Here is a 70,358-nt window from a genome sequence, read left to right on the forward strand (position 1 = left end):
CCTATAGCAAGGTATTTGGGCTACCCCACTCGTGCTTGGGGACGAGTCGATCATTCTCACTTCATTCTAGACTTAGCGCTACTCGAGGAGAGAGACCTTCGTCTACCTTAGCCTCCACGAGCAGCCCGGACGACGGCTCTAGGAGCTCCATTGTATTGTGTGACTACCGCCTACCACTCATAGCGGGAGTTAGAGGTGTTACCTCCATCGGGAGGCCTCGAACTTCGGGTACGTCGACCGTGTCACTCGTGCCCATACCCGCTTCCGGATACCACCGTGAGACCACCTAGGAACCACCTTCGATTAGCCACCCTATGGCATATGCCGTGACGATACCACGACAATTATTAAATATCAATTCCCACTCAAGAAAGGTATGGAACACTTCCCTAGAAATAGAAATAAATTACCTTTTTATTCTATTATTAGGATAAATTATGATGTTGATGCTTCTTCACTTGAAAATACTTGATTCAAGCTTTCTGCGCCTAGCTGAAAGGCGTTAAAGAAAAGCGCTCTTAGGAGATAACCCATGTTTTATTTCTGTATTTTTTCTCTTATTGAGTCTTGGAAGTTGTTACCTCTGTAAAAACCTCCCTTATCCTTTTTATTTCATTTTTGTGCCAAGGATAGCCTCTAATAGAAAGAAGGTACGATTTGGGGAAGTTGTTGTCCTGAAATAGATTATGTATTGCCACCAAAAAAATTAGTATTCTCGGCCAGAATGTCGGATTGATCTGATAATTTTTTAGCATATGCCCTGGGTTATTATATAACTTTCATTAGTTTTTCACTTTTCATTCGAGCAACATAGAATTTTCGAAAAATCGATCTTTACATGTTGTTGTTTTGGCTGAGATTTACGCCACTATTGCATTGCCTCTTAATCTTTTTTCTTTTTTAGTCCTCCAATAATCATGAAACATGCAAAATAGATGAAATAACATAAGTATCATCTCCAAATATGAAATATATCAATGAATAACAGCAAATTATGATATAAAATAGTGATGCAAAATGGACGTATCAACAGATTTCTGCCACTATTTGCATTTGCCTCTGAATCTTTTTCTTTTTTAATTCTTTTAAGAGAAAGAGCTTTTAAAAGAAGTTTTTAGATTAGCTAATGTTATAATGGATGTTTGACTTATGTTAGAACTGAACCAAAGTGGATTTGTTAATTTGATTGCACTAATGTTGCTAATGAAAATTGTGTGTTGTTTTGTCTGAAGTTTTCAAGTGTAGGGAGAGAAGAATGATGTGATGATATGAAGGATGGACAAAAGCTCAAGTTTGGGGATTCCCATGTCACCCCAAGAAATATCGAAGAGGTACAGGTGTCAAAGCTTGGGGATGCCCAAGGCATTCCCTTCTTCATCAATAAAAATATCAGGTCATATTTCAAGACACTATATTTATATTGTTTCATATGCTATGTGTTGTTCTTGGAGCATTTTTTTGTTTTTTTTTGCTGTAGTATATGGTTGGATCCCAGCAGACTTGTTTTGGAGAATGACAGACTCCATTTTTATTGCATGGAACACTCTAGTTTTCACTCTTATTGTTCTGCGAGTGTTCTCTTTTGCTAGTACTGCGTTTAGCTCTTGTTTTTTACTCGTATTTTATTCAGAACTTGTTAGTTTTCTTTAGTTAGGTATGATTAGCTCTTTGTTCTTTATTTATTATTATCTATGAGAGTTATTTCAAACAAATTGATTGGTGTTGGAGACGAGTAAAATATTTCATGCTTACAGTGGTGCAAAATGAAGCTTATTTAGACTGTGGCTTAGACTTTAGCATGTCATGTTAGATGTTATTTTAATTATATGTTTAGTAGTTATTGTTGTAGCATGATTTCTCTCAAATATCTGAGAGTGCTTAATGTGCCATTGAAAGAATCATGTGCCGTTTCCATCATACAAAAGCATATATAATATTGTGGTATTCTCCTTTGATGCTTTAATTGGGTTGACTTGGCACATGCTTACACCATGTTATGACTACAAACCAGTCACCTCAAGCCTCTATGATCATTTAGTTTTTAACTTGTAATATCACTTTATGATTTAATTAATAATGTTTTGTCGCTATGCATGATTATGGTCATTATTGCTCTCTTAGTTGGTCGATCCTAGTCTTATGCTAGCCTTCACCTGTACTGAGTATGAGCTCTACTCGTGCATCTAACTACTAAAAACCAAAATTTTCCAATTGTGTCCACCATACCTACCAATATGTGGTATTTCACCGTCACTCCAAAGTAAATTGCTTGTGTGCTACCTTTAAAACCTTCAAAAATTATTACATGTTTTGTGTTCCTATTTTAGCTCATGAGGAAGTGTTGAATGCTTTATTGTCTCTTTCATGTTTATTTTGGCTTGACACCTTGAATAGCATGCATAATGTGCTAGTCCCCAATATTGCAGAAAGAGCAGGCAAGCGGGTGCCCAGCCCACAAAATATAAAATAAAAAAATAATCAATAAATCTCCTAACACTATGGGCTTGAAAAATTATGAACTTAGCTTGTTCAAACAAAGGAGAAGAGGAACTTTATTGTTATCTCTATGGGAGCCGCTCTTGAAGCCATTAAATATGAATGGATGACAGATCATTTGGTTCCATTCATTGACATAGACATACATACCTCGCAAAAAACATTTTCAACACCTCTATTTTATTCAAATAAAAAACTCTAGCACATGAGTAATCTTGCTTCACTCTGCGCAGGGCCTTTCTTTTACTTTTATGTTGAGTCTTCATCTTCAAACTTTATGCACCAATTAAGAGAGCATAGTTGTCATTATGAGTGTAATGTGCATAGTCCCAAAATTTATTATTGATTGATTCATGATTATGTTATTGCTTGTTCTCAAATTATTTGTATCTAGTCACCCTTTGAACTTTAAAGGTGTCCTGGCATTTATGTTTTTCTATTCCATGAAGGACAAGCTGAATACCACTTTGCTATGTTTTATCTATGCTAAAAAACAAAAAGTTGCTTTCAGTGCACTATTATTCAAGATCTTTTGTTTGGGTTACTTCTTATGTTGTAACATAGTTGCTAAGTTCTATTGTTAGAATTATATTTATCATGCCTATGTTTAGAGTACTTTATTCCTAGCTCACAATACTTTTACAATAACTTGATCAGGATTGTGTTGGCTGCATGTCACCTCAAAAATTATTTTTGTTATCACTTACCTACTCGAGGATGAGCAGGAGTTAAGCTTGGGGATGCCGATACGTTGCAAATGTATCTATAATTTTTGATGCTCCATGCTTGTTTTACACCAATTTCTATATGTTTTGTTTACACTTCGTGGCATTTTTATGCATTTTCTGAAACTAACCTATTAACAAGATGCCACAGTGCCAGTTCCTGTTTTCTGCTCTTTTTGTATTTCACAAAAGTTGTATAGGAAATATTCTTGGAATTAGACGAAATAAAAGCCAAAGTTTCTGTTTTACCATCACGAAGACGGAATCCAGAGGGAGACAGAGAAGAGCCAGGAGGTGGCCACACCACCCCTAGGTGCGTCCCACCCCTGGCCGCACCTAGGTATGGTGTGGGCCCCTCGGGAGCCCACCGACCTCACCCTTCCGCCTATATATTCATCTGTTTGGGAAAAACCTAAATACCTGAGCCTCCATCCATGAAAAGTTCCGTAGCCTCCACCATCGTCGACCCTAGCTCGGGAGGGTTCTGAAGCTCTTCCCGGTACCCTGCCGGAGAGGGAGATCATCACCGGAGGCCTCTTCATCACCATGCCCACCTCCGAAGTGATGCGTGAGTAGTTCATCTTTGGACTACGGGTCCATAGCAGTTGCTAGATGGTTTTCTTCTCCACATTATGCTTCATAGTTAGATCTTGTGAGCTGCCTATCATGATAAAGATCATCTTTATGTAATGCTACATGTTGTGTTTGCTGGGATCCGATGAATATTGAATACTATGGTTGAGTTGATTATAGACCTATTTATATATCATTTGTGATCTTGCATGCTCTCCGTTGCTAGTAGATGCTCTGGCCAAGTATGTGCTTATGACTCCAAGATGGAGTATTTATGCTCGATAATGGGTTCATGTCTCTAGTAATCTGGGAGAGTGACAATAACTTCTAAGGTTGTAGATGTGTTGTTGCTACTAGGGAGAAAATAACAATGCTTTATCCAAGGATAATTCTACTGTTTACTTTACACACTTTACTTAATGCAATAATCTGTTTCTTGCAACTTAATCTGGATGCTAACCTGAAGGTGGATTATTATTCATAGTTGTAGTTGGATTACGGTCTATGAATATTGTTGTAATGCCCAAACGAATCTCATAGTAATCATCTTATCATGTATGGTCTTTATTTTGTCAAATGCCCAGCTGTAATTTGTTTACCGAGCATGTTATTTATCTTTATGGAGAGACACCTCTAATGAATTATAGACCCCGATCCTTTCTTTTACACTGATAAAACTATATACTATAAGGCACTGTTCTCTTTATTTCACTGCAAACAAACATCTCTTTCCACACTATACGTCTAATCTTTTGTTTTATGCAAAACCAGTGAGATTGACAACCTCACTGTAAGTTGGGGCGAAGTATTTTGGTTGTGTTGTGTGCAGGTTTCACGTTGTTGATGACACTGGTAGTGCGCCCTGCCAAAGTCAGCCAGAAACACCTTCAGAAGTGATTTCTTTTCTCCTAATGGTCGATTAAACCTTGGTTTCTTACTGAGGGAAAACTTGCTGTTGTGCTCATCGTACCTTCTTGTTGGGGTTTCCCAACTGCGTGCTCTGCACAACATCAATCTACTAAAAGATATGTAAAAGATGTGATTTCGAGAAAGCTTCGGTGGACAGAGGCAGTTGAAAATTATCAGTAAGTTGGTCAAGAGACCTAAATTTCAACATAGAAGCATTCTCATCCACGGAGAAAGAAAAATATGTGGAAGTTGTCTACTTAAGGGCCTAGTAGACCACTTGTGATGCCACAAAAGAACTGGTGAGCTAAGGACAATTGAGCACGAAGTAATGCCTTTGAAAGGGACATGGCGTTTATGCACACATGCACAAAAAAAATCTTGGGTACATGTTCCTCAAGAAGCCATTTCATGAAAAACTGATATCTTTGGTGTCATATGTAAAGACAAAATCTAGTTCTAAGAAAAGGCTCTTAGTGAGAAATTGCTTTATATTTTTTTACACAATACACAAAATAAGTCGATTATCCTCAAAAATTGGCATGTGTACGTAGAATATCGATATGTGCAAGCCAAATTTTTGTTCGTATTTTTTTTGACAGTTCAAAATATTTTTTTACGGTGGTAGGAGCATATGCACATGGGATCAAACGTGTGTTTCCTCTTTGAAAGCCCCCAAACACCTGAGACAATCCTTTGGCCAAAACAAGACATCTCTAGACTTTGCAGATGGTATGGAATTATAGTAATATACCTCCAAATCAATTTGACCCAAAGCAGATTAGCTCCGTTGTAGAACTTATGGAGGTGTTTCATCAGTAAGCAGTTATTTTGCGAAGAGAAGTTAACAACACCAAGTTCATCTTGGTCCTTAGGACGATAGACAAGCTCACAGGCTGGTAAACGAGTTTTTTTTGCTTCGAGATAATTTTTCATCCACTGGCATTGTCCTCTATATTTATCAAATTCACTGAGAACCAACTGGTAAACCTTGATGGTACTCAAATAGAAAGTAAACAAAGAGGATAAGACTGAGTTGACAAGCCTGAGTTTACCACCATAGCTAAGGCACATGGAACTTAGCTTGTTTCATGGAGTTTATCAAATTCACTAAGCTACTTTCGAAGTCCAATTTGAGAATGACCATTTCTCTTTTAGGCTTGCGGCATTGATGCAGATACTCATAGGCCCATGAGAGACAATCGTGTATAGTTCTTGATTTAATAAATCCATATTGATTCTCATGGATCAATTAATAATAATTTCTGGAGTCTATTTGCAAGTAGCTTAGTGAGAAGTTTAAGGGTACAAAAAAGCGAGATCGTCCTATAGTCATTAGTAGAGGGAACATCTTATCTTTTAAGGACGAAAGTAATAAAGCAGACATTTATACTTTCCAGGCAAAGGTTGCCTTGGTTTAACTGACTACAGAGCTCAAAGAAATCCTTCTTAATTATATGTCAATATTTCCTCAAAAGTTCATCATTAAAGCCATTAGGGCTAGGAGATTTATTATTGGTAAAATCATTAACCACATCATCAATTTCCTTAGGGGTGAAGGGCTCCTCAATAAAATCAAGATACAATGTGTTGGCCTAGACAGAATCCATATTGAAATGGTTAGTAGTAGGTTCTAATCTGCCCAGTCTATCTTTATAGGAATTTAAAAGATAAGCAACCTTTTTTCATGAGTACTAACTGATGTGCCAACCTCCAATATCAGCGAGGCGAGATGATTTACCTTTTTTTGCACTATTGCTGAAGAATGGGAGAACTTAGAATTTGAATCTCCCAATGTAACCCACTTTTATCTTGCATCTGTGCTTCCAGTAAGCCAATTGCTGCTTGAGGACGATTGCAAGAAGGGTTTTGAGTCAAAATTTCAAAGAACTTTCTCTAGCAGTTAAGACCTTGAAGTTTTCAACGGAGTCAAGCAAGGCAATGACAGAATTGCAATCAACAATTTCATCTTTGAGGGAGGAAAAAAGACTTCACCAGTTTTCTGGATCCTTTCTAAGCACTTTGAGTTTAGATGTAATATTTTAGCATCATCAGCATAATGAATAGACTAGGTCCGAGCCTTTTCAACAAATGGAAAAACGCCATCCATATCTACCTTCAAAGAGAAAAATTTGACCTTTTGGAATAGAACTCTCAAAGGGAACAACATAGGGGATATGATCTGAGGTAGTCAAAGCCAAGGGTGTGTGGCCAAAGTGTTTGGGAAGATTTTTTCGGGGAAAGAGAGGAAAATAACCAGTCCAATCTTTGTAGAAGAGGTGCAGCCTTCATATTAGTCCAAGTGAACTTTCTACATTTCAAGGGATTTCAATCAAGCCAAGATTACTAATGGCTTCATTAAAGAATAGCATTTTATTAATGTCCCCCAAGGTTTATTTCAGTCTATAGGTCATCTTATGAGATATAAATCCGCAACAATTAATGAGCCAATTTGTATCATCTAAAAATTGGATATTGTAAAAGTAAATAAGAGAGAAACTAAATATGTTGTGCATCTTGACTAGCAGGGAGCATAAATATTAGTGAGTGTACAAGACACTGCATCTTTGGTTGAATCTAACTCAACACATAAAGTGAATAGTTATTCTAAAACACAAATGTACCAATAAAAACAGAGAAATCCCAAATGGGAAATATAACACCTGGTCTCCCCACGGTAGGTTGAAAGGCAAAAGAGTCAAAGTTCCTAGGGAAGAATTGCCCGATGAAAGAAATATCCATATTCTCTCCCTTTGTTTCATGTAAGCAGCTAATTAATGTGACACCTACTTTCCTTGATCTTTTTTGAAAGGAATGTGGCAGGGGAAGCCCCTACATCATTTTTTAAAACAATAAGAACCCAAATGTGTATCCGTGGGGACTTGAATTTGGGTTGTTGGATTGTACATTCACTTCCATGACCAAAGTGATCTAGGCTCGCTTCTTTTTCCTTGATCGTATTAAATATAGGAGTCCATTCGTCCTTACTGCTGAGGCCCCTAATATTCCAATTCAAGACCTTCCAACACTCTTTCGCAAAAAAAAGAGACCTTCCAACACTATATATACATGTGTGTACTCATTATACCAAACAAGGGATTGCAATAGAGCTATGCATATTGGAACCAACATGCAACGGAAAGGAATATTATTGCAACATAAAGTAATAGGGCATACAACAAATAGGGATTGCACTCCACATGTATCGAAACCGCTCTCGGACAACCCAAGAATTTATCCGAGATGGACCATGACATATATAGCACAACAGGGCTTACGCAGCCCACAAAGACCATCGCAAAGCTTACATAACACAAACATTTCCCTAAGATGGACCAGACCATTACCACAAGCACATAGTAGAAATTGATCATTATAAACCATAGAGGGATAAATTGCCAAGCGATATAAAAGCACCCAGAGAACCAAAGAGATAGTAGACAACTAAGGGACAAGATAGTCAACAAGATTAAGGCCAGACTCTTACAAAAGCAGGTAGGCATGTCTACTTATCTACTGATCATCAGAGTCATAATCTTCAGAGGAGGGGATCCCATCATCTCCCTCCATCTCACCATGATCAAGCATGTAATTTTTCCTATGAATACCTTTGGAATATAGAATTGAGGCAATCGAATTTCTATGGAATCGATTTCTATACCCTTCGTTCCATATGAATCACATTATGAGCTTAAACCTTTTTTGACAAGTTCAATGAACTTTACACTATCTCTCTCCTCAATCCTGCAAAATTTATGTGCTTATGTCCAGTGCACCATCCAAAGACACATCTTACTAAATTCTTGTGTTTCAAATTTTTAGGACTTTATAAGGATGAGAACGGGAAGGGATATTCCCATATCCTATTCTTCAAGGTGAGTCCTCTAACATGGGTGGGTGGGTCCACAACCGCATGTTCCCACCATTGCACCACAAATGCGTTACAATCCCATATAAATATATAGTACATGGCATCTCAATGATGTATTTTTTATATTCCTATGTTTAGAAAATCATGCAATCCAAAGAGGCCCTTATAGGGTTATTGGATTATATACAATAGAAGGAATATCTATCTCGGAGTGGGGAGAAGTATCTTGCCACCTCTTGAGACCTTTTCTCTACTACTACACACGAACACAAGATTGTTGGGGCTAGATTTGGCAGAGATAGTTCATATAATGAGAAAACATGATGGATATAGTGATTCATATCACTAATCAAACAGCATGCCAGTAGATGTGTTTGCGCATTCCTAATTTGTCACTCTACATATTTACTTTAGCATGAATAGCATTTTGAGGTGGGCCCCCCATATAGGATAACATTTTGATCAGAGTTTCAAAATGTTAGAAGAGTTGGCTTGGGGAAGAGACAAAATGACTATTATTCCCTAGCATGCCATGTTGCTCGGCTTGTTATTTCATCCCCTTCCATTATCGCAACAACCAATCGCTACGTCACGCTACATATGTAAACCCTTTTCCAAGCTCAAAGGTAGAGGTAGGATTACCCACCCCAACAGTTGTCACCTTTTTGGACTCTTTTAGAAAATGTACCCATGCTATTCATTAAGAGAGCTAGAAGAGCCCGTGAAAATCAAGAATGGGTTGGCAGATATGTTTTTAACATGACTTCAATTAAAACCAAACTATGTGTAAGAGAACTGGCCGGGAAGACTTAGGAAGCTTGAAACGCCCCTAAGCCATGCTTGAATCCAAGATTGCAGCTCGACCATGATCTTTTTGTTGGGTCATGTTTGTTGGTCGCTTCGTTGTCGAACATAACTAAATTTCCTTCTTTTCAAATCATCCACTATGTTAACATATCAAGGGGGTTTCATGTTTTTCCCTCCTGCTAGATCTCCTTGTCATGAAGCGCGTCAAGCCTTTGGAGACTGAAAAGGAAATAAAAGATGAAGACCTAAATGATCAGAAAATATATCACAACATAAAGTGGGTTGGAGCATCAGATATTTGGTGGAGTATTCATGCAATTGGCTATTTTTACCGACATCCAGTGGTATCACCTTTGGGGCTGGAAGAAAATAAAATTCAACGGAAACTATATTGGCAAAACGTGCCTGCCCTAGCTCGTTAGTGCGGCGCAAAAAAATAGTTTGCCAGGGGAGATTACCTGTGGAGCCTAGCAACTTTGAATTTTTTTTCCTGCAAAACTGCACGGCCGTGACTCCCTTGATCCCACGGGCGTGTACGTTCGTGTCATACCGTGGTGTCATTTGCCGTTCGCGTGATCTTGCTCCAAATTCAAATAGTAAGCCAATGAAGAAATATCTACATAAAAGGTGAAACATGAAACATTCACTAGTGGGATATATGGATCGATCTGGAATTTAAGGCATGCCTGTGTTGGGGATGGTTGATATGCGCAATACATCACACATGTATTTTGCCAAAAAAAATCAATGATAATATGTTTGTAATATCTCTCGTACTCATTTTGGACAACCGTATTTAGACAATTTGTGATGTGAAAAGCAACATGATAGAAATTCACTTAATAAAATGTGTGTAATATTTTGTCGTCTTTGGTAGCCATATCTTCTTGTGGAAGAGGCCCTTGAGAGGTAGCTTTAAAACCCATATCATTGGCGCAAAATCATAGTTATATATTAGAGTGGTTCCACCAACTGAACCACATAAACTTGGAACTAAAGAAACAAAACCCATATGGTGTGGCAATGCAATACGTATATCCTGAAGTGAACCGACAAAAGCATAGTGAATGGTCAAATGACTTCAAATAGTTTGAAATGTGTCAATATATTGATGTAGGTATTTAGGATTAATAATTTACATTGGGGTTATCATATAGGTTTAACTAAAAGGGAGGTGGTTGAGTTGAAAATAACCATGTAACTAAACCCCGACTTTTGTACAGAGGGTTATCGTGAGACAAAACTGAAGTATTTGATTTAGGCTAGATGACGCTGCCTAATCGGACTGGTCATGTACCGATTCCAAAGATCCTTCAATGAAAGAGAAGTGTTTTGTCATATTTTTCTAGGGGTGTAGCCAAGAATGATGAATCTTGCTTGCAAATATGAGTTTCATGTTTTGGTTACTTTGTACATCGATGTATTCCAAATGTAACTTGGCGTAGTATATCCACACCATCAGTCAAGGATCAATATTGCACAATGCCATGGGTGCGATTCAATCTCAGAGAAACACCCTAATAATAGTTTGCAAATATATATGACACTTTTGGGGGTGCACATCTACCTCGAGACTCAATTAATTAATTAATGTTAACATATCCTCATGTATATATGTAATTTAATGGAAGAGATTTATTCATTTGATTCTCTGTATCAACTGATGCACAAACATAACCTCAAAATATCAAGACAAGATTTACAGATTGACTTTGGTGTCACATATGGGTCTAGAAAGTAAACATAGCACCCTTGTTCAAATAGAAAGACATTTCCATGCAGAGTAAAGATTCACGCATGTCATGTCCCGGTGACGAGCATGGAGCATGGGTCTTTTTCTCATTATCCCCTGAGGCAATATCATTTTCTCTCCCATGAGAATTAATATTTCTCATAAATCTTCTTCACCACGGCATGGAGTCTTCCCCATGTGCCACAAGGGAAGCTTGAAAAGGGCATCGTCGCGGAAACATATCCTTAACGGATTCAGTGATACTTTGTTTCAGAAGACCGGGATGGTAAGTCATGGTAATGCGGAGAAATAAGTAACATAGAAATATCTCACACGGCGTGGATAAATGTGAATGCTATACTAGCGCTTGCCTTTTGCAGTGTCAGATTTCCATCTATATATCATATATATATCCATCTACACGTATAAACATTAGGACAACTGTAGGCCACAATTAGGTTCCTTCCTGTGTACTTTTGATTTGAGGTCAACTTTCTTGTACTCTTTTCAGAAAATTATATAGGATGTGGTCCATAGCCATGTATATTCACATAAGATAATGGCACTATTATATCCATCGTACTCAACCATATTTAGTTTATGGTTGTTAGGATCTTTTACGACATAACATGTCTCCATTGGACATTACAATCAATTAACTAGAGACTATGCCATATGGATATAATCAACTAAGAACCCCCACCCCTAGTTAGCAATTGACCGAAGCTATATATATATATATGCAGTCCCCTAAATATTATATGTCAACTGAAGGTAACTTGATATAGCTGTTTTTGGAATGGAAGTAGGCAAGTTGCACCCCTGGCGTCGATAGTTACACACACAACTAAACAGACTTGATACAGCCAGGAAGCAGGGTATTAATTTCAATACTAGCTGAATTAACCAGGCCGGCAGAATATCTGATGAATCTTGGACTGTAACAGAGATGTGCAGCATGCATGCAGACATCAGATGCAGCAGGAAAAGAATTGCACAAGAACCAAACCAAGAAACAGGACAGTGCTAGTAGCAGATCGATGTGGATATCTGTACATATAGGAGAAGGGTTAGGTTCTGACCAACTCTAGCACCTGTCTTGCTTAGGGAGGAGAGCCTTGTGACCAAGGTTTTAAATAGCGTGCTATTTCATTTAGCGAGGACCATCTCCAAATGCTATGCATGTTATAGCGCGCTATAACGCGTTATATATAAAATAGCGTTTTTTAAAAAGACATGCAAATGTTAAGGATTTCGGCAACTAAAATCTTGTCCAGCAGACAAATTGCATAACCAGATCGTTCAAAGTAGATTCCCAGGACCAAATTAAAGACAACATTTTTTAACACATATTAATATTATGATTTAGAGCCAAAAAGGCAACAACAAAGGTGAAAGCACTCATTCAGAATCGGAAGAACTACACATCAATAGTTCAATACATATACGCATCTACAAATCGAGATAAGGAGGAGGTTCTAGTCAGCTCTAACCTGGTGGGTGATTTTTCTAAGGCGTCTCCAACATCCGAGCCAAAGGAAGTAGCTGACAGAACTCTGTGGGAGGAAGCAACGGACGCCGACGTCATGCTGGAAGAGGCAGCCACCGCCGTCGCTTCCATGCGGAACTGCTAAACTGGAATTTAGGCTAGGTTTTGCCGTACCTATACGGGCTTTAGGTATTTAGCTTTGTTGGAGAAATTGGACTTTTTAGCGGATGGGTTGGCATGCAGTTTTGGACCTTTGTTTCTTGCAGCTAAACGTTTTAGCGCCGCTGCGTGCTATGTGTTTTAGCGCGATTTAGCACGATTTAGCGTGTTATTTCGTGTTTAGCACTGTAGCGACCATTTTCTGTCAAATATAGCGTGGAGGGTCCAAATCCGCTATTGCGCGCTAAAACCGGCGAAATTGCGCGCTATTTAAAACCTTGCTTGTGACCCGCTTCAGGAAACTGTAAGAGAAATCATAACCAAGCAAGACATAACTACATTGGGAATTTGGACTAACTAATTGTTATCATATGCAGGGTAAAAGTACCCTTACTCATTTCGATCTGAGTATGTAGGAATTAGGGAAGGATATCTCTAGGAATTACTAAGCCCCAGCATACAGATCTCTCTCTAACTCTCACAATTTCCAAAATACACTAGTACAAGATGGAAACGAAGAACAAATAACTATTTTAATTAGCAAAGCAAGCAAATCTTATGAACAAGCAAGAAATAGTTCATCTGAATGTTACAAATGCAGTGCTGGAGCTATATACGTACAAGCATCTAGCTTATCCAGTCATGCAATTCTTCTCTTGATCAGTTCGCGCGTGTCAGTACTCAGTACTCAGTATTCAGTACACGGCAGACTGCACTAGCTAGTTGCCGGCCGGCCTTAACTTGGATTCGATCACAGTCCAAGATCCAAGGAGCACGCCTCCTTCCCCGCCGTGGACGACGTAGACGATGACGGCGATGGCAGCAGTTGTTGCAGGAGCGTCGGCGCCACCGTATGCGTGACTCCGCACACGCCGCCTTCCTCCAGGGCCGGCGGGCAGTCGAGGTTCACGCCGAACAGCCGGACCCGCTTCTGCCTCGACGGTACCTCCAGTGCGGCACGTACCTGCACAGATTTGAGCACCACTGCCGCCGAAACTGGCTGCCGTAGGAACAGCACGTGACGGCTGGACATGGACCCCGCGGCGGCGGAGACGCCGCTGTAGGTGGTTCCATAGTCCCGCCGCCACGGGCAGAGCGGCACGGAGGGAGAGGCGCCGCCAGGCAATGCAACGACGAAGAAGTCGCCGGCGGCGGGAACACGTAGGCCGGGCGTCGGCGACGGAAATCGATGAAGAGGCGACGGCCCTCGCCGACGCCCCCGCGGCCGAAGAGGACGGTGTCGCCAGCGCCGAGGCGCTTCTCCTTGACGAAGCGACTCCAGCCCTTGGTCATCACGTAGCTCTGGCTGCTATTCCAGTACGAGTACCGGAACCGCCACGCCTTCCCCGCGCGGTCTTCGAAGCTCAGCACCATCCCCTTGCCGCTTCCGTTAGCCGCAGCCGCCGCAGCGGCGGCGCCGTCGAGCGGAAAGTAGCGCTCGGCGTGCTGCTTGGGGATGACCAGGCGGTTCAGCTTCCCCACGTCGCTCGGGGTCACCACCTTCTCGAACATGTGCTCCTTCTCCACGGCCGACGATGCGCAAACCCGCTCTGAATCCTCGCCGCCGATTGGGAGGAACTCCATAGATTGGGCGCGGTGGCTCCACAACCACAACCTCTCGATCGAGCTCCAGCTGCCGAGAGAAGGTGCTGACTTTGACTAGTATGCTATTTCTGGGAGCTGGGATGACAAGCAACACTACTATAAAAGCTGCTATTCTTGGAGATTTTTCTAGGGCTAATTAGCCTAATAGAATATGGGCCTCGAGAATCTTTGGTTGATTGGAGATTGGAATACATGCATATGTGTACTATGATATGTGATTATGCCATGGAATCGATGGATGAATATATAGATGCTAGAAATGGGGGGTAGCAAGCAAACTCAGGGGGGAAGCACAATGAAGGTTCTTGGATCTTGGTGTATGTGTGCAGTAGGTATATATGAGTGTATGTATGAGATAAGGTGGGAGAAAAGGTCGGGAACAATACAAGTTGCCCATGCCACCAGCTGCTTTCTTTCTTAAGGACGAAGATGGAAGAGAGAAAGATAGAGGGGATCTTAGCTACCTAGGGGTGGGGTGGAGAGAGATGGCTATGAGAGGGTGGGGAGCCCACAGGCTACGAATGATAGGGTTTGAGAGATCATGTGATGGAGCATGTCATTCTCAACAACCCAATTGGGTGTCATCAGTCAGCTCTATACATGAACGTGTGATTCTGATTGGCTGTGCTGCAATAGCCCATTAATTCATAAAACAAATTGTGTGGCATATGCACTGGCATGAGCACCGGCCGGGTGAGAATGGATGGATGGGTGAAGAGTCTATGCATGGGATGAAAGATATTTTAGGGCCTCTTCGAGTCAAAGGAACTCCATAGGGATTTTAGAGGATTCTAATTCTTACCTAGATTTTTTCCCCTATAAAGCTTGCCTGGTTTGTAGGAATAGAAACCATTGGAATATTTCCCATGCTCTACTTTTCATGCAATTCCATAGGAAATTTTCCCTCGGTCTAACCTAACGTAAATTTTATTTTACTTCTATGTCAACTATGGCAAACACAAAATATTGTGTTTTTTCTACAATGATGTGAACAACGAAATGTGTTACAAATTGTTGTGGGGTTTATCATGGCACGCCATACTTATTTTATTAAAGAAATGCGGCAGAGTAAGCCCTACAATGATTTTTTAATAAAAAAAATACTAAGAACCCAAATCTGGGTCCTTGATGATTTTAACCTAGGTGACTGTGTTATACATCCACTTATCAAGGCTTACTTCTTTTTCATGACATCATATTCCAACATTTTTCCTACAACTGCATTTTGAAAAAAAATGCAAACCAACGAGGCCCTTAAGCTTTTGATCACAACTCCTCGGGAATCATGGGATTGGATGAATGAAGAGTTGTGTTGAATTGTACGGAAAATTCTTGATTTGGCACTACAAATGGTATAATTCATACTATCATATATATCCCACGTAAAAAGAACCTCATTCTGAATGTATTACTCAAAATGTGTTTATGTTTACTTGGTATATGCATTTCCATCTGTTAAACCTGCAAGTAGGAAATTAAACTTGTGTATTTTTAAAATTATATGTTGGAATGGCCAATGGAACTGTGAGGAGATAGTAAATATAAGATACATTTTCGAGACTGTGCATATAGTATAGGTGCGCATCCAAATATGTTGGATAGTTGAAAAAAAAGGAAAACTACTCATCTTGTGGAGTCCTCTGAACCATCAAAACAAATAAATGAAAACCTTGTTTGTAGAATTTATTTCCATAGCATAAGATTCTATTACAACCAATATAGGTTGTAATAACATCTTATAGTATGGGACGATGGGCCTATTAGTGTAAGAAATGTGTCAAGAGAGTTTTATTTCTTTCGTGTTTGAAATACGCGAGCAGCAAGTGCTTAATTCTTCTTATGCACTGTATCTAATACAAGCATGATCAGGTTATGCAATACTTTTGATTCGAGCCATCTAACAAGAGAATGGACATCCACACTCATACCTATTTTGTGCTCCCACACATTAACATCATACAAACATTACTATGCAATTTTAAATAGCTCAGCGCCAAGCAGAACTAACTTACTTTCAACTGATGTAGATCAAAACCATGTTTCCTCTCAACTAGCTTGATGAATACTTCCTCTGCTTTCAGTTAATTGAAGTTTTAGCTTTATTCTAAGTCAAAAAAAAAATCTCTATAGAAAAATATATCAGCATTTAGAATATTAAGTTAGTTTCATTAGATTTGGTGCATAATTTTTATGTATACTATATGTATTCGATGCCATAGATATTAACATATATTCTTATAAACTTGGTCGAACCTTAGATAACTTTAATTATTTTAGAATGGAGAAAATATAATGCATGTTACCTTCATCTCGCTAGCTAGCTAGCTAGCTCAGATCGATTTAAGTGGCAGTTTTCGCGCATTCATATAGAATTTCATAACTAGTGGACAAACGATACGGCTCATTGTTCTGATGAATGATGGACTGCACTATATCTAGATCAGTAGTACATATCCGGTGGCAGCTGAGCACACTATTTATTTGATGCATCATAGAAGTATTGATATCTGATGCAGTAGTTTACTGTTGTACCTCTTGTCCTTGTAAAACTGTCAGTGCGGCATTATCTGAGCCGCATTATTATTCATATATCCTGACCTCGGTTAAGTAAACTTGACCACGTCTCCTGTCCTTTGCGGACATGTGCTCAACAGTAACTTAATCTGTTGCTGGCAGCCTGCAGGTTCGTCGCCCCCTGGCTGACAGAATCATCGTATTCTACGGCTGTATTCATGCATGTGCTCGTTACACTTGAAGTCCTGAATATAGTAAGGGAGCAGTTGTTCTTGTTCATTACTAACCTGTAGTCGGCTAGTCGCCAAGCCTTAGCTTCTTTGAGGAGTACTGCACTTTGTTGCTGTCTGTAAGACTGTAAAGGCAGCTCAGGAAAAAATTATACTAGTCAGTTAATTCGTTTGAAAAACGATCTGCCCTGGTTTCTCCACACTTGCAAAGTTTTTCAATTGCAAACCACGCGGGGCATCGGCGCGCGATTCGCGCAAGGTGGGGATCGAATTGTTATCAAGCTAAGAGAGGCCCCAGTTTAAAGAGAGCGGAAGAGATCATGGCAATTTCCAAACCAGTTCAGCTCCCAGATTCCGTGGGGGACCGGCCGGCTTCCGGACTGCGTACTGCATCATACATTATGAACGTGAACATTGCACGACCTAGCTAAGTCTCTGCTCTTATGAGAAGTTAATTTGATCAGAACAATATGCACAGAAACGAACAGTGCGCTTTGAATGGTAAATATATCCTCCTTGGCTGAAGAAGATGTACCCTGATGTCGTTCTTGTCAAGTTCGATGCCTGCTGAGATGATGATTTTGTATGCGTTAGACAAAAAGGGCTCATGTCTCGTCACCCCCGATCCAACTTTCACTGAAATGCATGTCGAGATGATAATCGAATGCATATGCAGCCTGCAAGTACGCGTATGTTCTAATTAAGATATCGAGGGGGTGGCCTTTTGAGATCCTGAGGTGTCGAACTGCCGATGGAAGCTCAAGATTAATTAGGTTATCAGGTTCAGGACCCAGCACCTGCAATTATAATGCTCCGTCAGATCGAGACGAACCAATGAAACCCATGCGCTCATCACGGCGTACATATATTTTATCGTTGGGTAAAAGCGCAGGCGCCAAAGATAGCAGCTAGACATGTATGAAGATATTGTTACTTATTCGATTTGCACACATAAAGCATATAGGGAGAGGAGACGCTGCAGATCGGATGAATAAAAATGGAAGGTTGCAGTGTTAATTACTTTTAGTTCAGAAGCTTGATCATGCTGCCTGGAGAGTATTGTCTTCAAATGTAAGGGGGCATGGGAATGCACCGATCGTAAAACGTAAGAGACTGACTATCTTTTGTCCATTAACTACTGATAGAGCTTCGAATACATACCATAATAAGCTCTGAAAGCAGAAACTTTAGCCCCCAAACTCTAGAAACATTTCATCCAGCCAGATTAGTGCAATTCATCGTCTCTGTATGGTGGCCGGGCCTCTGAAGCTTTCCTGCTGACGCACCCTGAAGAATCTGACAACATTCATATGGTGACCAGAAAAAGCAGAAAAGCTTCAAAGAAAAAAAAGAGAAGGAGTTGAAGAGGAAAATGGAGCTGAAGCCCTTGGAGAAAAATGGGTGCTCTGTAATTTCGAAGCTTGATGGCTGGTGTCTAGTTCTCTTTCATGCTAAGTAGTTGTCCAGATGTCGATCATTATGTGTTATCGTGGGCATAAATGTTGGAGAGTTACATTAAATATAGGAAATAAATTAAAATATTAGGAAAATTATGAAAATGAACATAAATGCTAACTGGAAATTAGATAGAAACGAAAAAAATATCAAAATGTAATTGTTTTGTTTAGTCCCACATTGATTGTAGGAGGAGAACCGGAGCGACTTTTTAGATTGACGGTGTCCCATTTAACAAGGTAGTCTTTTGAGGGGAGAGGGTCGAAGGCCTGATGTAAGTTTGTGGTAGTCTATGGTTGGGCTGGGTTGGTCGGTTGAGACGCTCGTGTAGCTGGCCCATGACACATGTGGGTCGAAAAAACTGGTTAAGTGGACCTGGAATTGCGATAACAACCATTACAATAATGTCTTTGTTAGATGTATATATCTGTATATTGTAGTTTCCCCGTATGTTAGGGGGCTTCCTGCATATTTGCACCTGACAATGTGCTATATATTGTGGGCTTTGGCCCCCTGGTAATACAACAAGCATATTGCCCTAACATGGTATCAGAGCAAAAATTGATCCTCTAGTTTCTCGGGCCAACGTTGCTTGTTCGTCTCCGTCCGTCGCCCATCCGTCCGCCCCTCGTCCTCGATCGATCGGCCCCTGCTGCTCTTCCTCTCGTCCTCGATCGATTCGCCTCTGCTGCTCTTCCTCTCGTCTTCGACTGGTCGGCCCGTGCTGCTCTTCCTCACGACCGATCCAATCGATCCCCGCCTAGATCGATTCCACGCCAAGTCGCCAAGCCGCCAAGTCGCCAACCGATCGATCGCCAGGACCTGCTCTGCTCGATCTCGTCGCAGCCCCCGCCAGGACCTGCCCGCGCGCCGGAGACCCAGGCAGGGCAGTTTCGATCGGTTGATTCCCGTTTTGCCTATAAAAAAAAAGTGTGCTGATATGTCTTCTTCGTCGGGCTATGTGGCGATTCCTCGCTGCCTGGTGATTTTTGATGGCGCGAATTATCCTGATTTCGCTGCCTTCATGCGTGTCCACATGCGCGGTCTTCATCTTTGGGGTGTGCTTTCTGGCGAGGTCTCCAGTCTGCCGCGCCCCGTTGCTCCTACGGTGCCCGTTGCACCGCCGCCCGTTGCCCTTGCCCCTGATGCTACTCAGGCGGATAAGGATGCAGCCAAGAGTGCTGATGATACTTGATAACCCACAAGTATAGGGGATCGCAACAGTCTTCGAGGGAAGTACAACCCAAATTTATTGATTCGACACAAGGGGAGGTAAAGAATACTTATAAGCCTTAACAACTGAGTTGTCAATTCAGCTGCACCTGGAAAAACACTAGTAACAGGGGTGATGTGAAAGCAGCAGTAATATGATAGCAGTAGTAACAGTAACACAGCATCAGTAATAGTAACACAGAGGCAATGGCACCAGAAAATAGTTGATACTACTTCCAATGACATGTAGAACGAGTATATGATGATGAGAGATGGACCGGGGTTTCCAGCTATCTTCACTAGTGGTAACTCTCCAATAACAAGTGTTGGGTGAACAAATTACAGTTGGGAAATTGATAGGATTGAAATAGCATTAAGACAGAACATCAAGATTATTAATCATGTAGGCATGTTTTCCATATATAGTCATACGTGCTCGCAATGAGAAACTTGTATAACATCTTTTGTCCAACCAGCCGGTGGCAGCCGGGCCTCAAGGGAATCTACTCGGCAATTAAGGTACTCCTTTTAATAGAGCACGGGAGCAAAGCATTAACACTTGGTGAAAACATGTGATCCTCATATCTAAGCCTTCCCCTCCGATTATCCCGATTCTGTCGTCACTCCGGGACCTCGGGTTCCGGACATAGACATGTGCAAACAACTTGTAGATACAATCTAAGCAATAAGTATAGAGCTTAAATCTAAGATCATGCCACTCGGGCCCTAGTGACAAGCATTAAACACAACAAGATTGAAGCAACAATAACTTCACAAACTTTATAGATAGACTAATCATAATGTAACAATCCATCGGATCCCAACAAACACAACACCGATTACATCAGATGAATCTCAATCATGTGAGGCAGCACATGAGATCATTGTATTGAAGTACATGGGGGAGATAGTACCAACTAGCTACAGCTAGAACCCGTAGTCCATGGGGGAACTACTCACGGAGCATGATGGAGGCGATGGCGTTGATGGAGATGGCTTCCGGGGGCACTTCCCCGTCCCGGCAGGGTGCCGGAACAAAGACTTCTGTCCCCCGAAACGGAGTTTCGCGATGGCGGCGGCGCCCCTGGAGTCTTTCTGGAGTTTCATCAAATTGGTATCGCGTTTTTAGGTCGAAAGGGGTCTTATAGGCGAAGAGGCGGCGCAGGAGGGCGCCTGGGGCCTCCTCACCATAGGCTGGTGCGGCCAGGCCTGGGCCAGCGCCGCCTTATGGTGTGGTGGCCCTCTGGCCCGCCTCCGACTCTCCTTCGGTGTTCTGGGGTCTTCCGGGAAAAATAAGATACTGGGTCTTTGTTTCGTCGAATTCCGAGAATATTGCCCGAACAGCCTTTCCGGAACCAAAAACAGCAGAAAACGAGAACTGGCACTTCGGCATCTTGTTAATAGGTTAGTTCCGGAAAACGCATAAAAACATTATAAAGTGCGAGCAAAACATGTAGGTATTGTCATAAAACTAGCATGGAACATCAGAAATTATAGATACGTTGGAGACGTATCAATACTGCTCTGGCTGATTATGACCGGAAGGTCCAGGACCACTCTACTGCCGTTGCGACTTACCGGCTGGATCTGACTGAGTACACTCAGTGGATAGATGAGGATGCTCGTGCTGCTGCTGTTCTCACCTTCAGTGTTCTGCCTCAGTATGCTGCTGAGTTTATGGGTCTTCCCACCGCTGCTGCTCAGTGGGCTTTTCTTTGTCAGCGCTATCAGCCGTCTGGGGATCCTCTTTACCTGTTTGTGGTCCGCCAGGAGCATTCCCTTCAGCAGGGTGATTCTACTATTGATGAGTTCTACACTGAGAGTGCTGCTATTTGGCGTCAGTTTGATTCTCTTCGTACAGCTGTGTGTGCCACATGTCCCTGCTGTCTGACTGTGCGCGCGGATCTGGAGTTTCAGCGTGTTTTTGAGTTCTTGTCGCGGCTCCGTAAAGAGTTTGAGCCGCGCCGTGCCCAGCTGCTTGCCCATGGTCGTGTTCCGCTCTCTGAGGTACTTGCTGAGCTTCGTGCTGAGGAGACTCGTCTTCGTGGTGCTGGTCTTCTTGAGGTTCCCTCTGTTCTTGCTGCTCGTGGCCCTCCTGTGTCGTCTGCTCGTGGACCTTCTACGCCGCCGGCTTCGTTGAGGTCTCCAGCACCGCCGATACTCTCTACTCCTCCATTCCAGGGCCAGAGTCAGCCCCAGTAGTCTCGTGGTTTGACAGCACTTCCCTGCACCTATTGTGGCAGGACTGGTCACACTGTCTCTACTTGCTGGCAGAGGGATCCCAGCTTACGTCCGCGGTACCATACTCGTCGTCAGGCTGGTTCTTCAGGATCTTCTGCTGTTGCGCTGTCTGATCGGGACATTATCCGTGGTCTGCTTGCTGCTACAGGCTCTTCCTCGACGGGTACTGCTGGTTCTGTGCCTGGCTCTTCTGGCACCGCGCGACCACCACCTTCTACACGGTCGAGTACGTCATCCCCGTGGTATCTGGATTCTGGAGCTTCTTTCCATATGACCTCTGCGTCTTCTATTCTTTCTGCTCTTCGCTCTCTTGTTTCTCCTGTCCGTGTTATCACGGCTGATGGTACCTCTCTTCTTGTTTCCAGTCGAGGCACCCTTTAACTTCATCTTTCTCTGTTCCTGATGTTTCTCATGTTCCTAGTCTTAAGATGAACCTGTTTTCTGCTAGTCGACTTACCGATTCCGGTTGTCGCGTCATTCTTGACGCCGATTCTTATGCTTTTCGGGACCGCCGTACATAGGCCCCGGTTGGAGCTGGCCCTCGCAGCCTTGAGTCCCCGGGGCTCTGGGAGTTAGAGCGGCTTCGCGTTCCTTCTGCCGACACTTCATCGCCGGTTCTCCTGCGGTTGCTGCTTACGTCACTTGGATCTTTTCGAGCGGTGGCATCATCGGCTGGGTCACCTCCGTGGCTCCCGTTTATCGTCTTTAGTTCGTAGTGGTCTTCCGGGGTCTCGTCTCGGGATATGTGTCTTTGCATTCGTGTCAGGGTTGTAGGTTAGGCAAACAGATTCAGCTTCCCTATCCTACTAGTGCGTCTGTATCGCAGCGACCTTTTGATTTAGTTCATTCGGATGTTTGGGGTCCGGCTCCCTTTCCTTCGAAAGGGGGTCATCGATACTATATTTTGTTTATTGATGATTGTTCGCGGTACACCTGGTTGTTTCATATGCACTCTCGCAGTGAGGTGCTCTCTATTTATCAGCGTTTTGTAGCCATGGTTCGTACTCAGTATTCCACGCCTATTCGTGTGTTTCGTGCTGATTCTGCAGGAGAGTATATCTCCCAGCACCTGCGTGGTGTTCTTGTTGAGTAGGGCACCATTGCCCAGTTCTCGTGTCCCGGCGCCCATTCTCAAAATGGTGTCGCCGAGCGTAAGCATCGTCATATTATTGAGACTACCCGTGCTATGATGATTGCTTCCTCTCTTCCGCCGCATTTCTGGGCTGAGGCTATCGCTACGTCAACTTACCTTATTAACATTCAGCCTTCTGCTTCCCTTCAAGGTGGCATTCCTCTCGAGCGTCTTTCTGGTCGCTCTCCAGATTACTCGACTCTTCGTTTATTTGGTTGCGTTTGCTATGTTCTTCTCCCTCCTCGCGAACGCACCAAACTGACCGCTCAGTCTGTTGAGTGTGTTTTTCTCGGATACAATGATGAGCATAAGGGCTATCGCTGTTGGGACCCTGTTGGTCGTCGTATGTGCATCTCTCGTGACGTCACGTTTGATGAGACGCGTCCCTTCTATCACCGCCCCACCTCGGGTACTTACCCGGTGGATGATATCTCTTTTCTTCTTTTTCCGGATGCACCACCTGCTGTCCCTTCTCCTCCCCCTCCTAGTTCTGATGCGCCCCCTTCGGCACCATCCTCTCTTCCGTCTAGTCCACCTAGTACTCCTCGTTCTCCGGCTTCGGATCCTTCCGATGATGTCCCTTCTTCCTCTTCTTATGATGAGTTGTCCTCCGCCGATGAGCTTCCCCCTTCACGGCCTGTTCGTCAGCGTCGTGCTCCAGCCCGTTACTCTCCTAGTCAGTATGGTCTCTCTGTCGTTTCCGAGCCGACTTCTTATCGGGATGCCGAGCGTCATCCTGAATGGCAGCTTGCCATGGTTGAGGAGATCGCTGCGCTTGAGCGCGCTGGCACTTGGGATCTTGTTTCTCCCCCTTCTGGTGTTCGTCCTATCACGTGTAAGTGGGTCTATAAAATTAAGACTCGCTCTGATTGATCTCTTGAGCGCTATAAAGCGCGTCTTGTGGCTCCTGGCTTCCAGCAGGAGCACGGCCGTGACTATGATGAGACTTTTGCCCCTGTGGCTCATATGATCACTGTGCGTACCCTTCTTGTTGTTGCTTCTGTTCGACGCTGGTCTGCGTCCCAGCTTGATGTTCAGAACGATTTTCTTAATGGCGAGTTGAGTGAGGAGGTTTACATGTAGCCTCCTCATGGGTATTCTATTCCCGATGGGATCGTTTGTCGTCTTCGACGTTCTCTCTATGGTCTCAAAAAGACCCCTCGTTCCTGGTTTGAGCGCTTCGCCTCTGTGGTGACTGCTACTGGTTTCTCTCCTAGTATTCATGATCCAGCACTTTTCGTTCACACTTCTCCTCGCGGACGCACTCTTCTTCTTCTCTATGCTGATGATATGATCATTACTGGTGATGATCCCGAGTATATTGCCTTTGTCAAGGCTCGTCTTTGAGATCAGTTTCTTATGACTGATCTTGGTCCTCTTCGCTGGCATTGAGGTTTCCTCCACTTTCGATGGCTTTTCTATCTCTCAGGAAAAGTACATTCAGGATCTTCTTGCTCGTGCTACTCTTGGGGATGAGCGCACGGTTGATACTCCTATGGAGCTTAATGTTAAGCTTCGTCCTACTGATGGTGATCCTCTTCTTGATCCCACCTGTTATCGTCATCTTGTTGGGAGTCTTGTTTATCTTGTTGTCACTCGTCCTGATATTTCTTATCCTGTTCATATTCTGAGTCAGTTTGTCTCAACTCCTACCACTGTTCACTACAGTCATCTCCTCCGTGTTCTTCGTTATCTTCGTGGCACTATCACTCGTCGCCTTTTCTTTCCCCGTTCCAGCTCTCTCTAGCTCCAGTGCTACTCGGATGCTACGTGGGCGAGTGATCCTACGGATCGTCGTTCACTTTCTGCTTACTGTGTGTTTCTTGGTGGTTCGCTTGTTGCTTGGAAGACGAAGAAATATGTAGCAGTTTCCCGTTCGAGTGTTGAGACTGAGTTGCGGGCTATGGCTTTGTTGATTGCTGAGGTGACCTGGTTACGGTGGTTGCTTGCAGATTTTGGGATCTCTGTTACGACACCCACTCCACTTTTGTCTGACAGTACAGGTGCTATCAGTATTGCACGTGATCCAGTCAAGCATGAGCTGACCAAGCATATTGGTGTTGATGCTTTTTATACACGTGCTCAGGTGCAGGATGATGTTGTTGCGTTTCATTATGTGCCTTCAGATTTGCAGTTGGCGGATTTATTTACGAAGGCACAGACTCGAGCGCAGCATGATTTCTTACTCTCCAAAACTCAGTGTTGTGGATCCACCATGAGTTTGAGGGGGGTGTTAGATGTATATATCTGCATATTGTAGTTTCCCCATATGTTAGGGGGCTTCATGCATATTTGCACCTAACCATGTACTATATATTGTGGCCTTTGGCCCCCTGGTAATACAACAAGCATATTGCCCTAACAGTCTTCAAGTTCTCGTAATTTTTTTCGAATTTCACCGTTAATTTTTTTAAGTACTAATTTTCCTAACTCCAAATTTTCTTTCTGAATCCCTTTTTATATTTGCGGAATATACACGTGCAAAAAAAGATGGAAATTTTGAGAGGTTAATGGTTCAATTATTGGTTTTAAAGTTTACAGTTGCGGATGGAGCCTATCGTAGCGCAGAAGGCAACACAGGAGGGGGCGTGGTCGTGCGAGACCACCATGGAGGTTTCCTTGCGGGAGCTTGCCATTTTTTCACCAATGTTGCAGATGCGGAAGGGGCTGAACTCCATGCTTGCCGCCAGGGACTTCTACTAGCAAGAAGATTGCAGGTTCCGAAGGTTGTGTTGGAAACGGACAGCTCTGTGGTGGTGTCCAAACTGATCCAGAAAGGAATGGACCGGTCATTTTATGGTCCCTTAATTGAAGAAATCAAGGAACTTCTTCGAGGTTTCGATGAGGGTCTGGCGCAAGTCGTACGGCGAACAGCAAATAGTGCTGCTCATAGGTTGGCTAAGGAGGGCTGCGAGAATAAGGTTTCTAGAGGTTGGCTTGGTGTCCCACCAGGTTTTATTGTAAATGTTCTGAACTCGGATGTTTTGGTGAGTTAATAAAGTTCGCAGCGTTTCTCTCAAAAAAAAAAAGTTTACAGTTGCAGTGTAAATTTTGTAAGTAGCGAGAAGGAAAAATGACTTCCCCTAAAATGTATGTAACCCACGGAAACATAGGAATTGTCCATGTCAAATGAAAATATCCTACACGAAATAGAAAACAAAAGCATGAGCTGATAAGGGGATTTGTTGGTTGGATACTCTGGAATAGGTTATTGAATGATTGGAAATGCCTGTTGGCGATGGTAGGGAGTGGTGCTCCCACGCTCATGTCTTGTCAAGCGAATGCAACAAACATTCTTCCTGCACATTTAGCATCCTTTCACTCATCTATGTCATGCATGTTCCAATAGGTTGCTCCCGGCTCTCATCCTCTTCTATCCTCCTCAGAGCTCGTCCTCCGTCCCCTCGACGGCCTGCCTCTCACACACAAGGTTATAAGTCTAGGCGGGTTTTCAACTTTAGTTTGTGAAAATTTGACATCCCACCAAAATCTCAAAATTTTAAAAAAAATCCACAATTTTTGAAAGTCGGTTAAAAAATATCCCGTCTAAACTTAAACAAATTTAAATGAAATTTGACTAAATTTGAATCCCATTTGATTTTAATCTGAATTTTATTAGATTTTAATTAGAATCTTGTCCAAAAGAATCGAGATAAATATTTTTTGAACTCGCCAAAATTTCACAAAAATTATGTTGCGATTTCACACTATTGCTTCTAATGAACTGTAAATCCAGATGCCATGCTTAGCATGAAGGTAAGATCATCGGGATCCGTCTTGTGAGCCTAGCACCGCCGATGATTGTGCTCTGCTAGAAATTATCTATATCGTCGTCGATATGATGAAAAATCCTACGGACGCACTAGGTACCCTTAAAAACACTGGAATTTTGAACTCGATAAGTCCTTCGTGGCCTGGGCTGAATTACACCAATTATCCTAATTCGTGTCCGGGGATGCGAGTTTGAAGTAGGTACTTGCAATGGATCCGGCAATTAACTGGTTCCCGAACTATCGGATGCACCAGGCCTGTTTACCAAAATCCGTACGACTATATAGCATTAAACATCGGCTAAAACAACCAGTCAACTATAGATTCAAGCCATGAAGAAAGAAGTTGAAGGATTGCGATTCAACCTGAGACGAATACTTCCTAGGATGCTTCACAAAGTTTGAAATCCAATACTTCATCGAGTAGTATAACTTGAGTCTATGCGTGGCTGCAAGCACATACCCATAGACTCGGGGGCTACTCCCAGCAGGAGCGTTGGTTGCGCACCCGACAGAAAATATTGAAGAACCCAACAACTTCGGCTACTGCGTCTACCAAACAACGCACTCGATATTTCGGTAAACAAACATATTAGGTTAATTCTTTACTCAAACAAAGCTTCGAGTTCCTTTTACAGGTGAATGAATCAACGTTTATAGACTCAACTTGATTCTATGACTCAAGTAGAGCCTACTCCCATGGGAAGCTTATGGATGCAAAAAAGTCGACATCTTCATCAAGTTCTTATTCGAGTAGTACAACTTGAGTCTACGCGCGGCTGCAAGTACCCGTCCATAAACTCGGAGCTACTCCCATCGGAAGCGTTGTACAGGCACCCGATAGAAAAACAACTTTGACTCTTCATCAAGTACAGATTTAACACTCTTCGACTGATCAAGACACTTGGAGGCGATATTCGTAATACTTGAGTCTCTGCGCAAGTCTTCGACTTCCCTAGACACTCGGGGGCTATTTTCATGGGTATACCCTTTCGGGTATCCATTATTGCTGTACCCGGTGCGGCTAATTGTGGAGGTGGACCATCACAAGGACTCGACAAGTTGAACCCGCATGTAATATCGACTTGGACTACAAGAAAGAGGACTCCAATATGTAATAGACTAGGACTCTTGTAACAGACTAGCTTGGTTGCAAATATAAAGCTAGGCATGGGCACCCCTTAAAACAGAGGATGATACCCGCAGATTAGACATAGACTAGATACAATCTGCCTACGACGGCACCCTGTAAACACATCTATCATATACTGGATTGCTAGCAGGATGTAGCGATCCTTCACCATGAAGACGTGAACCTGGGTACGTACGTCGTGTGCCATCTCGCTTCCGGAGTCTCTAGGCATCGTCTTTCCCTTAAACCTAAGTCCATAATCTTGGACATTGCCGAGGATACAACCTCGTGAGGAGCCTAACGAGGTATTACCCATCTGATGTCCCTTCGCTCCATCTTCTTCCTGACCATTTCCCTTACCTGTCCTCCTCTTGCCCCACCCATGCATACATGGATAATGCATGACCAAAACTTGTTGATCCATGTTAAGTAGTAGCAACTCGTCAGCCAATGGATTCACATGCACACATAATTTGGCATGAACTGTTGGATAATTAGGCAATAATTACAGGATTATTTCCAGAACATAAATCATGACATAAACAGCTACTACCACGGGCAACTCGAACACACTAGACCATTCGGCAACATGGTCGACATAAACATGTAGTAGCTAAACATGATGACAATGACGACGAAGGCGAAGACGCAACCTCACCACGTCGAGGAGTTGAAGACAAGCCATGATGAAAGTCGCGAGCAGTTGTCGTGCGTAGAGCTTTCAAAAATATAGTTCGCGCTCTCGAACGGGATCAAAAAGACGGGTAATTCCGGAGACCTGCTCTATTGCTCGCCGGTGCACACCGACTCTCGGCACCCCCACCTCTTGCCATTGAGGTCCCACAAAGATGTGTTTTTTAAATTTAGGAGAATTCTGAAATCATACATGGGCCATTCAGGTTTGGCCCACACATGGGCCACTCAAACTGGCTCGCTATTTCTACCAAGCAATCCCATAATTACAGCTTCATGCAGCTTCAGACGTACGAATGCCCAAAGGGATCATTAAGGAGGAGCCGTGCATTCATGAATCATGGATACCCGCTACATATAAGGTTAAGCACAGTGACTATGCATATGGTTTAGAACGCATGATGCATCACGTACGTACCAGCCTAATCTAGCTAGGCCCTCCGATCCACAGAGATGGATGCCCAGATCGATCAAGGGGTCCCCGTGAGAACTCGCCAAGCCGCGCGGTGCGCTGGTGGTGGGGGAGCAGCTACCTCCTACAGCGGCATGCATAGCACAGCCACCGCGCTAGCTAGGGCACGCGTTCAGTAATGGCTGTGGCCGATCGATGATCAAAAGGGGGCCGGTGTAGTATTATTGTGCGTCTCGTGTAGGGGACCCCCTCGGCGAAGGCGACATGTCACGGTACGTAAACGGCCGGCCGGGAGTGAATAGGAAGCCCATATCAACAACATACATGTTCAATGGTGCTGCTATCGCAAATTTCAAAGGTTTTAGCAGCTGGCTGTCTCACACAGTCTCACTGGTTGTGTACGTAACTCTATGGGGGGATCTATTTCCACAGGTACTGTACACGGCCATGCTCTGATTGAAATACACGATCCTACTCCGTCCGATCTCTTTCAGATCCCCACCGCGTACGTACGTCCACGGTAACAGTGCACACGCCGCATGCAGCCACTGAGCCACCGGAGACGGTACGTACGGGATAACGGGACCAGCCCGATCTCCGCGCGCGCGCCGGCTTTGATTTGTTCCCACCACAACACGAGACGTGGGCCGCCGCGCCGCGCGTGCCCGCCCGCCATGCATTCACAACACGACGAATACAAAAAAAAACATTAATTTATAAAAAAGTCCAGCTAATTTGCGAAAAAATGGGCAAAAATCATAGACCAACGCCAACACCGTCGGCCCAAGCACACACTCTATACACGGCCAAAGTGAATGTACAACCTAGCCACCTAGGTTTAATTCTCGAAATGCAGATTCGGATTATAATTATTATAAAACCAAGCTTCATTGGCTTCATATCTTTCAAACAAAAACACCATTTCATCGAGATCAGGAAGCCTTTAGAGACTACCATCCCGACATATCACCGCAAGCGCTCGAGCCACGACATCGCAACTGCCGCCGCGCACCCCGGCCTAAAAGCCAAACTCCTCCTCTGAAGCTCGTCGGCCGAGCCGACAACCTCGTCGCACCGGCGACAAGATTGTCAACCAAGCCATGTGAGCAACAATCCCGTCCCGTGAACCATCTGCCCACCATGGTTCCCGAGGCCGAGCAACCGAGCACCATACACTGGGGTGTTGCCCCTGACATCCACCTCTGAACCACGAGCTACCACAGGACCCTTCAATCGGTGCCAACTCCAAGAACGAAGCCCAAAGGGGTGAGTGACGCGTGGCACCACCCTTGTCTGATCCCAGATGAGGTCTTAGGTTTCCCCGGGAGTTGTCCCAAGCGGGGAAGCATGCAACCACTTTACGAGGGTTAACCTAGGCAATGCCCACAAGTATGGACTTGGATTTTAGGGAGAAAAGGTACACTTGTGGTTCCATCAACTTGTCAGACAAACGATGTATCCTATGTATATTGACTAGACGCTAAAGTCGCCGAGATTGTATTGAATCTAGATTTACAATGGTGCGTCACAAGGCAAAAGTTCTGGATCCTCCCTCAGTGGATTCTCCTAGCCCTTATATAATGGGCTATGTCTCAGAGTCCAAACCCGGGTCGGTTACTTATTACATGTCAGTTTACCTGATATGGCCTATACTTGCCTATTCTATATAGTTTCTGGGCTTTGATTTTCCTCCACACTTAATGGGCGTTGCATACTTCTTCATGGATCCGTACCAGGGATAACAACGATGAGTACCCAATATGGTATACCCATGTCAACTACCTCAAGGCTGCTTTTGAAGAAGGCAGTGGCACCAAGAGCGTCGTGCCCTAGCCATAGGCTGAGAGCAAGGCCTTAGCCCAACGTTGCATTACACTCACCACCAGACGAGGACCAATTGAGCCACAGTTGTCCTTCCAAGCCCGACGCTCGCCGACCCCGTGCGCCCGACAAAAAAAACATAGTTGGATATATTTTTCACGGATTCAGGTCGGAGGGATATGGACCAGTTTCGAATTGGAACATGGATATACTAAACAACGAATCAGAAATAGGGCGAACTCGAACCGGAAACAAAAATACTTGGATATATGATCTCACCGGTAGGTAGTTATAGTTCTTGCAAATCTTGAGAGAGATTTAAACTTTCAACCTTGTGTAGCTAAGAAAAAGAAGACACGATACGCTAAAATCAAGCATTGATAGAAAATTAGAGCTAAGCATGCTAGCCCAATGAATTTGGTAGCTCAATAAGTACTAACCTTTCGAGATTTGCCTTGGATTTTGACTAACATATAAGATTATCCAGTTAAAAATCTTCGAATTATCTTAATGAAATTTAGGATAATCTATATTTGCATGCTATTAGTTATATCATATCATATACCGCATATAGAGCACTACTTCAAAATCAAATATTCTTATCCACTGAATTCTTTAATTAAATATAAATACCTTAAAATAAATTCGAGGCCGATTTCAAGGTGAAAATTACTCTATCCATTTACAGTCATATCTGCTTACCACCTTACCAGGCAACCATGCCGGGATCGATCGAGCACAAGACCGGCACCGCTCCATATATACCAATCTCCGGCAGCCCGCAGGCTGCACGTACCTGCCGCGCGTGCTAGCTGCCGCTGTGGACAGAGGATAAAGATACCGGCCATGACTGGCACTGGCATCGGCATCCATCTGTGGCCGGCCGGTACGTACGTGGATCCTCTGCCGTGGCAGCAGTATTGACCGTGTTGACTTATTATTCCCCTTGTGCGTATACGTACCCTGTATAAGCATGGTTCTACCGTGCGTCCGGCCGGTGTATATATGGAAAGATGTCTCAAAAGAAAGTCGATCTATGTCCCACTAATTTTAGATTTTGCCCTTGGGTGGCACTAAGCTTAGATTTTGTAAGTCCCGACAACTTCAAAAAAGACTGCAACTGAGGGTTTATAAAATGGGAATAACCTCTCGAACAATCGAGCTTACTTCTCGATCAATTGCAACAAGCTAGTACTTACAACTCACATGATAGTTAACCGATCTCCTTTTTTTTGCGGGAAACCGATCTCCTAATCTTCTCTTTACTACTTAGTTAAATTTAATTAAGTTATAGGGTCAGAACGAGATTTTATTTAATTGCGCAAGCAAGCTAGACACAAGTTAGTTTTTTGTCGACTGAAAACTAGCCGAGAGACTGAGACTAAGAAAAGCCACAACAAGAAGTTGAGGATGAAAGTATCACCCGGCCGTTCCGGACCTGACGTGTACGTATGGACTTTACATCCAGGTGGAGCCTGAGACCTTTCTAGGCTTATGATGGAACTTGAGCATAACGTGCCGGAGTTAACAAGAGCTTGGAGCCATGGCTACCCGTGGGTTGTGTACTTGTGTACGTATTACGTACCTGTCAGGACTAACAGCACATGCCTTTTTTTAACACAAGGAGCTTTTCATTGAAGAACACAGGTACATTTTACAAGCAGGTCCATTTGCATCTCGCCCTAAAGAAACTCTAATTTGAAGATGAGACCTCCAACTTTACAAAAAAGCATCCTAAAAGAAAAGAAGAAAAAGCGATCAAGGACAATGGTGCCTCTGCCACCAAACGCCGGTGAACTCCAAGCATCTCCGCCGAGCTCCGAGAGCAGCAAGCTCGAAAGCTCTCCTCCAACGACAAGATCCAGCCACTAGCTACAACCAGAAGTCTGGGGGATAAACTACTTGGCCTTCTAGAAGCGTCGAGCTCCAGCGATGGATCGACATGACCCCTGGCATGGAGGTTAAAGATGGGCCACCTTTTTGGCTGAAGATCACGGCGACAATCGTGGCCACCATGTGTTGCGGTCGAAGAAGAACATCACCTCTAGGACGCCACTCTGTAGATCCGCCAAAGACAGCATCACCTAGGAGCTCCTCTTCTTCTCCACCACCACGGTGGCTTAAAAGAGGAGGGACCAAGGCAGCGCCGCCCAGATCCAGAGAGCAGCAAAAGAGCTTTATTGGGGGGGGGGGGTAGGAGCTCTGTCACCGCTCACCTCCGGCTCCCTCTGTCGGAGCTCCACGAGCAGCAGCAACACCACCACAAGCCGCAGAGAGCAGCTCAAACTCCACCGCCAGATCCCCAAGAGCATTACGCCATACTTCACATGGGTAAAGCTAAAAACTAGACTATATCTAGCCCTAAATCTACTCCTATCTACTCCAGCGCGTCTCCTCAACCAACTCCGGTTGGCTATTTCAGCGAAGAAGGCCTTGGATCGGCCCGGTCAGCAGTGGAGAACTCCAAAGCTACTGTAGCGGCTTGAGAGAGAGTAGCGGGAGAAGTGAGCGGTGTCTCACAACAGCGCATACCTTACAGGCTCAAACGGCCAGTGCCATGTTTGTGGAAGCTATACCAATATATCGACTCGCAAGAGAAGCTAATATGCAGTAACCTGAATAAGATATACAGACCACAACCACAACCTGTTTATCATACGGAGAAAGGAAAATGACTGGAGGATAGGCATGACAGGTTACTGACTTGTAACAGCGTATCATCGACCCACTAGCTGCAACTTCAGTTTAAGTGGGAAATGCACTTTGGCTCATAGGAGCATTTGCTTCTATTATGTGAATTCACATTTCGAAGTGTTAAAAAATTCTAAACTAAATTTTTACATGTACATCTAGACATTTATGTTGGTACATAAATTTTCAAAAAAATAAATTTTTTATGTGGTTCCTGTAAAAAGATAAATTTTGATGTTGTAACACGACTACGTACAGCACAATTTTTTGTCTTTTTTGTACACACCACGCAAAATATTGTCTTTTCATAAAAACTTTTGTACGAACATAGAATGTTACTATGTACACCAAAAAAATTATGTCAATTTTTTTGACTTTTTTAAAATTAATTTTTTATTATTTTGTATAATGGGAGCATTTGCTTCTATGAGCCAAAATGCCACCTCCAGTTTAAGTTTGCCTCTTTGGCCTGTTTGCCAGCATGCAAGATATTCTCCATGAGAACATGCTCACACAGGTGATCTGACGAGGAGATCAAGGGCAATTCTTGAAACACTGCACTGCAAAGATGGGAGCCCCCTACAGTTGAAAGCCAAGAAGTTTTTGGTTTACGACAAAACTATCTTACACATCGGGATGCACTGCTTTAAACCACACAGATACACCACTATAATAATAACACACCTAGCGAGGCGTCACTGAGGAAGAGGCTTACAAAGGCCCCTAGTTTGCACGGTTGCGCCACAAACAGGGAAGCGGAAATTAGAAGACGACGTCAGAGGCCGAGATACCCCACAGCTCACCAGGAGTGCCCTTCACCAAGTCTTTACCGCAGAAAATAGCCTGGATCAAGCTTTTAGGAAACGAAACCTGCAAGATCTCCACACACCTGTTTATGGCATGTTCATCCACTTCATCGTCTTTTACCATGCCCAGCTTCCTAAGCAATATAGCACGTGCCCCCTGATCCGAGATGGGACGTTTTATTTTGATGTTGGAAGGTAGCCGGAAACGCGGAAGGCGCTTAACCTTTGCAATCTTATGTGCCAACCCCCCGACTTCCTGGGGCACACTTAACAATGGCGCCGGCGGAGGCAGGGCATCGTCTGCCAACCCTGAATGATCTTTCTCAAGCTGTGAAGGTGTACCTTTATGCGTAGACAAAAGCGGTACTTCGATAGACGGAAAGGTCGGGATCGCTGGAGTCTCTCCAGTTATCTCTAGTGGCTCGCTCGCCGATGGCAATGTTATTTTCTCTAACACTGCAGCAGGTGATGGAGGTGGCTGACAGCTAGGGACCTGCAGCCCTACAGTACAAGGGTGCTCCTCAACACATTCCACGTTCCCAGCAATTGAGGATGCTTCCAAATCAGGACGGGACTTCAGAACTCTAAGCCTAGCCATAACAGCATCATCAACCTCATCTGCTATGTCCATGCTTGCATTTAGCTGCTGTTTGCTGCTTTCCAGACCCAAAGAGAGTATATTATCAGCACGAGACTTCAAAATTTGTAGCCTCGCTAAAAGACGATCTCCAACTGAAGATGATGCCTTGCTTTCTTTTTGCTGCTCCTCACACTTGTTATCACCCAATGACCTTAAATTCCGCTCTAGCACTTCCAAGCGAGTACACACTTCAGCACCTGCATCATCAATCTCACCTGACATATTTGTGCCTGCATCTCTCTGTTGCTTGCTGCTTTCCAGACCCAAGCAGGTTATATTATCAGCACAGGACTTCAAAATCCGTAACCTTGCCAAAACAGCATCATCAACTGCATATGACCCATCACTCTCTCTTTGTTGCTCCTCATACTTGTTCTCACCCAAAGAGCTTAAAGTGTCAAGGCGGGACTCTAGAACTTTCAGTCGAGCAAACATTCCATCCACTGTGTCATCAACCTCATTCACGATGCTCTTTTTTGTAGCGATAATGGACCTTGGAGACAATATAGGAGGTGGCAGTGGCGCACGACCAGGACAGGCACTGCTTGCTTCGGCATGACTATATGGTTTGCCACCACATACAGGTAATCCAGGGGCCTTATCACCTTCTGGTGGGTCAATAGGAATTGCATTGACCAAAATAAGTTACATATGTAAGTAAGGATATTAAAGCATGTAGAGAATCTCGAAAAAATATCCAAATACAGTAAACCACAATCACATCTTGGTACCTGTTTCTGTGTTGTGGCCTTTGTTTGCTGCAAGCTTCATACGGGTAACCTGAAGCTCATATTTGAGTTTACACACTGAAGCTTCTGCTTCAATCCACAATTTTTTGTAGATTGACACTTGAGAAACTTCAGAATCATCAAGCATCTTATCTTCTGGGAGCTTAGGAAAAGCCTGAAGGCAAGAGTACAACATAAGGTGCATGCACTGGGCAAAAGGTAGCATTGGTTCGAATTAAAAATCAGTGGCATGTCCCAAATAGTACATGCACTGAACGGAACAGAATTTTGGTATCATATTCAAATAGTGACCGAAGTTACCTGTGAAAAATAGGCATTAAATTCTGAATCCGTGTTCGTTGACACCGAGTGTTCAGGGATTGCCACTGAGAAATTATTCCTCAAGCAACTCAGTTGACTGGAGTTTCTCAAACAATCATCGCCTTTTAATGTAGCCTTGTACAAGACAGAAAAAGAAAGCAATGAGTAAAAACTAACCAAAAAACAATCCTTATCCGTATTTAAAGTCTAAAAAGCAAGATTTCTTTCGCACGCCACAAAAGGGAACTAGCAAAAGAGTTAAAGATGTCCATTTCTTGATTCATATCCGAAAACTTGTAATTTTACTCAAAGGGGGTGAATTCTTATTGTTGCAACCAAACAGAGAAATGTGTGAATAAAAGAAGATTGCAACGGTCCCGTATCATACTTATATATAAAGCTGGATGGACTTCCATATAATAACACTGTATCAGGTCAAAGAAGTAAAATTAACATGTTTTCCATAGAATATGAATCATATACACACATAACAAGCACTGGTTACGTTGGGAGATTGACATCTAACAACTTCCATAATTTGCATCAGTTCAAAATCAGTATTCTGAAGTCTCACTGAGTTCGAAGTACGACATGTCAAGTTCTCCAATTACATTATGGTTTTCATAAAATATAATTTACGACAGTAGTCTGGACAAACATATAGTGTTGTGTGACATTTAGTATGGACGTTTTGGTTGTCTTATTTCTGAGTTCATTTTCCTGTTTGGGGAAGCTATGTTGCAGGTATAGTGTTTTAGACTGCAAAACTGGATATACTCCTATTGTACTAGTTTGGTAAGCTCTTTTAATCTGGCAGTTTTTCTGGTCTATGGTCTATTAAATTATGATATGAGTTAAATATGTGGCATAAAAGAATTTGCAAAGCATACCTTGCCTCCTTTGGAACTAACAGCTTTCAGATTCCGAATAATTGATTTCAGATTTTCTTTTTCATATTCATGTAATGAAGAACCATCATTGCAAGTAGATAGAAGAACTGCTGACAAATTGTGCATTAGCTCTAGAAATATTGCTCGATTCCTAGAGCTGGAGTCAGACATCTGCAACATGTTCCGCTCAGCATCTGGATGGCAGTGAGAGTGTTCTTGACCTTCTTCTGCAAGTGTTTGAGTGTCTGCAGTTTTTTCTGCCTCTGCTGCTTGAGAAGAATTATTTCCAAGTACCCCTTCACTTGTTAGACTCTTAGCAGGAACCGCAGGAGCACCACTGATGAGACTTGATGCAGAGACTGAAGGATCCTGATTTGGAACAGGTCGTGGATAAAAACATCCTACACTTTCAGAACCAATACCATCGAGTAATATACTCGAGAAGGCACTCTGTTGCTGACAGCGAGATGATAGTCCAAGAGCCTCTGAAGTTTCTCCACAAGTTCCTGGGCGCTTCTCACTTATCAACTCTGAGTTCTCTGCTCTTAAGGGATGCGGGTCAACAAAGTTACCGAAGTGATACTCAGAGTATATGCCATATGGGGCACTATCAAAAACTTCACCTACAATATGTACAACATTGCCAGAAATCATGAAATCGCCTACAATATATACTAAGCAGTATAGTAACTGGAGTTGATATCGGGTAAAGGCGTTACCAGTATACCCTAGTGAGGCAGCAGCGGCGGCGCCCGGGGCCATGAAACTCGCGCGGGCTTCCATCAACGACGGATCCCCCCACTCGCCGGCCGCGTTGAGGGAAGGGGCGGCGGGGACAGCAAAGCTAGGGTTGGGGAATGTTGGGCCTGCGGGATGGGATCCGGACACAGTGAAGGGCGCAGCGGACGTAGAGAGGGGTGGTAGCGCCAAGTGCTGCGGCGGATTGCCCCGAGGATCGCCCGGATAGGTGAGCATTCCGCCGGCGACGAGCGGCTGCGGGTTTGGGACTCGGGGTGTAGCGGACCGAATGGGGCTGCTGCGCGACACGTGCGACTGCTCTGGTAAACGCTGGACTGGGCAAGTTGGGCGGCATCCGTGTTTGGTTGCCCGCATGATAACCATTAGGGGCGCGTTTGGTAGGCTGGGCGTTCTGCACCACTAGCGCAGTGAGACGGGCGTCTCGAACGGGCCATGGACCACATCCGATTCAGTGTTTGCCATCCTGTGTTGCATTGGTCTGAACAGAAGTGTAGGTTGTTTGGATGCATGAATAAAGTGTTACATCTCTGTTCAGCCACAACACATGTGTTTGGTTGCTATTTTAGGCACCTAGGCAAAGTTTCTCCTCACCACAATATGGTGATCTTACTCAAACACAGGCATAAGCACGAAAGACAGTTATTACCAGAGACAGCAGCAGAGACAGGGATCAAACATCTGCACCTTAACAGCGAGGATCAACCTAAGGGCCCTCGCGATGCCTCTTGCAGCTGAAGATCTTTGGAGCACGAAGTCTCCTTCCTAAAGACGTCGACCTTGAAGCCGTCGTCCTTAGGGGTGAAGACGATCGTGTCGTCGACGCAGAGGAAAATCATGGCGGCGAACTCATACCAGGACTTGATAAATCCAACGCGCTGGGCCGTCCACTGGAGCTGCACCTTCCACTCGCAGCGCTCGCCCATGTACAAGCACACCTTCACCGGCGGGCCATTGTTCTTCAGCTTGTACTTGGTGATCAGATGTTGCTCCATGTAGGGCGGCACGGCGAGGGCAAGGAGGTCCGGGCTCTCCAGCTGCACGAAGAACGTCGGCACCGCTGCCTAGGAGAGTGCCCCAGGTTAGCAGGACAGCCGACATGAACCCTTGGCGCGGTGATCTGCCAGTGCGCTTCCATGAACCCTTCTTTGGGGTCACGAAGATGCACCCGGACGTCTATGTCCCTTGCGTCCAGTATGGGCCCTTCCGGAAAGGTTTCTAGGAAGAGCCAGTTCTGCAAATACAATGACAATGCAAAGTGTTAGCCATACTTGCGTTGTCGGCACCAGAGACAGGGATCAACTCCATGATGGCCATGACAATCACAAGATCGTCATGCCAATGCCAATGTCAAGCACTGTCATGCACATGACATTGTTAAATTCACGATGGAGCATGGCAATGTCAAGCAATGTCATGGACTTGACATTGTCAAGTCCATGATGGATCATGGCAATTTAAGCAATGTGATGGACTTGACATTGTCAAGTCCATCATGGAGCATGCCTATGTCAAGCTCCATAATGGGGCATGCCAATGACAAGTCCATGATGTTTGGCATGTCAATGGCAAGCAATGTCATGGACATGACATTGTCAAGTCCATTATGGAGCTTGTTGATGACGCGTGAAGCACACGTCCGTTGGGAACCCCAAGAGGAAGGTGTGATGCGTACAGCAGCAAGTTTCCCTCAGTAAGAAATCAAGGTTTATCGAACTAGTAGGAGATGAAGGCCACGTGAAGGTTGTTGGTGAAGGAGTGTAGTGTGGCGCAACACCAGGGATTCCGGCGCCAACGTGGAACCTGCACAACACAACCAAAATACTTTGCCCCAACTTAAAGTGAGGTTGTCAATCTCACCGGCTTGCTGTAAACAAAGGATTAAACGTATGGTGTGGAGAATGATGTTTGTTTGCTAAGAACAACAGAGAACAGAGATTGCAGTAGATTGTATTTCAGATGTAAAAGAATGGACCGGGGTCCACGGTTCACTAGTGGTGTCTCTCCAATAAGATAAATAGCATGTTGGGTGAACAAATTACAGTTGGTCAATTGACAAATAGAGAGGGCATAACAATGCACATACATATCATGATGACTAATATGAGATTTACTTAGGGCATTACGACAAAGAACATAGACCGCTATCCAGCATGCATATATGCCTAAAAAGTCCACCTTCGGGTTAGCATCCGCACCCCTTCCAGTATTAAGTTGCAAACAATAGACAATTGCATTAAGTACTGTGCGTAATGTAATCAACACAAATATCCTTAGACAAAGCATTGATGTTTTATCCCTAGTGGCAACAGCACATCCATAACCTTAGAACTTTCTGTCACTGTCCCAGATTCAATGGAGGCATGAACCCACTATCGAGCATAAATACCCCCTCTTGGAGTTACAAGTATCAACTTGGCCATAGCCTCTACTAGCACCGGAGAGCATGCAAGATCATAAACAACACATATATGATAGATCAATAATCAATTTGACATAGTATTCCATATTCATCGGATCCCAACAAACACAACATGTAGCATTACAAATAGATGATCTTGATCATGTTAGGCAGCTCACAAGATCTAAACATGATAGCACAAGAGGAGAAGACAACCATCTAGCTACTGCTATGGACCCATAGTCCAAGGATGAACTACTCACGCATCAATCCTGAGGCGGGCATGATGATGTAGAGTCCTCCGGTGATTATTCCCCTCTCCGGCAGGGTGCCGGAGGCGATCTCCTGAATCCCCCGAGATGGGATTGGCGGCGACGGCGTCACAGTATGTTTTCTCGTATCGTGGCTCTCGGTACTAGGGTTTTCGCGACGGAGGGAATAAATAGGCGAAGGGGCAGAGTCGGGAGGCGACCGAGGGGCCCACCCCATAGGCCGGCGCGCCCCCCCTCCTGGTCGCGCCGCCCTAGGGTGTGGGGCCTCCTTGGCCCCTCTCCGTCTCTCCTTCGGTGTTCTGGAAGGCTCCGTGGAAAATAAGACCGTGGGCTTTTTTTTCATCCAATTCCGAGAATATTTCCTGTGTAAGATTTCTGAAACCAAAAACAGCAGAAAACGAGAGCTGGCGCTTCGGCATCTTGTTAATAGGTTAGTGCCGGAAAATGCATCAAAATGATGTAAAGTGTATATAAAACATGTGAGTATTGTTAAAACTAGCATGGAACATAAGAAATTATAGATACGTTTGAGACGTATCACTTGCCAATGTCAAGCAATGTCATCATGCCAAGCTCAAGCTCCATGAGAGACTTGACATTGTCATGTCCATGACATGCAGCGCTTAAAAGTTCACATGCAGTGCACATTGACATGAATCCTATCTACATGCACATCCATCGGAGCAGCTCAACAACTATCAGATCTACAATGTCATCCAATCGATCTACAATAGAATGTACCAGATGAGGGAGCGATTGAGAGTACTTACGATGGGGTGGAGTGAAAGCGGCCCCTTGGGAGGAGGAGGATGTGCACCGGCTGACAAGGTATTAACTTGTCAATGCCTACAAGTAGTAGACTAGGGTTTCGTTGGATGTAGAGGGCAATTAGATCTCGAAGGTTTCAGCCGAAAAGTGCTCGACAATGTAAGAACTAGGGTTTGTGAGACAATGATTCGATTGCTTTCTTTGTCCCTCGACTCCCCCTTATATAGGAGGTGGAGCCGAGGGTTTCATAACATACAAGTTTACAGAGTCCGGGAGGGTTTCTAACCCGTCCCGCAAGATTACGAATAATGCTTCCTATTACAACTCTAACTTTCCTTAACAGTATCTTGGGCTTCCGAATCTTCTTATTCTTCGGGTCATGGGCCTTTAGTAAACCCTGGGTATCTTCTTCGGCAGGCCCATTGGGGATGCCTATGTCAGTAGCCCCCGAGATTTTGTTTGAATCGTAGAGTCAAGGAAAATATCCACCTTTATATTTATTCGTTAACTCCGAACTTTATCACATATCTTTGCATATGAATTTCTATATTGTACAGGGATAATGGTAGTTGGGGCTAGTTCATCCGACGGATCGGGTACTAGTTAACTCGCTCTAATGGCAATCCGCAAAAAACTACTTCAAGATCACGTCCCTAGACATGATCTCGGGATACTGGTGTAAACTTCGACAGGTGCCGCTTAAGGTCTTACCATTCTGTCGAGTCCCAGTCATATTTATCGGGTACCTAACGCGTCCGTTAGGATTTTTCTTCGTATCTGTTGATACGGAAAAAAGTAGCAAACCGACGTCAGAGACGGCGCCACGCCGCACAGAACGGATCTGGGGTCTTACCTTCGCAAAGTTTTGCGGCATTCGGAAACTGTTCGCATCTTTGGCGTTCTGAGAATATATTGTCGAGTGCTTATTCGGATGTTGGAATAGCACATTTTATTGAGTCAATGTATGACTTATATTGCCTTCCCGATGGGAGTATATGTAGAGTTATTTGTATAACTCGAAATATACTCACTCCTTTCTTTCTTTCTCTTCTCTCTTTTCTCTTTTTTTTAATAGTTTCATCGGGCACGCGAACAGCGTTCCCGATGGGAGTAGCCCCCGAGGCTACAGCCAAGGACGTGTGCTTGGTTGTAGGCTCAACATTCTAATGCCTCATGTCACTATATTGTCTTGCTTTCTCGAGGTTTTATATCTATCGGGTGCGCGAACAGTGCTCCCGATGGGAGTAGCCCCCGAGGCTATGAACAAATGCTTGCGTTTGGTCATAGGCTCTCGCCATTTCTATTTTGCCATATTCGAACGTTTCTTTTTTCCAAAGTAGCCCCCAAGCATTTGAGCAAAAACTTGTATTTGATCAAAGGCTCTCGAGATAAACCATAATCTTCTGGTGTCGCCATTTTTGCAAAGCTTCATAGCCGAGAGTTTCTTTTACCAAGGTGACATCACTGCTGATGACAGCCACGACCAATATATCAGGAAAATGCGAGAACCGCTTATCTCTCTGCCTTGTGGGCCCAAAAATCATGTCAATTTGACACGTTATGCAAGTGGGGGACACACGTCCTCCGCTTTTCCTGGCGCACGTACTGTAGCCGTTGTGCTTTCTCGTCTATATGAAATTACTTTTTACCCCTTGTCCACGTGTACAGCATCTGTTCCGCAAATTCTCAATCCAACGGTGCGTCCGTTCAGCGCACCTCTATATAGAGGCATCGCCTTCCTCCTCTAGCCCTTTCACTAGCGCCGCATCTCTGCTTCTCCTCTGCAAGATTCTCCATTGCTCTCGTTGCTTCAAGCGCCCAGCCATTCGCACACCCTTCGCCACCAAGCTCATTGATGCCACCTCGCGCGCGTCTGACCAAGCACAGCTCTCCAGAATCTGCCATGGCCGCCGAAGATCTGGAGTGGGAGAGATCCAAAATCTCCGGCCAGGATATGAATCTGTCGAAGAAACTAGGATTCACCAAGAAGGAGAACGCACTCGCGCTTCCCCAAGGAGGAGAGCTATCCATCGCCTCCCATGGAGTATCGGGTCGGCTTTGTTGACCATCTCATCCGCGGTCTTTCTCCCCCTATCCATGAATTTCTTCGGGGTCTCCTTTTTGTCTATGGGCTTCAGCTGCATCAGCTGACGCCCAACTCCATCCTCCACGTGTCAATTTTTATCACACTGTGTGAGTGCTTCCTCGGGGTCCAACCTAATTGGGCTTTGTGGAAGCGCATTTTCTGCATTCGCCGTAATAGCTCTCACGGCGTCGCCTATAATATCGGCGGCGTCGTTATCTGTGTTCGTCCTGACGTCGATTATTTCGACGTCAAATTCCCCGACTCCGTCCAAGGATGGCGAAAGAGATGGCTCTATGTGCACGAAGAAAGCTCCGATTCAGCGGAGTTCAATATTGCTCCTTTTGATGGAAGAGCCAAGATTCTTCGCCGCCGATCCTGGGACGCTGAAGCTACCGAAGAAGATAAATTGGCAACAGAGGCGATGATGACTCGCATACGTGAGCTTCAGAACACCCGTGGCAAGGAATTATCGGGTATCCAAATCACCGCCTACTTCCTTAGGATTAGAGTGCAACCTCTGCAAGCTCGCAAAAACCCCCTTTGGATGTACGCTGGTGACGAGGATGTCGAGAGGCTCTCCAAAGAACTTCCTGTGAAGGACTTAGAGAAGCTGATCCGAAGGATTTCCAAGCTTAGCAAGAAGGACAGCATTCCTACTTCTTGCCGCGTTGCACCATACAGTGGCGCCAATCCCCTTCCCGAGGTAATTGTTCCGTTCGGTTGCTAAATTGTCTTCTCGAATTTTATTTTTTGTCGACTACTATCTTGTTGGCTTCTGTGCAGAACGCCTTTCTTTTTATCGACACTCTTTCTTTTTTATTGACATTCTTCCTTTTTCTCAGAACCATCCCTCTCTCACTTCTCTTCCTCCTCTTCCTGAGGGTGGAGAAGTTGAAGATCGTACTGTTGTCGATGATGACAACCAAGGTACCTCGCGCCCTGAAAGTGAAGTTGCGGGTTCTCACAAATCCGCGGCTTCTTCTGAAAAAGATGCTGAATCTGAGGCTACTGCTTCGACACACTCCCTTTCACCTCGTCGTTTCTCCAAGGAACAAGAGGAAAAGGGAGGAAATCGAAGATTCCGGCACCTCCAAAGCCGAAGAAATTGGTCCTTCGGAGAAGAAGGCAATTTTCAATCCATACGAAGATGCCCTCGTCGGCTCGTAAGTGACCCCTTGCTTCTTAACGTTTTACTCCTCGTCAATTTTTGTCTATCTTGCTCCTTATACTCGTCGCCATTTTTTGTAGTGGTGACGAGGAAGAAACGCCAGCTATTGACGCGATCGCTCGAACGAGTACGTCGCGTACTTTAGTTGTCTCGGAGGTGCACGTGGAAGGAGAAGAATCTTCGCCTCCTCAACAAAACATCCAACGAGCCTACTCCTCCCGGAAGCCCCCGTGTCTCTTCACCAAAAAGGGCAGGGGTTGAATTAGTCACGGAACCTACCTTACAATTGGGTGGTTCCTCGACTCCTCTTTTGGATGATGTAAGTCCCTTCTCTCTTTTGTGCCAAGTTTCTTTTTTCGATGCTCTCGACTTTTTTCGTTTGCCTTGTTTGTGCTTTATGCTGTCGAGCTGTTTACTATATTGACACTTTCGTTCTCTATCTTTCTATATTAGCCTTTGATTAAAGAACTCATCCGCATCGGTGCCCAATTTATCGGGTACCGTGAATACGCTAGCAAAGCTGAAGGTAAAATTTTGCTACTCCTCCTGACCCGCAGCTGATCTCTCCCCTTTTTTTGTCGTCGTCTTGATTGGTTTTGACTATGTTGGCAGAAAATCTTGCGGAAGCCAACCAACGTGCTGATGCACTTGCTAAAAAATTGGAGCAAAGTGAAAAAGCTCGTAAGAAGGCTGAAGCAAACGCCAAGAAGGCCAAGGCCGATGCTGAAAAGGCGAAGGCGGATGTCGCTTGCGTTGAAGATCTTCGGAAGAGGCTTCATGACGCAGAGAGTGCTTTGAGCGAGAATATACAACAGCAATCTGCTCGAGAAACAGAGATCCTCAGTCGCCTGGAGTCGCAGAGTCGACGTTTTGTTAGTAAGTACTATGATCCCTGCTGTTTTTCTCGGGTTACTTCACATTTTCCGATCATGTCATTTACGAACTATCCTTTGTTTTGTCTTCAGGGAGAACGCATCAAGACTATGAGGTGGATGGTCCTGAAGGCGACGAGCTGCTCGACGCGCTGACTCTTCTTGAAATTCATGGGGATGAAGCACACAACGGCCTTGCTGCCGCTGAGGCAGGTCTGTCGAAGCTTTTCCCCTATTTCTTCCCGAAGAAAGAGGATCCCAACACCTTCGTCGCTCTTGCTAAGGCGTTCAACGTGCCGGAAGATCTTGGGCTTAAACTTTGCCAAGAGGTCCTGAAGATCGGTGTTGAAGGCACCATCGCGCTGGTTGCTAATAGCCAGCAAAACGTCGACTGGACCAAGGTTGGCGACATAGGGGAGATGGAAACGAAGAAATGGCAATCTCTAATTAGAGCTGCCAAGCCTCCCTCAAAACCAATCCTTTCCTTCCTTGGTGTTAAGCCAACTCCTGCTCCAAGCTCATCCAAGCCGGAGGTCAAGTAGACCATCCTTTCTTTTCCCTTTCTTTTTTCTTCTGATGCTGTTGCTCTAGTAGTTTTGGCAATGACTGCTTCCATAGTCCATTAGGGACCCTTCTTTTGTAATAGCGATGTATATACTTCGAGAATGAAATGGAAATCTATCTTTGCTTGATGATTGATATTGAATCTTTTATTTCCAGTTGATTTTTGACAACTATACTTCGACTCCTCATCCTTCCGATGTTTTACCTGCGTCGTCCCGTTCGAAGAAGGTTCCTGTTACTGTCGAGCGTGCTGAAAATTCTTCGAGTAAAAATTCAGCAGAAGACTTGGAAGAACTTCGCCATCAACTCCAGTCTATGAAGAAACAATCACTTATGATGATGGAACAATCTCGAAAATCATCCGAGAGGGAACAAATTGCGCTTCAACAAGCTCAAGATGCCATGGCTGCCAGGGAAGTTGTTGTTTCTGAAGCTGCAAAAGCGACCACTCGAGAAAATTTTATGCTTGATTTGATGATTGAAGCCAGTGCAGATATGTCAGGTATGCTCTTGCAAACCGAGATTCCCGTTTTCTCGCTATTTCCTTTTTTGAGATTCTTATGTTGTCGCCAAATAGGCTCCTTTATCGATGCTGCTGCCGAGGATGAAAGGGTGAACACCAGGACGAACCTCCTCGACCACGGTTCTCTTTTCTGGGCTACTCCAGAACGTACCCGACAGATTGTCAGGTTTCAAGACCGCGCCTGTCAGGTTCGGGACTTCCTTGATTTTTGCACCAGAACATTGACCCTGGTTTACAAGACGTTGTTTCCTCGAAACGAGGCACCCGACACTATTCTTGGTTTGTTGGAAAAGTTTCATGATGCCCCTCATATCCATCACTTTGTGCGAGCCCAACTATCTGCTGGTGCCAGGTTTGCAATGATGATGATCAAAATCTGCTATTCCAAGTTTGACATGAGCCAAATTGTTACCAAGTGCTTAGCCAAGATGGCGAAAAGGAAGAGGGATGTCAGCAAAATTGATGATCATGTGACCCCTGTTGCAGAAGATATGATGGATGAACTTCTTCGGATGGACTCTGAGTTCTTCGAAAGGGGCAGCTATGCTGAACATAGTACTCGTACTGCAAATACTGGACGGATGACCATAGATAATATACTGCGCCGCAATTGATTTTCTTTTTCTTTTAACTTGTCGATTTTCCTCGGGAATGGCGTCCTGTATAAGCATATACTATATTGTAAATTTAGGAAATATTTCTATTTTTCTTCCTCAAGCCCCCGAGTGTTTCGGTGGCAAATCTCTTTATTGTGTGTGCGAGGTTATAAACCAAGGCACCCAAATTCTATATTTGCGGGTACAAGCCCCCGAGTATTTTGTTCTTTTGCTGATTGCTATTTTGTACCTTCTTTTTATTTGGCGAGGTATTTGATACCAAGGCGAAATATTTCTTGCCAGTTAGATTCATCTATGTTGTGTATATATTGTAACTTCGAGGCGTAAGCCCCCGAGCATGTCGAAAAAAGATATGTATCTCCACTATCTTTATTATATTGCAGCATCGCGAGCCCGCCTCATTAAAAACCTTTCCCGGCCCCACTCGGTGCCCCGAAAAAGGAAAAGAGTGCGTCTGGAAACTCGCGGGCGTTTCAGTACATTGTATTTTTACAAGGAGGACTATATTTCGATATTAAGCGTAAAAACGCCTTAACTGTGCCACGTTCCAGGGGTTTTTCTCGGGAATCCCTGTCTTCTTATCCTTGATCATGTATGCTCCTCCTTCGATGACTTCTGTGACGACGTAAGGGCCAAGCCATGGCGACTCGAGTTTTTCAGTACGTTCTTGATTGAGTCGCAGAACCAGGTCTCCAACTTGAAAGGATCTTGGTCGCAAACGTCGACTGTGGTAGTTTTTCAGGTCCTGCTGATATTTAGTTACCCTTGACAATACTTCGTCTCGAGCTTCGTCGAGTGCGTCAACGTCATCTTCCAATGCTCTCCTGGAGACTTCTTCATTGTACTCCGTGACTCTAGGAAAGTCGTGCTCTATTTCTATCGGCAGTACTGCCTCTGCTCCATGGACCAGAAAAAACGGAGTCTCCTGTGTCGCTGTATTTGGTGTTGTTCGGATGCTCCATAATACACTCGGCAGCTCCTCTGGCCAAGTATGTCGAGCTTTTTCCAGTGGTCCTAACAAACGCTTCTTGATGCCATTGCAGTATAATACCATTGGCTTTCTCGACTTGGCCGTTGGTTTGAGGGTGTGCAACCGACGCAAAGTGCAATTTGATGCCTACCTCGCGCAAGTACGCCTTGAATTCCTTGGATGTGAAGTTACTGCCATTGTCTGTGACGATGCTATGAGGTACTCCAAACCGAAAAACAATGCTCTTCACGAATTTTATTGCTGACGCCACATCTGGTGAATTTATCAGCTTCGCTTCTATCCACTTGGTGAATTTGTCGACAGGATGAGCATGTACTCGTATCCTCCTGGCGAGGCTTTGTGTAACTTCCCCACCATATCGAGACCCCACTGCGCAAAGGGCCAAGATAAGGGTATTGGCATCAATTCCGCTGCCGGAGAGTGAGGCCTTGCGGCAAATCTCTGGCACGCGTCACAAGTTCGCACTATCTCTTGTGCGTCCTCAATCGCTGTCAACCAATAAAATCCAGCTCGGAAGACCTTGGCCGCAATAGCTCGACTGCTCGCGTGATGACCACATATTCCTTCATGTACATCCTTCAGGATTGTCCTTCCTTCTTCGGGTGTAACGCACCTTTGTAGCACACCCGAAATACTTCGCTTGTACAACTCCCCTTTGACCACCGTGAAAGCTTTGGACCGTCGAATAATTCGCCTTGCTTCAACTGGATCGTCGGGTATTGTTTTCCTTAGGATGTACGATATGTACGCCTGCATCCATGGAACTTGCACCATTAGTATTAGATCCTGTTCTTCTTCCCCTTCTGATGTTTCTTTCGCAGCTCCCGAGGGTTTCTCATCCTTCTCCTTCTTTGTTGATTTCTTTGGCTTCGTGGATCTCTCTGTTATCTCCTCCCAGAACACGCCCGGAGGAATCGCGAGACACTGCGACCCGATGTTTGCAAGAACATCGGCTTCGTCATTGTTGAGCCTGCTGATGTGATTTACTTCGCATCCATCAAATAGTTTCTCGAGCTCGTTATACACTTCTTTGTATGCCACCATGCTATCATTGACTGCGTCACACTGGTTCATGACTTGCTGAGCCACCAATTGTGAGTCGCCAAAGATTTTTAGTCGAGTTGCGCCACAAGCTTTCGCCATCTTCATCCCGTGTATAAGAGCTTCGTATTCTGCCTCATTGTTAGACGCGTTTGGGAACGTCATCCGTAAGACATATTTTAATTTGTCGCCTTCAGGTGATATGAGTATCACCCCTGCTCCAGCCTCCTTCTAACCTCTTGGACCCGTCAAAGTTCATAGTCCAGAGTTCTCGATAAATCCGGAGGTCCTGTGTTTTGCAACTCCATCCACTCTGCAATGAAATCTGGTAGAATTTGTGACTTTATTGCCTTTCTTTTTTCATACGTGATGTCCCGAGGAGAAAGTTCTATTCCCCACAGGGAGACACGGCCTGTAGCTTCCGGATTGTTGAGTATATTGGATAAAGGCGCCTCATTGACCACTATTATCGGATGCGCCGAAAAATAGTGCCGCAATTTTCTCGCGGTTGTAAATACTCCATATGCTAGCTTTTGGTACTGCGGGTACCTCTGTTTTGAAGGCGATAATACTTCACTAATGAAATATACTGGTCTCTGCACTCCATGGAGTTTTCCTTCTTCTTCTCTTTCGACTACTAGCGCCGTGCTGACCACCTGGGGTGTAGCCGCAATGTATAGCCGGAGGGGTTCCTTCTCTTTTGGCGCCACCAAGATTGGTGGTGTCGAGATTGCGCGTTTAAGATCCTCGAAAGCTCTATCTGCTTCTTCGTTCCATTGGAATTTATCTCCTTGTTTGATTAGGGCATAGAACGGTAACGCCTTTTCTCCCACACTGGCGACGAATCTACTTAAAGCCGCGACTCGCCCGGTTAGTCGTTGTATTTCTTTCAACTTCGTTGGCTTCCTCATTGTTACGATAGCTTGGATTTTTTCGGGATTAGCTTCGATCCCTCTTGCTCGAGACTAGGAACCCGAGAAGTTCTCTCGCAGTGGACGCCGAAAGAACACTTCGTCGGATTCAATTTGAGACAAAATTTGTCGAGGTTGTCGAAAGTTTCCTTCAAGTCCTCGATTAACGTTGCCCCCTTTCTTGATGTTATGACGACGTCGTCGATGTACACTTGTACATTTTTCCCAATCTGTGTTGCTAAACATTTCTGCATCATCCGCTGATATGTTGCTCCCGCGTTTTTCAGACCAAAAGGCATTGTTCGATAGCAAAACACGCCATAAGGTGTGATGAACGCTGTTTTAACCTCATCCTCTTCTTTCAATCTGATCTGGTTATAACCAGAATAAGCATCCAAGAAGGAAAGACGTTCACATCCTGTCGTGGAGTCGATGATTTGATCGATCCTCGGGAGGGGAAAGTGATCCTTTGGACAATGTTTGTTGAGACACGTAAAGTCGACACACATGCGAAGGACTTTAGTGTTTTTCTTCGGGACCAACACTGGGTTTGCGACCCACGTGGCCTCAGTATGCAGCTCCTTGATGAAACCAGCTTCTCTTAATCTATCAATCTCCGACAGCATAGCTTTGTGGTTTGGCTCCGAAAAACGCCGCAAAGGTTGTTTGATTGGTCTTGCTATTGGATCCAAGTTTAAGTGGTGCTCGGCAAGTTCCCCGGGTACTCCCGGCATGTCAGCCTGGACACCATGCGAAGATTTTCCAGGTGCTCACGGAGGAACTCGACGAGCGCGCTTTCCTATGCGAGGTCCATGTTTGTTGCGATGGACGTCGTCTTCTTCGGATTTGTCGGGTGAATCTGCACCTCCTTGGAATCCTTTGCAGTGTTAAAGGTTGGCTCTTTATTAGGTCTCCCCACATTTGATAGCACATCATAATCAGTCGTAAGCCTTGACTCCATGTATTCTGCTTGCATCCCGAAAGTTTCTGATAATCGATGAAAATCCTTGTCACATTTATCGGCTAGTGCAAAGCTTCCTTTGACTGTGATTGGTCCCTTGGGCCCAGGTAACCTCCACAATAAGTATGTATAATGTGGTACTGCCATAAACCTGGCATATGCTGGCCGCCCCAACAAGGCGTGATATTGTGATGGGAAATCCACGACTTCGAACTCCAACTTCTCTATCCTGTAATTTTCTCGGGTCCCAAACTGAACGTCGAGATTGATCTTTCCCAGCGGATAACTTGGCTTCTCTGGCGTAATTCCATGGAAACGCGTATCAGTTGGCTTCAAATTTGCTAGGGAGATGTTCATCTTCCTTAGCGTATCTGCGTACATAAGGTTTAGGCTGCTGCCGCCGTCTATGAATACTCGCGATACGTCGAATCCCGCGATTACCGCTCGGTAAGATGAGTGCTCGACCGCCCGGTCGAGGAACTTGATGCGGATGGTCCGCTATCGTGAAGCCAATATCTTGCCCCGACCAATTGAGGTACTCAACCGTTGGTGGAGGCATTTTCTCCGCCATGAACACCGTCGCGAGATTACCTTCTCGAGCTCTATTGGATGGCCTCGCCTTTCGAATCATCGAGACCGCTCCATGAGAGTTGGGATCAACGTAAGGTGGTGGTGTCGGTGCCGCCGCTATTCCGAGCTGGTGTCGATTTTCGTCTGTAACTGCGGGAGGAGGTGGCAAATGAATCTCACTCCTAGGCCCCTGGGGGTTTCTATTTACTGTTTGTGCATTAGTTATTCCTGCAACTCGCAGCATTGCTTGGAAGTTTCGGCAGTCCTTCTGCAAATGCCCTGACTGTCTTCTCCCATTGCTGTCGAGGTAAAAATGCATCTGACATGGCCCGTTCATCATATCTTCGGGAGTTACAAAAGGTCTCTGAAATCTCGACCCACTATTTTGCCTGTTGTTTCGAGAGTCATCTCTATTGTTGCCTTGCTGTGCATTACTCCTTTGATAATCATCTCTATTGTTTCCTCCATTGTTTCCCTCAAACCCAGCCGATATTTGGCCAGGGGCATCGTAACTCGAAAATTGCCGAGAAAATCATCGTCTATTTTGAAAATTTCGACTGCGGTCCTCCTCTGTTGACCTGTGTCGTTTGTTATGTACGACGTCCCGCCATCTGCCCATCTCGTTTGCTATTTCCATTAATGCCGATACTCGTCCTTGGGTTGGTTCTTCCCAAGTCCTCCACAAAATCGCCTCGTCGAACTCCTCGCTACAAACGCATCTATCGCTCTCTCGTCAGATATATTCTCTGCCGAGTTTTTGATGATGTTCCACCTTTGAATGTATTTCCTCATTGATTCATCATGCTTTTGTCGACATGATCTCAATTTCTCTAACGTCGCCGGCTTTTTGCAGGTTGATCGGAAGTTCTTGACAAACACATCCTCAAAGCTATCCCAGCTGTCGATAGAACTCGGAGGAAGCTTTTTATCCAAGATCTTGCGGCTCCGCTCAGGTGTATTTGGATGCTCTGCATGGCTGTTGCTCTGGTTCCACCTATAAGCTTTACCGTCTCGAGGTAGTCGACTAGCCAATCCTCGGGATCTTGTAGGCCATCAAATTTCTTGAAACTATCGGGTAACTTAAATCCTGAGGGGACTCGAGTTTTCCGGACCCGTCGCGTAAAACATGGGACTCCACACATATCTTCTTCAGCGAGTTCTGGTGACTGCCGATGTTCTCTTCTGCCTTGTCGCGCTCTATCTACCCTGGCCTGAGCCACCGTATCTCTGACTCCACTTGCTTCTGGTGGATTTTGCACTGCTGCAGTAGGTCTCAGGCTATTTTGTCTTGCAGCCTCCTTCGGGAGGTGTGGCTGCGAATGCTGCTCCCATGGCCCCACATCCCTGCCATGGCCATGTTATACAACGCTTCTCTCGGGTCCCCGGGAGGTGGCCCGGACGCTAAGATGAAAGCTTGCGTTGCCATGTATCCTCGCTTCGGTGTTTTCGGGATGATATTCCCCCTCGTGTCGATTGACATAAAAGACATATCAAGGTTTTGAATTAAAGTCTCTCTTTCAGCCTCTGGTATATTTTGCAGCCGAGATCTTGCTCTCCGCCGAGCTTCTCTGTGACTATCTCCCGAAGTTCCTGATTGTCGACTTAACTCCGCTCTTTGCATGCTTGACGCGGAAGCTGCCTCTTTTCTTCTGTTCAGAGCAGCTGTCTGTTTTTCCAATTCTCTTCCAGCTCGGGCGAGCCTATATTGGTAAGCTCCGTAATTCTTCGACCGTAGCGGTTGTCTCCATTGGTTCAGAACCGTCCATAGCTCTTGCTGCTCTATCCCATGCTGCTTGTGGAAGTTGAACTCTAACACGTGGTGTAGGCCCGACATATTTAGTGCCCAAACCTCGCCTTAGGTCAGAAGGGTCGACATATGGATTTCCCAAATCGTAGAAAGCCTCTGATGTTTCCTCCTGATCGCGACTTGCTTCTCCGATGGCGCAGATCTGATGATATTTTGAGTTCTGAACTTTGCTTGGTTTGGTGACACCATCGTAGAGATTGGTGAAGACCTTTCCAATAGAGATGGACTTGTCGATGAAATCGAAGCTGTCGGTGTCGCTTGAGTCATCGCTTATATAGGAGTGAAGGAGATATGCCCTAGAGGCAATAATAAAAGTGGTTATTATTTATATCTCTATGTTTATGATAAATGTTTATATGTCATGCTATAATTGTATTAACCGAAACATTAGTACATGTGTGATATATAGACAACAAGAAGTCCCTAGTATGCCTCTTAAACTAGCTTGTTGATTAATGGATGATTAGTTTCATAATCATGAACATTGGATGTTATTAATAACAAGGTTATATCATTGTATGAATGATGTAATGGATACACCCATGTTAAGCGTAGCATAAGATCTCGTCATTAAGTTATTTGCTATAAGCTTTCGATACATAGTTACCTAGTCCTTATGACCATGAGATCATGTAAATCACTTATACCGTAAAGGTACTTTGATTACACCAAACGCCACTGCGTAAATGGGTGGTTATAAAGGTGGGATTAAGTATCCGGAAAGTATGAGTTGAGGCATATGGATCAACGATGGGATTTGTCCATCCCGATGACGGATAGATATACTCCGGGCCCTCTCGGTGGAATGTCGTCTAATGTCTTGCAAGCATATGAATAAGTTCATAAGAGACCACATACCACGGTACGAGTAAAGAGTACTTGTCGGAGACGAGGTTTAACAAGGTATAGAGTGATACCGAAGATCAAACCTCGGACAAGTAAAATATCGCGAGACAAAGGGAATTGGTATTGTATGTGAATGGTTCATTCGATCACTAAAGTCATCGTTGAATATGTGGGAGCCATTATGGATCTCCGGATCCCGCTATTGGTTATTGGTCGGAGTGAGTACTCAACCATGTCCGCATAGTTCACGAACCGTAGGGTGACACACTTAAAGTTGGATGTTGAAATGGTAGTTCTTGAATATGGAATGGAGTTGGAATATTTGTTCGAAGTCCCGGATGTGATCCCGGACATCACGAGGAGTTCGGAATGGTCCGGAGAATAAGATTCATATATAGGATGTCATTTTATGTGAATAAAATGTCGCGGAAGGTTCTAGAAGGTTCTAGAAAAGTCCGGAAGAAACCACCAAGGAAGGTGGAGTCCACATGGGACTCCACCTCCATGGCCGGCCAACCCTAGTGGGGGAGGAGTCCCAAGTGGACTCCCCTTAGGGGGCCGGCCACCCCCACATGGGAGGTGGAACTCCCACCTTGGTGGGAGTCCTAGCTTGGCTAGGTTTCCCCCTCCTATGGAAGGTTTTTGGTTCGGGTCTTATTCGAAGACTTGGACACCACCTCTTGGGGTTCCACCTATATAATGAGGGGCCAAGGGGAGGGGGCCGGCCACCCCAAGACCACAAGCTGGCCGCCCCCATAGAGTGGCCGGCCACCCCTCCCAAACCCTAGCCGCCCCCTTCTCCTCCATATAGTCCGCGTAGTTTAGCGAAGCTCCGCCGGACTTCTTCACCGCCACCGACACCACGCCGTCGTGCCGTCGGATTCAAGAGGAGCTACTACTTCCGCTGCCCGCTGGAACGGGGAGGTGGACGTCGTCTTCATCAACAACCGAACGTGTGACCGAGTACGGAGGTGCTGCCCGTTCGTGGCGCCGGAACCGATCGTGATCAAGATCTTCTACGCGCTTTTGCAAGCGGCAAGTAAACGTCTACCGCAGCAACAAGAGCCTCATCTTGTAGGCTTTGGAATCTCTTCAAGGGTGAGACTCGATACCCCCTCGTTGCTACCGTCTTCTAGATTGCATCTTGGCTTGGATTGCGTGTTCGCGGTAGGAAAATTTTTGTTTTCTATGCAATGTTATCCTACGAGTGGTATCGAGCCGTGTCTATGCATAGATGGTTGCACGAGTAGAACACAATGGTTTTGTGGGCGTTGATGCTCTTGTTATCTTTAGTTGAGTACTTTGCATCTTTATGGCATAGTGGGATGAAGCGGCTCGGACTAACTTTACATGACCGCGTTCATGAGACTTGTTCCTCGTTCGACATGCAACTTGTATTGCATAAGAGGCTTTGCGGGTGTCTGTCTCTCCTACTATAGTAAAGATTCAATTTACTCTTCTATTGACAACATTAGTATCAACGTTGTGGTTCATGTTCGTAGGTAGATTAGATCTATATCGAAAACCCTAAACCACGTAAAATATGCAAACCAAATTAGAGAGCGTCTAACTTGTTTTTGCAGGGTTTGGTGATGTGATATGGCCATAATGTGATGATGAATATGTATGAGATGATCATTATTGTATTGTGGCAACCGGCAGGAGCCTTATGGCTGTCTTTAAATTTCATGTTGAGTAGTATTTCAAAGTAGTTGTAATAGTTGCTACATGGAGGACAATCATGAAGACGGCGCCATTGACCTTGACGTTACGCCGACGATGATAGAGATCATGCCCGAAGATGATGGAGATCATGTCCGTGCTTTGGAGATGAAGATCAAAGGCGCAAAGACAAAAGGGCCATATCATATCACATATGAACTGCATGTGATGTTAATCCTTTTATGCATCTTATTTTGCTTAGATCGCGACGGTAGCATTATAAGATGATCCCTCACTAAAATCTCAAGATAATAAAGTGTTCATCCTTAGTAGCACCGTTATCAAGTCTTATCGTTTCGAAGCATCTCGTGATGATCGGGTGTGATAGATTCGATAAGTACATACAACGGGTGCAAGACAGCTTTGCACATGCGGATACTAAGGTGGCCTTGACGAGCCTAGCATGTACAGTACATGGTCTCGGAACACGTGATACCGAAAGGTAGAGCATGAATCATATGATTGATATGATGAACACTTTGAGTGTTCGCCATTGAAATTACACCTTTTCTCGTGATGATCGATTTGAGGTGCAATGGATTTGGTTCGTGTGATCACTAAGACAATGCGAGGGATATTGTTTTGAGTGGGAGTTCACCTAGATTTTTAATTATGTTGAATTAAAATTTGAACTCAATTTGTCATAAACTTAGTCTAAACTATTGCAAATATATGTTGTAGAGATGGCGTCCTCAATCAATTTTAACCAGTTCCTAGAGAAAGAAAAGCTTAAGAGCAACGGTAGCAACTTCACCGACCGGTTCCGTCATGTGAGGATCTTCCTCTCCGGCGGAAATCTGCAATATGTGCTTGATGCACCGCTAGGTGACCCTCCCGTGAAACTCGAAACCGATGAAGTAAAAGCTGTTTACGAGACTCGGAAAACTCGGTACTCTCAAGTTCGGTGTGCCATCCTGTGCGCTCCGGAATCCGATCTTCAAAAACGTTTTGAGCACCACGATCCTCATGAGTTGATGAATGAGCTGAAAGCTATTTTTGAGACTCATGCGGCCGTGGAATGCTATGAAGCATCGAAACATTTCTTCAGCTCGTATGATGGAAGAAGGCAGCTCCATTAGTGAGCACATGCTCGCCATGACCGGCATGCGAAGAAACTCGATGACTTGGGAATAGTGATTCCTAACAGACCGGGGATTAATCGTGTCCTTCAATCACCGCCACCAAGTTACAAGAACTTTGTGATAAACTACAATATGCAGAACATGAACAAGGAGTTACTCGAACTCTTTGGCATGCTAAAAGCTGCTGAGATTGAGATCAAGAAAGAGCACCAAGTGTTGATGGTCAACAAGACCACCAGTTTCAAGAAACAGGGCAAGTCTAAGGGAAAATTCAAGAAGGGTGGCAAGAAAGCTGCCACGCCTCCTATGAAACCTAAGAACGGCCCTAAGCCCGATGCCGAGTGCTATTATCGCAAGGAGAAGGGACACCTGAAGCGTAATTGCTCCAAGTATTTGGCGGATCCGAAGAGCGGCCTTGTCAAGAAGAAGAAAGAAGGTATATCCGATATACATGTATAGATGTTTATCTCACTAGTTCTCGTTCTAGTACCTGGGTATTTGATACTGGTTCGGTTGCTCATATTTGTAACTCGAAACAAGAACTAAAGAATAAACGACAACTGCTGAAAGATGAAGTGACGATGCGCGTTGGAAACGGATCCAAGGTCAATGTGATCGCAGTCGGCACACTTCCTCTACATCTACCTTCGGGATTAGTTTTAAGCCTAAATAATTATTATTAGGGATTTCTATTTTCGTGCCCTCGGGTCCTTAGTTGTGCTCAGTTTTCCCCAGCTCCTTAGTTTTTCCTCAGTTTTACCCAAGCGTTTGTCTGAAACCATCAGACGTGATGTAACGGCCGGTTGCCCGACGGTTGACCGTTATCTTCCGACTAGTGGGGCCACGTAGAGCCCGCAAAGACACGTCGGACCATCCATCTTTGTTTGACCGTAAGCATCGCCGTATCCCCGACCAAAACGCGAACGAGTGGGGCTTCGGTATATCAAATGACAAGTACGGCCATGACGCCGATACAAGGGGCAATACACGGGTAGGATTAGATTTTTAAACGGAGCTCTACAGCGATGGCACGGAGGAGGTGGCATGCGGGGTGCCGAGATGAGATCGACGTCCACAAAGAACTGCATGAGGCGAGACCGGACGCATTAGATAGATATGAACTAGACGCGTTTAACCATGCAAAGAAGAGAAGAAATGGTCGACGACATCGACGACCACCTCAAAACTTTGATCGACCGTGTCGGACACGAACGCGAGCAATGTAGAGAAAACTAGTGTCTCTCCTTTCGGCGTGTATAGGTGGGTGCTAGGAGAGTGTGGTGGCGAAGGGAAAGACCTCGCGGCGGTCCGTGGCGTCCAGCATAGCGGGTCGGCGTGGCCGTGCCCACAGCCGGCGTGCATGCATGATCGGCATTGGCATCGAGCATGTACGTTCGGCATTGGCCTCGGCGGTATCTCCGGTGTGTCGTTGATCGAATGAGGGGACGGGATTGAGGGTGCATCCCGACGTTGACCTAGCAAGTGGCGGCGAGCATAGCCGCTTCCGACCATGCCGATATCGGCATCGGCATCGTTTGGAGGCTGTGGTGCTCGAATCAAGTTGGGATTTGTTTCTTGTAGGCCAAAATGAATTTGAAACAAGTTTCATGTTGAAGGTTAGGTAACGAAAGTTTGTAACTATCCCAAAATTATACTAGCGCCATGGTGAGGTTCTTTTTGATAGAGCTATACGGTTGGGCAAACTTTTTTGACACTTTTTAGATAGGGTTCCTTGTTGTTACACGTATGGCATCATGTATGGAAAATTTGGGGTCATTTGGAGATGTTCGAAAAATCACTTTGCTTAAGCGCATGCCGTTTCGTCTCGCTGAAACCAGCTTTTCTAACAAGGTGATTTTTTCTACCTTCTCTAAATAACCTCAAATTTCATACGACTGATCTTCTATACATAGATAGATAGATTGTTTCGTTTTTACATTTTTCGAACTTTTTATTTCCCTTTACAATACCCAATTGATTTTCAGGTCAAAACCTCGAAAAACAGCATCATGTATGGCATCATTTTCACCCTAAATTTTCTGAAACTTTCCCTTTTAGATATTCCTTGTTGTTATAGGTATGCCATCATGTATGCCAAACTTGGTTAGGTCTCACTCGAAACCAGCTTTTGTAACAAATTAGGTTTTTTCTGCGTGAAAAGTAATGGCTACAACAAATTGTTGATGGTTTATCATTTTTTTGCGTGAAAAGTAATGGCTACAACAAATTGTTGATGGTTTATCATTTTTTGCGTGAAAAGTAATGGCTACAACAAATTGTTGATGGTTTATCATTTTTTGCGTGAAAAGTAATGGCAACAACAAATCGGTGATGGTTTATCATATTTTTTGCGTGAAAAGTAATGGCAACAACAAATTGTTGATGGTTTATCATTTTTTGCGTAAAAGTAATGGCTACAACAAATTGTTGATGGTTTATCATTTTTTGCGTGAAAAGTAATGGCAACAACAAATCGGTGATGGTTTATCATTTTTTTTGCGTGAAAAGTAATGGCTACAACAAATTGTTGATGGTTTATCAATTTTTTGCGTGAAAAGTAATGGCAACAACAAATCGGTGATGGTTTATCATTTTTTTTGCGTGAAAAGTAATGGTAACAACAAATCGGTGATGGTTTATCATTTTTTGCGTGAAAAATAACGCCTAAAACAGCTTTATAATTTTTAGCGCGTGAAAAATAATACGTAAAACCACCCTTCAGCAAGCTAATTAACCGCCAACGAGAGAGAGAGGGGTTATCCTGCCCGTTCCCTATATCATACGATCAACGGTCGGTGGGCACGATCCGCGTGACATGGGCTAGACCAATCAGAGCGATGATGCACGTCTGCGAGAATTTGTGAAGAGAGAGGGCAAAACTGAGTACTATCAAGAAACCAAGGGCACCCGAGTAGTAAATAGACTAAGGGATTCAAATATGAGATTTAAAAAATGGAAAATGCGTGTTTTGTACAATGAAACCCATCTTGGCCTACCTCAAACTATTTGCAATACCAATATACATCAGTGTGAGAATTGTGGCCTCATTTAGACAAAGTATGATTTGGGGGAAGATGTTTTGGGAAGGGCTTATTGTGGAAAACCATGCACCTTCATAGCTACTAGGTGATTTGAGAAGTGGCAATTTGTGGTAAAACTTGATTTATCTATGATTTATCTATGATTTGAGAAGTGTCAATTTGTGGTAAAGACTCCATGAGTAAGTGCCACTCTTTTTAGGATTTTTTTGCACATTAAATGACTCATTTAACTAGTTAATCCCATTTGTTGACTCTCTGTTGGCCAGCCACTTGAGGGTAAAACTGAGTATATTGCACTAGCCAGTATTAGCACTCGAGGGGAAAATTGAGCACACAAAAAATGCTAGTATAAGACTCGAGGGTATACCTGAGTATATCTAAATTTCCGTGGTTAGACTCGAGGACACGTGCAATTGTTGACGCGTAGACGCGGGTCGCGGTGGAGAAGTCGAGACGTGCAATCGTGGACGCGTGTCGCGTTGCGTAAGTCCAAGACGTGCGGACGTGCACCCGTGCACGCGTAGGACGCGGGTCGCATTAACCACCCTCGCCTTTATAGACGCCTCCTCGCACCGTCTCTGTCACTCTCACTCGCTCACGCATCGCCAACTCTCTCCCACGTCCCATCATCTTCTCCAAAGCAAAACCCTCTCCCTCTCCCTCTTCCTCTTCCTCTTCCTCCGCCGGAGAGATGGACAAGGAGAATGCCAATCCCATCGTCGAGGTTGGCTCGAAGCGCGACGCCTCCATCTTCGGCCCCGTCCCCTCGACGGACGACGCCGCCGCCGCCGCCGGTGCATCGGAGGCTGCCGCCGCCGGTGGCGAGCCAGATCCCGGCGGGATGGGACCCCTACGACCCCGTGCCGTACGTCCCGCCCCCGAACCCCTACGACACCTCCCTCGGAGGACCCATGGAACGAGGTAACTACGGTTTGCTTCCTTTTTGTTCCCCATTCCTTTTTGAACCCTATTTTTGCTGGTGTAGATGGATCCGTAGATGGATCAGTATTGGGCTAATATTTGCGCCGATTTTATTCCATTTTGTTTTGATCACTTCTTGATTTGGGGTTCGGCTGTTCGGTTAATTTATGCAAGTAATATTGGATCTCAATCGGTTAATTTATGCAAGTAATCATGGGATCTCAATCAGTTATTTTATGCACTAATCAAAAGATATCAACCGTTTAATTTTGCAAATAATCTCGAATGTGTTCAAGTTCGGATCTAGTTCAGATCTAGAATCCGTTTCTTTGCCTATGATGAATGGTTGGGCACAAATTTTTACTGGGGAGGGTTCAGCGAACCATTGCCGTGTACAAATCTGTTGTGCATGAGCTTTAGTTCGCTTACCCCTTCCCCGTAGATATATAATCATGTCCACTCTAACCGAGGCTGACTCGTTTTTCTTAACTTTGTTATCATGTACGTTAGTCATCGTTGCAACTCATTCACTAGTTTCCGTTTGATATGGATCAGATGTCCGGCAGCCGACGTCGGCAGCGACGAAGAGCGAGGAGGACGTCAAGACTCGCCGAGTGTCCGCGGAGGCTGCAGGTCGGCCAGTACATCTCCTACTTCGCCAAGGAGGTGTACGGTGCCCCTTCGCACCGGGAGACTCGGCGGCACGGACTTCAACTGCGTCGTCACGCATGCCGAGAACATCAGCAACACCTTCCCCAAGGTCGGCACGACGGTGAACGTCCACTCCTTCCGCGCCAAGCACAGGGCGCTCGGCATGCACCTCCGCAGCTTGCAGCGAAAAAAGCCCAAGGCTCCCAAGGGGAGCAAGAGCAACAAGTGGAGGGAGAGCCAGATGGGGTAGGCGGAGTCCTGGACGTGTGCTGCTGCTGCTGCTGCCTCCTAGTTTGTTGTTGGGATCCCTTTGTTGTTAGCTAGGGATCCCTTGTTGTTATGTTAGTATGATGGTGTCGTGAAGAACTCCGTTACTATGTTTGGCTGCTTGTGTATGCAGACCTATTATCTATCCATATTATCTAGGGATTATCTATCCCTAGTCTACTATATTTTGTTGGCCGTACTTAGTTTTCTTGATTTACTATGACTGTGAATTTATCGTACATTATCCCGGAGATTTGCTTCTAGATTTAACTACATACATATGAACCGTAGGGAGTACTAGATTTGCTGCCATATTGGGCAAACAACGAGGGCCAAAAGGCACAAATAATTGAAGAAAGTCAGAAATGCAAGCTTCTCTAGATTTTATACTAATTTGGTGAAAAGGACGAGAGAGAAAGAGGGGAAAAAGGTGCACTTAATAGGGATGCCAATTTGGGGCCGAGAGAGACAGAACCCAGCTCCCGCCGACGTGCAACCAAACGCTTCTCGTCCCGTCCCACGCGGGCCCTTTCTACCAGCCCCACGCGACGCGGGCCCACACGACTCGGCCCCACAAGACGCGGCCCCACACGTGACGAACGGTCAACTAAACGGGAATCCCGCCGTCCGAGCCGCTTCGCGGGTTTCAAACAAGGGCTTGGGGAAAACTGAGGAAAAACTAAGGAGCTGGGGAAAACTGAGTACAACTAAGGACCGGAGGGCACGAAAATAGAAATCCCTTATTATTATGTACCTGCGTTGAGCATGAACATTATATCTGGATCTTGTTTAATGCAAGACGGTTATTCATTCAAGTCTGAGAATAATGGTTGTTCTATTTTTATGAATAATATCTTTTATGGTCGAGCACCACAAAAGAATGGCTTATTTCTATTAGATCTCGATAGTAGTGATACGCATATACATAACATTGATGCTAAGCGAATTAAATTAAATGATAATTCTACTTATATGTGGCACTGTCGTCTTGGTCATATTGGAGTGAAACGCATGAAGAAACTCCATACTGATGGATTACTAGAATCACTTGACTTTGAGTCACTTGATAGATGCGAAGCATGTCTAATGGGAAAAATGACTAAGACTCCATTTTCTGGTATGATGGAGCGAGCTACTGACTTATTGGAAATCATACATACCGATGTGTGCGGACCAATGAGTGTAGCATCGCGAGGTGGTTATCGTTATGTTCTAACCTTCACAGGATGATCCGAGTAAATATGGGTATATCTATTTCATGAAACATAAATCCGAAACTTTTGAGAAGTTTAAGGAATTCCAAAGTGAAGTAGAAAATCAACGTAACAAGAAGATCAAATTTCTACGATCCGGTCGTGGAGGTGAATATCCGAGTTATGAGTTTGGCATGCATTTAAAGAAATGCGGAATACTTTCACAATTGACACCGCCGGGAACACCACAACGAAACGGTGTGTCCGAACGTCGTAATCGAACTCTCTTAGATATGGTTCGTTCTATGATGTCTCTTACTGATTTGCCGTTATCATTTTGGAGTTATGCATTAGAGACAGCCGCATTCACTTTAAATAGAGCACCATCAAAATCCGTAGAAACGACACCGTATGAATTATGGTTTAATAAGAAACCTAAGTTGTCGTTCCTTAAAGTTTGGGGTTGCGAAGCCTATGTAAAAAAGTTACAACCGGACAAGCTAGAACCCAAAGCGGAGAAATGCGTCTTCATAGGATACCCTAAGGAAACTATAGGGTACACTTTCTATCACAGATCCGAAGGCAAAATCTTTGTTGCTAAGAACGGAACCTTTCTTGAGAAAGAATTTCTCACTAAAGAAGTGACTCGGAAGAAAAGTAGAACTCGATGAGATTAAAGAATCTATACTCGTTGATCGAGTAGCGCAAGCATCGGAAGATGTACTCGTACCGCCTACACCGGCAACAGAGGAAGCTAATGATAATGATCATGAAACTTCGAACGAGGAAACTATCGAACCTCGCAGATCGACAAGGGAACGTGCCACTCCCGATTGGTATGATCCTTGTCTAAATGTCATGATTGTGGATAACAATGATGAGGACCCTGCGACGTATGAAGAAGCGATGATGAGCCCGGATTCCAACAAATGGCAAGAAGCCATGAAATCCGAAATGGGATCCATGTATGATAACAAAGTATGGACTTTGGTAGACTTACCCGATAACCGAAAGGCCGTCGAGAATAAATGGATCTTCAAGAGAAAAACAGATGCCGATGGTAATATTACTGTCTATAAAGCTCGACTTGTCGCAAAGGGTTTCCGACAAATTCAAGGAGTTGACTACGATGAGACTTTCTCACCCGTAGCGAAGCTAAAATCTGTGAGGATTTTGTTAGCAATAGCTGCATTTTTCGATTATGAGATTTGGCGGATGGATGTCAAAACGGCGTTCCTTAATGGAGACATTGAGGAAGAGTTTTATATGGTACAACCCAAAGGTTTTGTCGATCCTAAAAATGCCGACAAAGTATGCAAACTTCAGCGTTCAATCTATGGACCGAAGCAAGCATCGAGAAGTTGGAACCGACGCTTTGATAAGGTGATCAAAGACTTCGGGTTTATACAAGTGTCATGGAGAGGCCTCGTATTTACAAGAAAGTGAGTGGGAGCTCCGTAGCATTCCTGATATTGTATGTAGATGACATATTATTGATCGGGAATGATATAGAACTATTAAGCAGATGTAAAAGGTTATTTGAATAACAGTTTTTCAATGAAAGACCTTGGTGAAGCATCGTATATATTAGGCATCAAGATTTATAGAGATAGATCAAGACGCCTAATAGGGCTATCACAGTAGTACATACCGGACAAGATTCTAAAGAAGTTTAGAATGGACGAAAGTAAGAAAGGGTTTTTACCTATGTTACTGTGCAAGGTCTTGAGTAAGACTCAAGGACCGGCTACGGCAAAAGAAAGAGAAAGGATGAATCGTATCCCCTATGCTTCGGCAGATAGGCTCTATTATGTATGCCATGCTATGGACAAGACCGGATATAGCACATGCTTCGTTAGTTTGACTAGCAGATATCAAAGTGATCCAGGAATGGAACACTCGGACAGTGGTCAAGAATATCCTGAAGTACTTGAAAAGAACTAAGGATATGTTTCTTTGTTATGGAGGTGACCAAGAGCTCGTTGTAACAAGTTACACCGATGCAAGTTGGAACACTGATCCTGATGACTCTAAGTCACAATCTGGGTACGTGTTTATATTGAATGGTGCTGCAGTAAGCTGGGCAAGCTCGAAGCAGTGCACGGTGGCGAAGTCTTCAACGGAATCGGGTACATAGCGGCTTCGGAGGCTTCATCGAAGCGGTATGGATGAAGAGGTTCATTGTAGAGCTCGGTGTGGTTCCTAGTGCATTGGACCCATTAATCATTTACTCGTGATAACATGGGTGCCATCGCCAATGCACAAGAGCCAAGGTCACACAAGAGGCCGAAGCATATCAAGCTGCGTTACCACTCGATTCGCGAGTACATCGAAGATGGAGAAGTAAAGATTTGCAAAGTACACACCGATCCGAATGTAGCAGATCCGTTGACTAAAGCTCTCCCTAGGGCAAAGCATGACCAACACCGTAATGCCATGGGTGTTAGGTATATTACAATGTAATCTAGATTATTGACTCTAGTGCAAGTGGGAGACTCGAAGGAGATATGCCCTAGAGGCAATAATAAAAGTGGTTATTATTTATATCTCTATGTTTATGATAAATGTTTATATGTCATGCTATAATTGTATTAACCGAAACATTAGTACATGTGTGATATATAGACAACAAGAAGTCCCTAGTATGCCTCTTAAACTAGCTTGTTGATTAATGGATGATTAGTTTCATAATCATGAACATTGGATGTTATTAATAACAAGGTTATATCATTGTATGAATGATGTAATGGATACACCCATGTTAAGCGTAGCATAAGATCTCGTCATTAAGTTATTTGCTATAAGCTTTCGATACATAGTTACCTAGTCCTTATGACCATGAGATCATGTAAATCACTTATACCGGAAAGGTACTTTGATTACACCAAACGCCACCGCGTAAATGGGTGGTTATAAAGGTGGGATTAAGTATCCGGAAAGTATGAGTTGAGGCATATGGATCAACAGTGGGATTTGTCCATCCCGATGACGGATAGATATACTCTGGGCCCTCTCGGTGGAATGTCGTCTAATGTCTTGCAAGCATATGAATAAGTTCATAAGAGACCACATACCACGGTACGAGTAAAGAGTACTTGTCAGGAGACGAGGTTTAACAAGGTATAGAGTGATACCGAAGATCAAACCTCGGACAAGTAAAATATCGCGAGACAAAGGGAATTGGTATTGTATGTGAATGGTTCATTCGATCACTAAAGTCATCGTTGAATATGTGGGAGCCATTATGGATCTCCGGATCCCGCTATTGGTTATTGGTCGGAGTGAGTACTCAACCATGTCCGCATAGTTCACGAACCGTAGGGTGACACACTTAAAGTTGGATGTTGAAATGGTAGTTCTTGAATATGGAATGGAGTTGGAATATTTGTTCGAAGTCCCGGATGTGATCCCGGACATCACGAGGAGTTCCGGAATGGTCCGGAGAATAAGATTCATATATAGGATGTCATTTTATGTGAATAAAATGTCGCGGAAGGTTCTAGAAGGTTCTAGAAAAGTCCGGAAGAAACCACCAAGGAAGGTGGAGTCCACATGGGACTCCACCTCCATGGCCGGCCAACCCTAGTGGGGGAGGAGTCCCAAGTGGACTCCCCTTAGGGGGCCGGCCACCCCCCACATGGGAGGTGGAACTCCCACCTTGGTGGGAGTCCTAGCTTGGCTAGGTTTCCCCCCTCCTATGGAAGGTTTTTGGTTCGGGTCTTATTCGAAGACTTGGACACCACCTCTTGGGGTTCCACCTATATAATGAGGGGCCAAGGGAGGGGGCCGGCCACCCCAAGACCACAAGCTGGCCGCCCCCATAGAGTGGCCGGCCACCCCTCCCAAACCCTAGCCGCCCCCTTCTCCTCCATATAGTCCGCGTAGTTTAGCGAAGCTCCGCCGGACTTCTTCACCGCCACCGACACCACGCCGTCGTGCTGTCGATTCAAGAGGAGCTACTACTTCCGCTGCCCGCTGGAACGGGGAGGTGGACGTCGTCTTCATCAACAACCGAACGTGTGACCGAGTACGGAGGTGCTCGCCCGTTCGTGGCGCCGGAACCGATCGTGATCAAGATCTTCTACGCGCTTTTGCAAGCGGCAAGTGAACGTCTACCGCAGCAACAAGAGCCTCATCTTGTAGGCTTTGGAATCTCTTCAAGGGTGAGACTCGATACCCCCTCGTTGCTACCGTCTTCTAGATTGCATCTTGGCTTGGATTGCGTGTTCGCGGTAGGAAAATTTTTGTTTTCTATGCAACGTTATCCTACAAGGAGTCCGCGGATGACTCAAAGGAGATGTCGCTGAAGATTTTGGCAAGTTTCTCGCTTGCCTTGGTGTCGATGAAGCGTGGCGATGAAGTCTCCTCGTCGCCTGACTCGATGGATGATGATGAGTTTGAAAAATCGGGATCGACCGCCGATAATCCCGACGAGATCGGAACTTCGAGACGATACGTTCCTTCTTTCTCGACGCGGAAGTGGAACTTTCCGAACGTCATCTCCATGGGCTCCTCCAGATACGCATATGCATCCAAACGGGAGGGCGGGTGAGGAACAAAATCAACAAGACCAGTTTCGATCTGTTTACCTCTGTCCATGATGTTGCTTGCTATCGACGAAGTCGACGATCTTGAACGTGCCATCGAGATCAGCTCCTTGGCGCCTCTAAATCCCCACAGACGGCGCCAATTGACAAGGTATTAAATTGTCAATGCCTACAAGTAGTAGACTAGGGTTTCGTTGGATGTAGAGGGCAAGTAGATCTCGAAGGTTTCAGCCGAAAAGTACTCGACAATGTAAGAACTAGGGTTTGTGAGACAATGATTCGATTGCTTTTTTGTCCCTCGACTCCCCCTTATATAGGAGGTGGAGCCGAGGGTTTCGTAACATACAAGTTTACAGAGTCCGGGAGGGTTTCTAACCCGTCCCGCAAGATTACGAATAATGCTTCCTATTACAACTCTAACTTTCCTTAACAGTATCTTGGGCTTCTGAATCTTCTTATTCTTCGGGTCATGGGCCTTTAGTAAACCCTGGGTATCTTCTTCGGCAGGCCCATTGGGGATGCCTATGTCACCGGCGCCGGCATGTCCTCGAGGAGGTCGCACTCCAAATCCGGGTGCAGGAGGAGGCGGAGCCAGAGCGGAGGTCGGCTGGTAGGGTGATACGTTGCAAACGTATCTATAATTTGTGATGCTCCATGCTTGTTTTACACCAATTTATATATGTTTTGCTCATACTTCATTTCACTTTTATACATTTTCGGTACTAACCTATTAACAAGATGCCACAGTGCTAGTTCTCTGTTTTCTGTTGTTTTGTATTTCAGAAAAGTTTTACAGGAAATATTCTCGGAATTGGACGAAACAAAAGCCGAAGTCAATATTTTTCCGTAATGAAAACAGAGTCCAGAGGGGGTCGAAGAGGAGCCACAGGGCGGCCACGCGATGCCTTGGCGCGGTCAAGCCTGGGCCCGCGCCAAGGGGTGGTGTGGGCCCCCTGGCCTCCACCGACCTCGCCCTTCGGCCTATCTATTCACGATCTCGGGAAAAGCCTAAACACCCGAGCTCGGGAGGGTTCTGCCACCGAAGATGGAGACGATGTTGAACGTGCCATCGAGATCAGCTCCTTGTCGCCTCTAATTTCCACAGACGACGCCAATTGACAAGGTATCGACTTGGCAATGCCTACAAGTTGTAGACTAGGGTTTCGTGGAAAGTAGAGGGCAAGTAGATCTCAAAGGTTTCAGCCGAAAAGGTGCTCGACTGCTAAAAAACTAGGATTGTGTTGATAATGAATCGATACTTTATTTCTCCCTCGACTCCCCCTTATATAGGAGACGAAGCCGAGGGTTTGGTGATACACAAGTTACAGAACAGCGGGAGACTCTTTGAGTTCGTCCCGTATAATTACAAGTCCCTCTATACCTAACATATCTCTAACTTCCATATCGACGCTTTATTGGGCTTCCGGGCTTCGTAAACTTCGGTCATGGGCCTTCAGTAAACCCCGGGTACCTTCTTCGGCAGGCCCATTGGGGATGCCTATGTCAGCGAGGTCGGTGGAGGCCAGGGGGCCCACACCACCCCTTGGCGCAGGTCCAGGCTTGGCCGCGCCACGGGATGCGAACGTCTTTCCTTCCTGCACGCATATTCTGGCTACAACCAGATCCGCCTAAAAGAAGAAGATGAGGTCAAAACATCTTTTATAACCCCTTATGGCGTGTTCTGCTACAGAACGATGCCCTTCGGGTTGAAAAACGCGGGAGCCACCTATCAGAGGATGATGCAAAAATGTCTTGCCACGCAAATTGGCAAGAACGTTCAAGTGTACATCGACGATGTCGTCATTACAATAAAAAAGGGGTTATCTTTGATCGATGATCTTAAGGAAACCTTCGACAACCTCGACAAGTTTCGCCTCAAGCTAAACCCGGCGAAGTGTTCCTTCGGTGTTCCTGCAGGAGAACTCCTTGGATACTTGGTGTCAGCCAGAGGAATTGAGGCGAACTCCGAGAAAATACAAGCCATCGTGACAATGAGGAAGCCCACAAAGCTCAAGGAAATACAGCAGCTGACAGGACATGTCGCGGCTTTGAGCAGGTTTGTCGCCAGGCTAGGAGAAAAGGCGTTGCCGTTTTACGCGCTCATCAAGCAAGGAGGAAAATTCGAGTGGAACGAAGAAGCAGACAGGCTTTCGAGCACCTTGATACGTCTCAAACGTATCTATAATTTCTTATGTTCCATGCTACTTTTATGATGATACTCACATGTTTTATACACATTATATGTCATTATTATGCATTTTCCGGAACTAACCTATTGACGAGATGCCGAAGTGCCAGTTCCTGTTTTCTGCTGTTTTTGGTTTCAGAAATCCTAGTAAGGAAATATTCTCGGAATCAGACGAAATCAACGCCCAACATCTTAGAATTCCACGAAGCTTCTAGAACACCTGGGAGGGACCAGAGGAGAGCCACAGGGCCACCAGACAGTAGGGCGGCGCGGCCCAAGGGGGGGGCGCCCCCCTATTGTGTGGCGCCCCCGTAACCCTTCCGACTCCGCCTCTTCGCCTATAAGAAAACCCCCTGACCTAAATCTTGTTGGAGATATGCCCAAGAGGCAATAATAAATGGTTATTATATATCTTTGTGTTTATGATAATGTTTACATACCATGCTATAATTGTATTAACCGAAACATTGATACATGTGTGTTATGTAAACAACAAGGAGTCCCTAGTAAGCCTCTTGTATAACTAGCTTGTTGATTAATA

General features: G+C 44.8%; 2 protein-coding genes across 2 annotated transcripts; both read right to left on the minus strand.

Moving 5' to 3' along the window:
• Positions 1–13,509: 13,509 nt before the first annotated feature.
• LOC124647668 (putative B3 domain-containing protein Os10g0537100) lies at positions 13,510–14,358 on the minus strand. The gene is made up of 2 exons (XM_047187575.1): positions 13,851–14,358; positions 13,510–13,722 (listed from the first exon to the last, which is right to left on the minus strand). The coding sequence occupies exons 1-2, from the start codon at positions 14,340–14,342 to the stop codon at positions 13,510–13,512; spliced, it is 705 nt and encodes a 234-aa protein (XP_047043531.1). The 5' UTR covers positions 14,343–14,358.
• A 19,844-nt stretch (positions 14,359–34,202) lies between these two features.
• LOC124708668 lies at positions 34,203–38,036 on the minus strand. The gene is made up of 5 exons (XM_047240344.1): positions 37,771–38,036; positions 37,052–37,674; positions 36,162–36,296; positions 35,844–36,015; positions 34,203–35,720 (listed from the first exon to the last, which is right to left on the minus strand). The coding sequence occupies exons 1-5, from the start codon at positions 38,024–38,026 to the stop codon at positions 34,429–34,431; spliced, it is 2,478 nt and encodes an 825-aa protein (XP_047096300.1). The 5' UTR covers positions 38,027–38,036; the 3' UTR covers positions 34,203–34,428.
• Positions 38,037–70,358: the final 32,322 nt, after the last annotated feature.

Source organism: Lolium rigidum, chromosome 4 (genome assembly GCF_022539505.1).
Source record: "Lolium rigidum isolate FL_2022 chromosome 4, APGP_CSIRO_Lrig_0.1, whole genome shotgun sequence".
NCBI classification, from domain to species: domain Eukaryota; kingdom Viridiplantae; phylum Streptophyta; class Magnoliopsida; order Poales; family Poaceae; genus Lolium; species Lolium rigidum.

Coding starts and splice junctions, on each gene's coding strand:
- LOC124647668 (XM_047187575.1), bottom strand. CDS start 14,342: ATGGAGTTCCTCCCAATCGGCGGCGAGGATTCAGAGCGGGTTTGCGCA. Junction 13,723..13,850: donor CTCTCCCTCCGTGCCGCTCT/GCCCGTGGCGGC, acceptor AAATCTGTGCAG/GTACGTGCCGCACTGGAGGT.
- LOC124708668 (XM_047240344.1), bottom strand. CDS start 38,026: ATGCTCACCTATCCGGGCGATCCTCGGGGCAATCCGCCGCAGCACTTG. Junction 36,297..37,051: donor TTAGTTCCAAAGGAGGCAAG/GTATGCTTTGCA, acceptor GTCTTGTACAAG/GCTACATTAAAAGGCGATGA. Junction 35,721..35,843: donor AGGCCACAACACAGAAACAG/GTACCAAGATGT, acceptor TTGACCCACCAG/AAGGTGATAAGGCCCCTGGA.